The sequence below is a fragment of the Lactuca virosa genome, chromosome 5 (assembly GCF_052849685.1).
Source record: "Lactuca virosa cultivar CGN04683 chromosome 5, Lactuca_virosa_CGN04683_v6, whole genome shotgun sequence".
Taxonomy (NCBI): Eukaryota; Viridiplantae; Streptophyta; class Magnoliopsida; order Asterales; family Asteraceae; genus Lactuca; species Lactuca virosa.
Genome location: NC_136430.1, coordinates 80,758,424 through 80,830,512, shown reverse-complemented (window position 1 = coordinate 80,830,512; position 72,089 = coordinate 80,758,424). Strand labels below are relative to the sequence as shown.

At 37.9% G+C, this 72,089-nt stretch overlaps 3 protein-coding genes across 5 annotated transcripts; 1 reads left to right on the top strand and 2 right to left on the bottom strand.

The window, feature by feature from the left end:
* Nucleotides 1–19,271: 19,271 nt before the first annotated feature.
* Nucleotides 19,272–22,959, bottom strand: LOC145115252 (uncharacterized). 2 transcript variants are annotated; one of them, XM_079051505.1, is made up of 7 exons: nucleotides 22,272–22,959; nucleotides 21,801–21,929; nucleotides 21,355–21,728; nucleotides 20,442–21,186; nucleotides 19,842–19,935; nucleotides 19,681–19,735; nucleotides 19,272–19,572 (listed from the first exon to the last, which is right to left on the bottom strand). In XM_079051505.1, exons 1-7 carry the CDS (start codon nucleotides 22,720–22,722, stop codon nucleotides 19,510–19,512), a joined length of 1,911 nt encoding a protein of 636 aa, XP_078907631.1. In that variant the 5' UTR covers nucleotides 22,723–22,959; the 3' UTR covers nucleotides 19,272–19,509. The 2 variants fall into 2 exon arrangements, with proteins under 2 accessions (XP_078907631.1, XP_078907632.1); XM_079051506.1 differs by having other exon boundaries at nucleotides 21,355–21,725.
* A 1,301-nt stretch (nucleotides 22,960–24,260) lies between these two features.
* On the bottom strand, nucleotides 24,261–28,690 carry LOC145115490 (BED zinc finger and hAT dimerization domain-containing protein). Of its 2 annotated transcripts, none has more exons than XM_079051783.1 (6): nucleotides 28,394–28,690; nucleotides 28,222–28,291; nucleotides 27,220–27,292; nucleotides 26,355–26,570; nucleotides 25,392–26,263; nucleotides 24,261–25,302 (listed from the first exon to the last, which is right to left on the bottom strand). In XM_079051783.1, the coding sequence occupies exons 2-6, from the start codon at nucleotides 28,231–28,233 to the stop codon at nucleotides 24,397–24,399; spliced, it is 2,079 nt and encodes a 692-aa protein (XP_078907909.1). In that variant the 5' UTR covers nucleotides 28,234–28,291; nucleotides 28,394–28,690; the 3' UTR covers nucleotides 24,261–24,396. The 2 variants fall into 2 exon arrangements, with proteins under 2 accessions (XP_078907909.1, XP_078907908.1); XM_079051782.1 differs by having other exon boundaries at nucleotides 28,222–28,311; nucleotides 28,396–28,690.
* A 16,313-nt stretch (nucleotides 28,691–45,003) lies between these two features.
* Nucleotides 45,004–45,796, top strand: LOC145111423 (uncharacterized). The gene is made up of 2 exons (XM_079047701.1): nucleotides 45,004–45,061; nucleotides 45,144–45,796. The coding sequence occupies exons 1-2, from the start codon at nucleotides 45,004–45,006 to the stop codon at nucleotides 45,794–45,796; spliced, it is 711 nt and encodes a 236-aa protein (XP_078903827.1).
* The last annotated feature ends 26,293 nt before the right edge of the window (nucleotides 45,797–72,089 follow it).

The following is a 72,089-nucleotide window of genomic DNA, read 5'->3' as shown; positions in this document are numbered from 1 at the left end:
TAAACATTAAGTTACCCTTTGCCTACCTTGTTAAGTCCAGGTTAGTGTGCCGGTTAACCACACACGCTCCACTAACGACTTAATCAAAGTGCAAAGTGTAATTTCATGGGTTAGCACCTTATTCACATTTTCCTAAAGTAACTAAGATTGGGAATTTATAAAAACAGTTAGTTACTTTATTTTTCATCATACTTTTAATGAGGATTTAAAGTCCTTGTCCTACCCGTTCGGCTAACGTCCCTCCACCAGTCAAGGAAGCGGTGGATGAGAGTGGACACCCATTAAGTTGCCATTTTATAGGCAACAACCTTATACCCTCCTTATAGACCGGCTTCGTGAATGAGGCCTACTAACGGTAAAACGACTTGTTCTCATATATATATATATATATATATATATATATATATATATATATATATATATATATATATATATATTATTAACTTATAATATTATAAAGTATAAGGGTTGAATTTTAACTTTTAAAATTATAGGGGTTGGAACTAAAGTTTTTAAAGTGACTTTACATGTTCCAAAACTTGAGGGCAAGTTTTGTAACTTTCAAAACTTTTCATCTTTCATAACTTATGAGTTAATGGATTAATAAAATGAGAGACTTTTCATTTTATGTAACCTATGTGTTTAATAATGGACTTTAAAAGAGTGACTTTTGGTAATCCATAACTTGAGGACAAATTATGAATTCCATTAAAACACATAATGATCAAGAATTAAACTAACAAGCAAGTTACAAATAATTCCTATGATCTTTTAAACTCATAAGTTCATGAATGTTCATATCAACAATTTCAAGAATCATAAATAAACCATATAACACTTGAAATTTTGATAATAGCTATTGAAAATGGATTAGCATAACCATTACACCATCTAAAACAAGTTTTATAACACCAAAACAGTTTAGGGTAATGTTTCTAGTCCATTTCCAGCAACAAAACTCGAAAATCTACATTCATGGGCTCCTACTCGTCGAGTGCACGAATCTACTCGACGAGTAGGATGAATTTGGTCATGGACTCGTCGAGTCCCCCCATGGACTCGGCGAGTTCATGCTGCAGAGTATAGAAAAACTGAGTTTTTTCACAATTTTGCATCAAGTATCAAATAAACAAGCCTAGGCTCTGTTACCACTGAAGGATTATGAGCATTCTAACACTCATAAGGTGTACATGCAACCCTAGAAACCTTGGATCTATGTTTTACTATGATACATGCAAAATTGATTTTCCAAGGTTCTTAACCTATCTAGCATAGCATGGGGAACTTGTAAACATAAATGCTAGAAGAAGAACATACCTTTTGTAGATTGGATTCCTTGAGAACCTTGTGAGCCTAGCACCTCAAGTGTGATGCCTTAAATTTCTCACACAACACTACAACACTTGGAATAACCTTGAGAGAAGTTTCACTAAACCTCAAAATCGGATTGCCCTCTATCTTGTACAAGTAGTAGTCCCGATTTTGCTAGACTAGGGGTCTTTATATAGTTGTGACACAAGTAGGGTTACACCATGTAAACCCTAATTGTCATGGCTTTCCATATTCCATGATCCATGGGTTTGTAACCTCCATGGACTATCCATGGAGCACCTTATGGGTTTTAACCCAATCCATACAAACCATGGATCATTAGCCCACTATACAAGAATAGATGATTTACATAATCACCCCATATATTTAATTAGTCTCTTTTTGATCACTTAATTAATTCCAAATTAATTCTTTGATCAATACTAATTAAATAATATTATTAATATATTAGAACTTATAATATATTAATATACCTTAAGTGTCCTTTCTCTCATTTTGGTCTATCCAAGTATTGCAATGCCATGCAACCCAAACGGACCATGCTAACCGGGTCAAGTACATACCAGAAATAGTTATGGACTTAGACACCTTATCCAACAGTCTCCCACTTGGATAAGTCTAATAACTATAACTGCAAGTATGACTTCAGGAACCGATCAGCAATCGTAGCTCTTTCAAGGTCTCACGGAAACGAGATGATGATGATACGCCATTTAAGATAAGTGATCATATAATCCTCTGTTCTAGATATCATCCGGACAAATACATGGAACAATGTCTTACTTATTGTCCAGCAGTTTGTTTCTCGATTTCCGATTTGTTTGACATAGAACTTAATTGAACACATCAACTTAGTTCTGACCGGGCCCGGTACATGGGTCAACACAAAATCATCGAGGGGCCCAGATATCGCTTCTAATCCAAGAAGGAACAAATAAACTTCGACTCATATGCTTTTTCTACTACTTGTTGAATCATACACAAAGGCACGTTTTATAACATCGAGTTACCAATGCGTTTTCGTACAATCAATGTATATCAAATCATAGGCAACAAGTCATATCTCTAGGTTTGAAGACTTATATGATATTACCGTCTCGCGATCACTCAAGATAAATTCCATGAAGTGATACCAGCGAGCGTGGGTTGAATCCAGTACTCAGAACTTATGAGCACTCATGAGTGTTGTAGCAACACTTTGCTATGTCCAGTACCTTGGACATCTACAAGCCAACTCATGACAGTCTTGATTCATATATACTTCCTACATATGACCGACTGTGGAGAATTTGAATAATATGAAATAACAAAACATAATTATTCTGGAAGTCAAAACATGCAAAATGAAACGATAGTAAACGATTGACAAAAGATAGCAACACTTTACTCATAAATAAACAACAACTTTTATTCATCATCAAATGTCAATTACACTTTACACATTTCAAAGCTATCTAACTACTAAAACTAATATCATCCTTCAGCCCTATGCGCCTCGCATGCTGGAGATGCTTAACCCTACTCAGTCCCTTCGTGAGGGGATCTGCTGGGTTCTCATCCGATGATACCCTCTTTGCCACGAGGAGTCCTTCTTCTATTCGACGTCTGATGAAATGGTATTTTCTGTCGATGTGTCTGGATCTCCCGTGATCCCTTGGTTCCTTGGCTAAGGCAACTGCACTTTCACTATCACAGAAAATCTCCATAGGCTCCTTTATAGCTGGTACAACCCCAAGGTCTCAAATGAAGTTCTTTAGCCATATAGCCTCCTTTGCTGCCTCGCTTGCCCTTATATACTCTGATTCGCAAGTTGAATCAGCCACTATCTCCTATTTGGAACTTTTCCAAGAAATTGCTCCTCCGTTTAAGGTAAAGACCCAGCCTGACTGAGAGCGGAAATTATCCCTATCAGTCTGGAAGCTAGCATCACTATACCCTAATACTCTCAATTCATCACTCCCACCGAGGGTAAGGACCCAGTCCTTAGTCCTCCTCAGGTACTTGAGAATGTTCTTTACCGCAGTCCAGTGAGCCTTGCCAGGGTTCCTGATAGTTTCATTTTTATTACTTCTTTTCATAGTTTATTTTTAGTCAAAACCATCTCATTTTAGTTAATCTTCATGCATATTTTCTCTTTTTGTTATTTTTCTCCTTTACCGGGTGTTTTCCAGTCTTTCGAGCTTAATTGCAGGATTTATCGAAGACTTTTTATTATTGGAGGTGTGGAAGGAGTGTGGGACTGCTGGAGACTTGCAATTTGTTCATTGAATTGAAGTGGTGCAACTGGGCTTGGTGTCAACATAAACAAGAAAGCGCGTCAGACTTAAATTTCGGGCGGGACGACGAGAATTCGAGCTATAGAAGATTAAAGGAGCATCTTGGAAGAGCTTTGGAATGGCACAATTGGGCTATCAAGAACTTGCACAAATGGGCTGGAGCATAAATTAGAAGATTGGGTCGGATGGTATTTGAAATAGGCCAAAGCATGCATTCAGCGTGACCCACGCGGTCCGCGTGAAGAGTGGAGAATTGAACCCGGGTTTTGACTTGTTGACCCTATTTGTGGAAGGTTGGTGGGTAGCTTTTGGGACCCTTTTTGAATCCGAAAATGAGGCCCTTTTTGCTGGAGATTGGAAGCATTATACACATCTATCACTTGAAGAACAGCTCACTTTTCTCTCAAGAAGGTTTTGGAAGACTTGAAGATTTTTGAAGACTAGTGTAATTTCTTTCCATCTTGCACTTAGAACAATGTTTGGTATTTCTAAACTACCTTGTATTTCTTTTATTTTGGCCATGCTTGGCTAAATTCTCATTTGGTTGATTAGGGTTTAATCCCATGGATGATTGGTTGTTTTGAAGACTATTATTACCTTGTGTTTGAAGTTTATGGAAATGTTTTCTAGTTACACATCTTGTTATGTTTGTTTATCTTTGATTATGAGCTTGGATGAATAAACATATATTTTTGTTGACCAATTTCTTGGTTAAGTAATGGACTTTGAGATTGGTAAGCAACAAATGGTTTCTATGTTTGTTTTCATTTCATTTAAATCATGGGAATGTTTCCTCCATAATGATAATGTAAGCATTTGATTATCTTATGGATTTGGTAACTCTTAGAACTCAAAGCTAATTGATTTTCATAAGATTATATGCTTCATTGATTTTGTGACTTTAATTAAGGGAATGTGTTAGAGCTCCTCTAGCCATTTTAATATCTAAGAAGAGTTGTGGTAATTTGTGCTTATGAATTGCTATAGCCAAGTTAAACCAATTCACAAGTGTTGTTCCTTTTAGTCTAATGATAAGTCAACTATTTCATCCATGTGGTGTATCCCAAAATCAACCAATTTCACTTCATTGATTTTAATCAAATCTTTTATTTGTCTATTTGTCATATTTACATGCTAGCTAGTTTTAGTTTTGTCAAACGATCCCAAAGAATTAAACCCCCCTCCATTTTACTTTCACTTTTGTTTTACAAGTACTTTTGCAAAGAGATTTTCCATAGAGTTATAAATTGAACCAATCTCCGTGGATCGACCCCTTTACCACTATACACTATTTTAGTGTAAAAGATTTAGGGTTATTTATTTTTGTTGGCCTCGACAACCACCAGTTCCCCTGATATCTGCTGACCATGCTCAACGCAAAGGTCACATCAGGACGAGTACAAGTCATAACATACATAATCGAGCCTACAGCGAAAGCATAAGGTACTCGACTCATCTCAGCTATCTCAGCCTCTGTACTCGGGCTCTGAGTCTTACTCAGTCTGGCGTTACTCTGGATTAGTAACTCTCCTTTCTTGGAATTTTGCATGCTGAACCTATTCAACACCTTATCCAAGTAGGTACTCTGACATGTCCAAGACGACAATGCCATAATGATGCTTTATCCAAACTAGTGGAAGAATCGATACACAACACATTATTTCCTAGGTTATCTACAACCGACACAGTTTCATACACACCATCACAAGGTAATGCTTTAAAATAAAGAACATTATTAAAGAAAGCATTAATACCACCACTTTCATTATCAAACGAAAAGGTAAAACCTTGTTTGTACAAACCATGAAAGGAAATAATATTTCTTGCCATTTCAGGCGAATAACAACATTTATTCAAATCTAATGTTAACCCACTACTTAGAAACAAAGAATAAACTCCAATCTTGGTGACAGGTGAAAAGCCAAACTCTTTGGCTTTCCCATCGAAACAAAGATTCCATCTGCAAGGTGCTTGTTTCAATCCATAGATGGATTTCTCAAGCTTACACACTCTATTAGGGTACTCTGCGCTGACAAAACCCTCTGGCTGACTTATGTAAACATCCTCAGCCAGCTTTCCATTAAGGAAAGTGGTTTTGACATCCATTTGCCATATTTCATAGTCATGAAATGCAGCAATGGCTAGCATAACCCTAATAGACTTAATCTTTGCTACTGGTGAAAAGGTCTCATCATAATCAACTCCCGGAGTTTTGAGAAAAGCCCTTTGCAACTAATCGCGCCTTATAAATGTGTACATTACCATCCATGTCGGTCTTCTTCTTGAAGATCCATTTGCACCCGACTGTCTTACGACCTGGTACATTGTCAACCAAGTTCCAAACTTGATTGTCATACATGGATTGTATCTCGCTGTCCATAGCCTCTTTCCATTTAGCAGCCTCATGACCTGCCATGGCTTCCGTGTAGCTGTTAGGTTCATCCAGACTCACCAGTGTGCTATCACTGATAAGTGTATCACCTTCCGCAGTAATATGGAAACCATAGTAATGCTCAGGTTCATTCCTAACTCTTGTGGAACACCTCAAAGGTACAGACTCTTCTGTCGGATCAATAGGAGTTTCCTCCTCAGGTTGATTGCTAGGGTTTGAGGTTCCTTCACCACTTGACTCTTGAATTTCTTCAAGGTCAATTTGCCTCCCACTGTTTCCTTGGCTCATGAATTCTCTCTCTCGAAAGACTCCTCTCCTTGCTACAAAGACCACATTATCACTAGGTCTGTAGAAGAGGTAACCAAAGGATCTTTGTGGGTAGCCGATGAAAATACACCTCTCACTTCGAGGTTCGAGCTTATCGTGAGACTCACGCCTCACAGAAGCCTCGCAACCCCGAATCTTGATGTGGTCTAGATTGGGAACTTTTCTGGTCCACATCTCATGAGGTGTTTTGGCAACCTTCTTTGTAGGGACTAGATTAAGGATATGGGCGGCAGTCTCTAACGCATACCCCCAGAATGAGATTGGTAGCGAAGATCGACTCATCATGGAACGAACCATATCCAAAAAGGTTCGATTGCGCCTCTCAGCCACACCATTAAGCTGTGGTGTCCTGGGAGGTGTCAATTGTGAGATAATCCCACTTTCCTTAAGATAGTCAAGGAACTTTGTACTAAGATACTCACCACCTCGATCGGATCGAAGCATCTTAATATTCATGCCCAACTGATTCTCCACTTCCTGTTTGAACTCTTTGAATCTTTCAAAGGTCTCTTACTTATGCTTGATTAAGTAGACATATCCATATATACTAAAATCATCAGTAAAAGTCACATAGAAGCGGTTAGCATCTCTTGTGGCGGTTCTGAAGGGTCCACACACATCGGTATGTATGAGGTCCAACAAACCCTCACCCCTAGCACAAGTACCAGTAAAGGGTGACTTTGTCATTTTCCCAAGCAATCAAGATTCACAACTATCATCTGATTTTAGGTCAAATGACTCCAAGACTCCATCCTTTTGGAGTTGGCCTATGCGTTTCTTGCTTACATGTCCAAGACGACAATGCCATAATGATGCTTTATCCAAACTAGTGGAAGAATCGATACACAACACATTATTTCCTAGGTTATCTACAACCGACACAGTTTCATACACACCATCACAAGGTAATGCTTTAAAATAAAGAACATTATTAAAGAAAGCATTAATACCACCACTTTCATTATCAAACGAAAAGGTAAAACCTTGTTTGTACAAACCATGAAAGGAAATAATATTTCTTGCCATTTCAGGCGAATAACAACATTTATTCAAATCTAATGTTAACCCACTACTTAGCAACAAAGAATAAACTCCAATCTTGGTGACAGGTGTAACTTTCCTATTTCCCATGATCAAGTTTATCTTCCCATGCTCCACATTCTCACTTCTTCTTAGTCCCTGCAAATCATAACATATGTGAATACCACAACCTGTATCAAGGACCCAAGAATTAGAATAGGGTGAGTTATTAGACAATATAGTGTATATACCTGCATGGTTGGGTTTTACTTTCCCATCCTTAACATCTTGCTGGTACTTTGGGCAGTTTCACTTCCAGTGCGACTTTTGATTGCAATAGAAGCATTCAGCCTCTATAGGATTAGCAGAAGGAGTGACGAAACCTTTCTTGGTTCCACTTGAAGAGGAGCTATCAAGGGAATTTCCCTTGGTGCCCTTCGAAGGGCTCTTCCTCTTCTTTCCTTTGCCTTGCTTGATTGCCAAGACAGGGGCCGCGGTAGGAGTAGGAGTAGTAACAACCGACTTACCTTTAAGACCACTTTCCGCGGTCTTCAAAAGTCATTGAAGTTTGCTGAGTGTAACTTCCTCCTTGTTCATGTCGTATAGCATGCAGAATTGATCATAACACGAAGGTAAAGAGTGCAAAATGATATCAATTGCCAACTCCTCTGGGAAGTTCACATTCAGTTTCAGCAAACGGTCCACATACCTTTGCATTTTCTGCATGTGGCCCGTGATGGGTTCACCATCCTTCATTCGGGTTGTTATCATGGAGGAGATGATTTCATATCGCTCTTGAAGAGCACTCTGATGGTAGCGGTCCATCAAATCCTGGTGCATCTCAAAAGGATAGTAGTCCTCATAGGACTTTTGGAGCTCGACTGTCATAGTGGCCAACATGATACATGCCACTTTGGTATCATCTCTTTCATGTGCCTGATATTCAGCGATCTCCTCAGGAGTAGCAGACGACTCAAGTTCTTTAAGCTCCTTGTCGAGGACATATTCTTTGTCCTCATACCGAGTGACCATCCTGATGTTCCTGATCCAATCCATAAAGTTGGATCCATCAAAGATGACTCTCCCACAAAGGTTCATGAGAGAAAAGGAGCCGGTAGGGTTTGAGCCAAAAGAAACATTGTTGGAAGACATCTGAAAAGAAGAAAAGACAAGTTTAGATTAGATATAAAGATAGTCCTTAATAAGACACCCAAATGTAATATTAAGGCTAGGATCCAACACAATATTTTATAACTTAGAAGAGGGATGCCGTAATCCAAGCTATAAAATATTTGAAGGTAGGTGAATGACGATTCACCAATTTCCACAGTGAAAAACGAAATAGATTATTAGGTTTTAATCTAGGTTTTGAAACTCCTAGATTCTTTGAGATTCATTGAACTTTTCAATGGCATGTTTAAATCTCGAGTGTGCCCTTCAGGTTTTGGGTCTGGGATGCCGAGGATCACAAAACAAGGTGTGAAGTAACCATGCAAATTACTTGGTACCCTTAATATTTACCCCTCAATCGATGTGTCGGTTAACCACACGCGCTCCATCGATACTATGATAAACATTAAGTTACCCTTTGCCTACCTTGTTAAGTCCAGGTTAGTGTGCCGGTTAACCACACACGCTCCACTAACGACTTAATCAAAGTGCAAAGTGTAATTTCATGGGTTAGCACCTTATTCACATTTTCCTAAAGTAACTAAGATTGGGAATTTATAAAAACAGTTAGTTACTTTATTTTTCATCATACTTTTAATGAGGATTTAAAGTCCTTGTCCTACCCGTTCGGCTAACGTCCCTCCACCAGTCAAGGAAGCGGTGGATGAGAGTGGACACCCATTAAGCTGCCATTTTATAGGCAACAACCTTATACCCTCCTTATAGACCGGCTTCGTGAATGAGGCCTACTAACGGTAAAACGACTTGTTCTCATATATATATATATATATATATATATATATATATATATATATATATATATATTATTAACTTATAATATTATAAAGTATAAGGGTTGAATTTTAACTTTTAAAATTATAGGGGTTGGAACTAAAGTTTTTAAAGTGACTTTACATGTTCCAAAACTTGAGGGCAAGTTTTGTAACTTTCAAAACTTTTCATCTTTCATAACTTATGAGTTAATGGATTAATAAAATGAGAGACTTTTCATTTTATGTAACCTATGTGTTTAATAATGGACTTTAAAAGAGTGACTTTTGGTAATCCATAACTTGAGGACAAATTATGAATTCCATTAAAACACATAATGATCAAGAATTAAACTAACAAGCAAGTTACAAATAATTCCTATGATCTTTTAAACTCATAAGTTCATGAATGTTCATATCAACAATTTCAAGATTCATAAATAAACCATATAACACTTGAAATTTTGATAATAGCTATTGAAAATGGATTAGCATAACCATTACACCATCTAAAACAAGTTTTATAACACCAAAACAGTTTAGGGTAATGTTTCTAGTCCATTTCCAGCAACAAAACTCGAAAATCTACATTCATGGGCTCCTACTCGTCGAGTGCACGAATCTACTCGACGAGTAGGATGAATTTGGTCATGGACTCGTCGAGTCCCCCCATGGACTCGGCGAGTTCATGCTGCAGAGTATAGAAAAACTGAGTTTTTTCACAATTTTGCATCAAGTATCAAATAAACTTCGACTCATATGCTTCTTCTACTACTTGTTGAATCATACACAAAGGCACGTTTTATAACATCGAGTTACCAATGTGTTTTCGTACAATCAATGTATAACCAAATCATAGGCAACAAGTCATATCTCTAGGTTTGAAGACTTATATGATATTACCGTCTCGCGATCACTCAAGATAAATTCCATGAAGTGATACCAGCGAGCGTGGGTTGAATCCAGTACTCAGAACTTATGAGCACTCATGAGTGTTGTAGCAACACTTTGCTATGTCCAGTACCTTGGACATCTACAAGCCAACTCATGACAGTCTTGATTCATATCTACTTCCTACATATGACCGACTGTGGAGAATTTGAATAATATGAAATAACAAAACATAATTATTCTGGAAGTCAAAACATGCAAAATGAAACGATAGTAAACGATTGACAAAAGATAGCAACACTTTACTCATAAATAAACAACAACTTTTATTCATCATCAAATGTCAATTACACTTTACACATTTCAAAGCTATCTAACTACTAAAACTAATATCATCCTTCAGCCCTATGCGCCTCGCATGCTGGAGATGCTTAACCCTACTCAGTCCCTTCGTGAGGGGATCTGCTGGGTTCTCATCCGATGATACCCTCTTTGCCACGAGGAGTCCTTCTTCTATTCGACGTCTGATGAAATGGTATTTTCTGTCGATGTGTCTGGATCTCCCGTGATCCCTTGGTTCCTTGGCTAAGGCAACTGCACTTTCACTATCACAGAAAATCTCCATAGGCTCCTTTATAGCTGGTACAACCCCAAGGTCTCAAATGAAGTTCTTTAGCCATATAGCCTCCTTTGCTGCCTCGCTTGCCCTTATATACTCTGATTCGCAAGTTGAATCAGCCACTATCTCCTATTTGGAACTTTTCCAAGAAATTGCTCCTCCGTTTAAGGTAAAGACCCAGCCTGACTGAGAGCGGAAATTATCCCCATCAGTCTGGAAGCTAGCATCACTATACCCTAATACTCTCAATTCATCACTCCCACCGAGGGTAAGGACCCAGTCCTTAGTCCTCCTCAGGTACTTGAGAATGTTCTTTACCGCAGTCCAGTGAGCCTTGCCAGGGTTCCTGATAGTTTCATTTTTATTACTTCTTTTCATAGTTTATTTTTAGTCAAAACCATCTCATTTTAGTTAATCTTCATGCATATTTTCTCTTTTTGTTATTTTTCTCCTTTACCGGGTGTTTTCCAGTCTTTCGAGCTTAATTGCAGGATTTATCGAAGATATTTTATTATTGGAGGTGTGGAAGGAGTGCGGGACTGCTGGAGGGTTTTGAGCATTCTAACACTCATAAGGTATACATGCAACCCTAGAAACCTTGGATCTATGTTTTACTATGATACATGCAAAATTGATTTTCCAAGGTTCTTAACCTATCTAGCATAGCATGGGGAACTTGTAAACATAAATGCTAGAAGAAGAACATACCTTTTGTAGTTTGGATTCCTTGAGAACCTTGTGAGCCTAGCACCTCAAGTGTGATGCCTCAAATGTCTTACACAACACTACAACACTTGGAATAACCTTGAGAGAAGTTTCATTAAACCTCAAAATTGGATTGCCCTCTATCTTGTACAAGTAGTAGTCCCGATTTTGCTAGACTAGGGGTCTTTATATAGTTGTGACACAAGTAGGGTTACACCATGTAAACCCTAATTGTCATGGCTTTCCATATTCCATGATCCATGGGTTTGTAACCTCCATGGACTATCCATGGAGCACCTTATGGGTTTTAACCCAATCCATACAAACCATGGATCATTAGCCCACTATACAAGAATAGATGATTTACACAATCACCCCATATATTTAATTAGTCTCTTTTTGATCACTTAATTAATTCCAAATTAATTCTTTGATCAATACTAATTAAATAATATTATTAATATATTAGAACTTATAATATATTAATATACCTTAAGTGTCCTTTCTCTCATTTTGGTCTATCCAAGTATTGCAATGCCATGCAACCCAAATAGACCATGCTAACCGGGTCAAGTACATACCAGAAATAGTTATGGACTTACACACCTTATCCAACAATTTTGGGGTCTACTTACTGGCTCCGGCTGATCGTATACTTGCATCCTCCTTTACTTATTTTGAAAACCATTTAAAAATCATTTTGAAAATCCTTCCTTGATTTGAGACTGGATTCACACGAGTGTTCCTCCAATTCACTCAAACCAAGGCTCTGATACCAACTTGTAACATCCATAAAATTCTAGTCAATTTAAAACTTTTTAAATCATTTAAAAGCATTCAGTTATTACAATTTGTTTTCAAAATAGTTTAAACATCAGAGTTCCCAGAAATCATAATCATCAATCGAGGAAGTGTACGGTCACGCCTTCACCTTCCCGCGGTCATCCGCTGAACCTGAAACAAATAACTGAAAATGTAAGCTCGAAGGCTTAGTGAGTTACCCCCAAAATACCCATACACACAACAATACACATACAATAATAAACAGCATACTATGGGTCCAATCATCCGTCAGGATGGAATACCCTAGGCCCTCAACCATCGGGTTAGAATGCCAACATACCGATACACTTCACGTATCACATATACAAATACAACATGTATTGGGTCCACAGCTTTACAGACTGGATTACCCCTGGGCCCACAGTGTGAGTCTGGATTGCCTTACGGGCCCATAGCTCACATATGGATTGCCACCGAGCCTATAGTACGAGTCTCCCTCAGCTCGTATCTGGAATGCTCCCGAGCCCACAGTACGAGTCTCCCTCAGCCCGTATATGGAATGATCCCAGGTTTGTTGGTTACCGCACGGAGCAGTATCACCTCAACCCACCCCTCATAATATGTCAACATATAACACAACCAATGCGCATACAGATAATCACATAACAACACAGGTAGTCCTACATATCTACCTAACTGGCATAACAACTAGCATGCAGACAGTCAGACCAACTATAGGTCACTAAGCATAACCACATCCGATCTACCAGGATACCGATCTAACAAATCATACTAACATATAACCATCCCATCTACCCGGATACTAATCTAACAGATCATACTAGCATATAACCATCCCATCTACCAGGATACCGAGCTAACATATCAAAACAATAATAATTCCAATAACAAATCAAAGGGCCGGACTTGGTGCCTTAGACCCTTGAGTACAGTGAGGATAACTCACCTTGCAATGCCGAACTGAACCAGGAAAACGCGCTCCTGAAACACTGCCCCAAACTCCAACACCTATAACCACCAAAGATCCAAACTCATAACTTTCCAACTTCCCAAAATGCCCCAGAATTCAAATAGACAACCCTTGGCCAAAGTCAAAGTCAACGATCAAGGTAAAAAATCCATGTTGACCCGACTCATCGAGTGCAGTCACTGACTCGTCGAGTCCTTCCAGAACTCGAGTAGTCGTGAAAACTCCCCAGTGACTCGTCGAGTTTCCTGTAACTCGCCGAGTTCAAGCGTGTCCATACTTCGGGAAAACCCAAGTTGACTCGCCGAGTCACCCCACTGACTCGTCGAGTCCATGCAGAAGTCCTTGCACGACAATCTTCATCGGACTCGCCGAATCCCTTCAGTCCAATATCCATTCAGATGTTTTTTAAGCCATTATAAGGTTCCATATTGCAGATCCAACTTCCCAATACATTCTTATCACGTAAAGTTGCAAACTTTACGTGCATGCAAGGCTCTAAAGTCTTATAATGTCAAAACCAAGCTTGAAATGGAGTTTCACACTTAAGGAGAGGTTCATACTTGCTAAAGCTGAGAGTTTTATGGACTTAGAGACCAAAGATAGTTCAGATCTGAAGTTACAACTTCAGATCTTAGCTCATACCCAAGAATAGCTTTTATTAGCTAGAAAAGCCCTAATCTTTAACCAAATGAGATCTAGAATGAAATGAGGTCAAGATAACGACTTGATACCTTCCAAAAGATGCTAACTGAGGTAGATAACCGATCCCCACACATTCCTTGCTTCTAGCCACTTGCTCTCCAAGCTCTTCTTACAAAGATCCACCTTCCAAAGCTTAAAACACACAAGAATGAAGCACACACACGGATTAGGGTTTGCTGGACTCTCAAGAGGCTGTAAGGGGGCTGAAGGAGGCTTATGATCCTTTAAATAGGGTGCAAAACCCCGAAAATTAGGGTTTCATCCTTCAGCTCCTACTCGTCGAGTCCTATCTTGGACTCAGCGAGTAGGTCGCTTAAACACGTGGCCCAATCCGCTTCTACTCGACGAGTCAGGGCATCCAACTCGTCGAGTAGACCTAGCAATTTATGAAAATTAACGCCCTAAATTATTACCTGAGAGTCGGGCGTTACAAATATAAACAGTTTTAATAGTTCAGTGGCAAATAGATAATGAGAAAAAGTTTAGTGACTAAATGTGAACAAAATCAAAAGTTCATTACCCTTTCGAGTCATTATCCCTTAAAAATACTTACTAAAGTAGAAGTTTTCCTCAAAAAAAGTTATAAACACAAGGTTTTTATATCATTTAAGTAGTGGCGGATTGGGAAAAGTATTTTCAATTCAACGATCAACCGAATTATGAGGTATTTTTATACAACTGTTATTTATTTATTTTATTTTTTTGTAGGTTGTAACCTGTACCGTGTGTTTCGTGTAGACGAACAATGTTCATGTAAACACATATGAAGGTTGTGAAGAGTATTTTTCAATTCAACGATCAAATGAACTATGGGGTACTTTTATATAACTGTTTTTATTTTTTATTTTATTTTTTATAAGTTGTAACTTGTAGTTGTGTTTCGTGTAGACGAATAATGTTCATACAAAAGCATATGAAGGTTGTGAAGAGTATTTTCAATTCAATGATCAAACGAATTATGACGTATTTTTATATAAGCGTTTTTTTTAAATTGTTTTTTATAAGTTGTAACTACTAACATGTGTTTTGTGTAGACGAATAGTGTTGATACAAACGTATATGAAGGCGACGAAAATGAAAACGAGAAAGAAAGTAGTTACTTCATCAATGACTCAAGTTTTCAAACCAACATGGTATAAATTTTAAGTTCATTGATATATATATATATATGTAGTAAGGTTGTCATCTAGAATATTGCTAGCTATTGATTATTATATCATTTTCAGGTGTTCAATTTTCATAAAGACTTAATAGATTGGGTGATAATGTTGTATGTGTATCCTCATTGCTTCAAGATATAATGTAATACTACATGTTTTAACTATCACACGGGAAGTCATACATACCTACCACTTCGGTTTATTCCATCGATGTGGTATCAACATGTTGTAAGAGCAATTGGATATGTTAATAATAATCATTACGTCAAAGTTACATTGGATGGAGGATGCCTGATGCCTACTATTTCGCCATAGTGACATCATTTCAGGTATGCTTGTGCAACAGGATGGGCTACTCCGTATAAAAAACGACTAGATGTAATGAGAAGTTTTTGGCCACAAATCGTACTAGTGAACATGTTGTTTTAGACAAATAAAATTGTAACAAAGTTGTAATAAAGTTATTAATATATTGATTTTTAAAGTTGTAATATGCATTAGTGTATTTTTTTCATTTGTTAAAAGTTTAGTAAATTTTTTTTAGTTTAATATTTATTGTTAAATGTGAAATTTTATTCGATTTAACCGGTAAACCGAGCAAAATAAACCTTAACCGAATTAACCAAAACCAATTAACCGAACTTTATTTGGTTTAGTTATGGTTAGTTTTCAGATATAAAAAAACCGATAAAACCGATTAAAACAAAAATCCAAAAAACCGACCGAATAACACCGCTAATTAGAAATCACATCACTTTAAAATAAATAAACATAAATTTAGGTGACTTTTACCCCTCGATTATATAACAAAATAGGTTTAAAATAACAAAAATATTAATATTTTTATTATCCAATTAATACATTGATGATAGTATATATTAAAAGTTTAATAAATAAAATGTATTAATTGCAACTTTTATAAGACTATAAGGGATTGATTTAAAAATATTAAGTTATTTAAAAAAATACCCGGTTCATATTATATAAAAATATTATTATATTAAAAAAAATGAAAAATTAATTGATGTGAAACAAACATTCGTATATTTAAGAATTAATTTCTCTATCTTTTAATATACAATCTAACTAAATACAATCTTTTATGAGAAAATTATTAAACTACCTAAATCCTTATTGGCTTTTTAACCAAAAAATACTCATTTATCCCAAACTAACCCATGAAACCATTGAATTCTTTCTTAGATAGTTAGATTTGAATCTTTCGGAAGCAAGTTTGAGAATGTTTTCTTAAATTTCAAAGCACTCTTAAGCATCAAAAAAATTGAATTCCAACGTGTATCGACATCCATAGACACAACACTCTTGCTTTCGATTTTCTCCTCTTCAATGCATGCTTTAAATTTTTGGAGCCTCGTCGGAGATGACCTGACATATTTCACAATTGTACGGATTTTCTTTATTGATAAATTCACATCATCTAGGCCATCTTTAACAACCAAATTTAGGATATGAGCCGCACATCTCATATGCAAAAAAGATCCCTTCAAAACACCATTTTCCCAATGATTAAAAACCTTTTTTAAATGATTAATAGCTAAATCATTTGAACTAGCATTATCAACCGTTATGGCAAAATGTTTTTTAGGTTCCATTCTATCAAGCATTTTTCGACCGATCTACCAATTAGGACCCCAGCATGACCAACTATTGGACAAAAATTAAAAAAAAAATTATGTAACTGCCAATTGTCGTCTATAAAGTGTGCAGTCAAACACATATAACTTAAATTTTGTCCTGATGTCCAAGTATTTGTGGTAAGACATACTCTGGAAGACAAATTTGCAAAAATATTCGACAACTTTTTCCTTTCCTCGATGAAAGTACTATAGCAATCTTGTGTAGCGGTAGAACGTGATGGGACATTAAAATGGACATTCATCACCTTACAAAAATAACGAAAACCTTCATGCTCAACAAAAGAAAATGGCAGCTCGTCAACTATCAACATTCTAGCAAGTGCCCTCCTGATAACTTCTGGGTTGAACTCCCACAACCTAGGAATTGTAGTAGTTTCAATAGAACCATCGTCACTAATAGGTGTTTTGGACTCAAGGTCAATGAGTTTTTGTTTTTTATCTATGTTTTGCGGATTTTGTTTGCAACCAATAACGTGGTTTTCAAATGTGTAGTCCCATTTATGCTTGCACAACCGATCCTTCTATGACAATGTATACATTCAGCAACATCAACAACTTCAGTTTTTTCAAAATGTTTCCACCAAATAGATCTTTTTTTCCTTCATGTGATCCTGTAGATGGCGGAGCTGGACGGGTGGTTTTGCATCATCTTTTTTGTTTGAGGCCTTTTGATTTTTTCTCTTTTTCCTTTTTGTGTTTGTTGCCACCTCATTTCAGACACAAACTCGCATTTGGATGTAACTGTACCAACGTTGTCTGCGTCCATTGTGAAAATCTGAAAAGGATATTGTATATTGATATTAGTGCAAAAAATAAATAATACATTACCTAAAATAATAAAAAGAATAAACTACATTATTGTCGTGAGAAAAATCATGTATATTTAAGATTAATTTGTCCAATAAATAAGGAAAATAAATAAATAAATAACTGCATTACTGACATGAGATGGTCAATAAACTACATGTACACATGGCACATTTAAGATTAACTTTCCAATAAATGATCATGAAACAAATGTTATGGACTTCACGATTTTTGTATCTTATTTATGTTTATAGTTAATGAACTCTTTAAATGCTCCAAACTCTAAAGTGCATGTGCTTTTTAAGTGTGATCTAACATTTTAAAGAGTCTACCACATTCGTTCTACCAATCTTTCATTCATAACACATTTAAGTATCATTCAAATCTTTCATCCATAACACACTTAAGTACAATTTAAGAGTCTGTCATATTTATGTACACAAATAGCTACAAAAACATTAGAAAGAAAGAATCATATTTATTTACACATACAACTACAAAAACATACAACTACATGTAGTATAGTAGTAGACTGGTAACATAACAAAAGAAAAGCATTATATAACATGTGTAGACATGTACTATACTAGTACACATGTATTATACTAGTAGCTAACCGGATAAAAAAAGGGATGAGCCGAACTCACAAAAGGGGAAGATTCTTTTATTCGATCGTTGCTCTTGAAGAAGATGAGAACTTAGTAATTGTGAAGCTCTGTGTCTAGTGTCAACAACTCTCGAAAAAGTTGAAGATTTGTCTACTCGAAGGTCTTGAGGTCGAGGAGAATCGAGAGGAGAATTGATCGCTTTGGTTTCGGAAGAACTGAGATTTCAAGATTTGCGACCTAACCCTACCAAGTACAACAACGTCCCTTTTGTGTTTGGGCTTTCTAAAGTGGACCTTTCAAACTAGAAAAGTATTTAAAAATAGTTAATATATAGATTTCGGATACCGGATATCCGAACTTTTATGAAATCGCTATCTGTATCCGAATCCGAATAACCGAATATCCGAATTTTCGGATATTTTCGGATCGGGTTTTCTGATACGGATATTTTTTAACACCCCCATCGCGTGCCTGAGCCAATCGTTGGTCTCGACACTACAAGGGACACGATTAGCCAATCAGGTACAGTCCTTGTCTCTCGTACGAACCAACAAGGATCCTAAGTATAAAATGACCTCCATCCCGCCTTGAGAAGTAAGCGATCTCTCCTAGTTCTCACCAATCTCACCCAGATACTCCCCACTGACTTGACCGCCGGAGCGTTTTCCCGAGACCTCCCGGAGAACGGCTGACGGTCTTGCTTGTTGTGACCTTATAGATTCTTTCTGACGCAGAAGCGCATCCTCTGGTGGTCGGAGCCAAGGTCGTATCAGTTGAATATGGAAAAACTAAATACAGATATACCAAAGAGGAAGGAGAATATTTTCCATTGCCTATTTCTAATCCTCCAAGTACTACACCTTAGGTCCTAAATTCTCACTAATGAAAATAGCCCATAAGAAAAGTTTGTCAATGTCCTATAAACCTAGTCACATGTAACAAACACAATCTTTATGAAATCAACAACAAAACATCAAACATGTACGGCTTAGCAGCCACACTGAATGATGTATAACAAAATACAACAAAAAACTCAACAAAAATAGACATACTCAATCAGTAGATGAACAACTTATTTCCAAAATTTTCGGCTAAACGAATCATAATAAGAGTGTATGTACTCCATTACATAACTTATTTTCCTATCTTTATATGCTCCCGTCCCACAACCAGGGAGTCAAAAAAAAAACTTTCAAAAACTTTATAGTCTACAAAAACCATATTACATACCACACAATTACCATGTTTGCAAAAATCCACAAAGAATCATTCATAAACAAAAACACTCAATTCTTGTATTATATCAGTATATGCTCTCGCCCATACTCCCGCACAATCACAGGCACGCTTGTGGGTGGGATCTGAAATATGATTTATCCATACAAATTAAATTTGAAATTAAATGTATAAAGTAATTCCAATCAAACAAACTCAAGATGCCACAAAGGAATAGATGTGGATTGACTTACCATGCCATGTTCAGTGACTATCATCGACACATAATCAGCAGGAGTCACATCGTACCTGTTACAATTAATTAATTGCACATAATCCAAATCATTAGCTGTTAACAGCATAGAATGATAGATAACTTCACTTTATTTCAACTAGAAACTTTTTGTACACTCACGCCAAATTCAGAAGTTGCAGGCCTTCCTTGCTAGCCCAATCATCCAAACAATTATCTCTTCTTCCAGGAACCTTAGCTATCACATCAGGATCACCTGTTTTGTAAACATTTACAGATGCAAAACATAAAGAAATGTCCCACAAATCTTATACTGAGTTTGGCATGCATTGGAGTGGGACTGATGCTGATGTCAATTAGACAAAAATTACAATTTTTCTTCCATCCAAAAAGGTGGAACATGGACTCGCTCCTGATCTCTCGTCTGTGCAAAAGACGAAAATGCCCTTGTCATCCTCGTCATCAAATATAGCCCTGTAATAAAGCTTGTCCAGTTTTATCGTTACATTGGATAAAACTGGACAGGACCAGACAAACTTTCTAGGGCTATTTTTGACGATGAGGATGACAAGGGTATTTTCGTCTTTTGCACAGACGAGAGATCTAGAGCGAGTCCATGTCCCATCATGTTCCAACTTTTTGGATGGAAAAAAAAATTGTAATTTTTGTCACATTGACATCAGTCTCAGTCTCAGTCCCAATCCAGTCTCAGTCCCAATCCAATGCATACCAAACACAGTGTTGAGTAAAAAACAAGCATACCTAATTCATTTGAACAAATGGAATCAAGTTGCACCCTTTCATGAAACTTATACGATTCACAACAAACCAAAACCGGGACATGATACGCATGAGCAACCATGGCAATACAAGCAGTTCCAACCGTCGAATATATCGTTCCATTAGCCAACACAGAAGCCGCCCCAACAAAAACCCTCGTAACTTCATGCATTATATACGAAACCGCGTTTATATGCGTATACGTACAACTCAACCCCTTTTCAACCAACTTTCTAAGCAAAACTCTCCCTTCAAGATTCGGACGCGAATCAACTATCACAACCCTAAATTGCCTCCTAAGTTCATGAGCATGCAATAAAACCATTTCAATGAGAGACGATGAACCGTATGTGAGAAGAACATCACCATCGCGGATTTTGGTAACCGCGTGCCCGACTATTACTTTGTCTGCAAGAACTATCTTTTCGTTTATGTAACGATCGATGTCTGAACATAAAGAGGTTTTTGCTTCTGATTCGGTTTGGGTTAGGGGTATTTTGGTAATTCGGGCTTTTAGGAAACGGATTGCGTTTCCCATACTGATTGAAAGGGGTCGGCATTCGATTAGAAATGAGACTGAACTGTTGAGTTTTGAGGTTAGGTCTCTGGTTAGGATTTTTTCAGGTGGTGTTGTGTAGTCTAATATGACTTTTTGAAATGCTTGTAGCATTGCAATGCAACGGGTATTGCTCCACATTATGTCCCCAGTTAAAAATTGTAAACCAACCTAAGAAAAACACATTATATGATTATTAGTATTACTTGATCCCTTAAGCTTTGATTGTTATGGGTCCTTTTTTAAAAGGGAAAAATACAGAAAAGCAATTGTACTTTCACCATTTTATTGATTTAGACACTTGATGACTTCTTGTAATGAAGAAAATTAGCTGCATACCTTGTAAACAGCAGGATGCACATGATCAAGTTGGAAAAACTTGGATTCAAGATCAGAAAGCTGATTTCCTCGTTCATATTGTGGTAAATGCCTAAACAATTCGACTCTGTTTCTAGCTTCAGTCTGTTTGACCACTGACCTCTTTTTAGCTTTTTCAACACGATTCTTGTCATCAAATTGCATTCGTGGAGGTGGCACCTCTTTTTTTCTATCTTTCTCTACTGCTTTCTCACTCCCTTTCTTCTCATTAACTAATGTTGAAGAAACCAAAAGTGGACCACTCTCTTTTTTCTGATTCGGCTGTCTTACTGGTTTACTTGTTTGTGCTGGCGCTGACGTGGCAGAAGTAGCAACAGACTTACTTCCCTCACCTACTAAAAGCACATCAATCACAAATTACAATAATAATCATTATAATAATAATCATAATGATGATGTGATAAAACCTTTGGCAGTAGCTTTTGCAGCTCGCTGAGCCTCCTGTAAAGCACGTCTCTCAGCCTTTGTTGTTTTTGCCTTTAGTGGCTTTGGATTTTTTTGCAATGGCAATTCAGAAACATGGTCTCCACTGTTTTCTGCAAAAGGAAAATTAAAAAGGCAATTTTTAGATCTTGGGTAACAAAATGGATTTTGACCCTGTCACATATTATATGAACTGCAAACAACTTGTGTGGCAAACATTGATGGAAAGCAGACACTATGTAAAATATGTGCATTGCTTTAGTTGTGTGGGGAAGAATGAATCAATGAGATTTGTCAGTTCAGTGAACAGGTAATGATTTCTACCAGATAATTGTTAACCTTTTTAAGCCCTTATAAAAACACAGCTTTGTGAGACAATCACCACTATAAAAATTTTGACAAATTTAACAAGATCAGTAATATTGATTTCAAAAGTACTGGATTTGATGTACTACCATCGATAGATGCTTCGATTGATTGTGTGAAGTCACGGCCTGTGGGAAGAACAGCCGCGAATTTTCCAGAATTGCTCCGCTTCATCCAGTTAACAGAATCCTCGGAGAATTCTCCGTCAAGTCCAACGCGGCTCGACGGCGATTGAGTCGGAGAAGGGCTGAGAACGGAATCAGACAAAGTATAGCTCCCAACTTGCAAGCTATCTACCGGCGGATGGGCATGCAATTGAAGACCAGCCGGAACAGGCATGCCAACTGCGCGAGACAAGTTGTCAGACGCATGGCGAGCAGGTGGAATCATGACGGGAGAAAGGGTATTGGAGACAGGAGACTGGGTGGGAGGGGTGGCGGCCGGGCCAGATTGGGTGCGGTCTGGGGGTGGGCCAGGCGTGAAGAAGCCGACCTTCCGGACTTTGGGATCGATCACCCGGGACGGTCGGCGAGGGTCCATCGCGATTATCAGTTGGTACGACGGCGGGAGCTGTGGTGATTCGATGGTATAATTCCCATCAACAATTGACTGTAGAATTGTGAAATCGGGAAGAAGAACTAGTGGCAGAAAGGCTGAAACTTCATTGGTGAATCAAATCGGAGGTTTTGAATACGAGGGTTTTTTACGATTTGCAGGGAACTGTTACTTGTCGGGTTTTTTGTTTTTCTAATAAGATATAGCGTAAAGTAAATCACAAATGGTGTATTTTTTGTTATATCGTTTATCAGTTTGGGCCCGTTTACATTTTTCCTTCAGCTTTGAATTTTGTTTATGTATATCTTTTAGATATCGTCATTAATACAAAGAATATATTTATGTTTCATTTATATGTGTAGATAAAATATTATATATTAATGGTATTATAAAAACCCCTCAAATATATCGGTTGCAAAGACTTTTTGTTTAACTCGGTGAGTACTTTATAACAATGTAAAGAATTTAACTGTATTTTATAATGATATAAAAAAGTTATGGGTTTTGAGACTAAAAATATATCATGTTTGACATATGAACCGAAACAGATTATTATTATTATTATTATTATTATTATTATTATATAAGATAGTCTAAATAATATATTTGAATTTAGACCGACCATTACATAATAAAAAGAGTAAATTATACGAATGGTCCCTATAGTTTGGGGTAATTTGTGCGTTTGGTCCATATCTTTTTTTTTTTTTAACTCGGAAAGTCCATATTATTTGTTTTTGTTACACGTTTGGTTCCTATTGTTTGTTTTTGTTATGCGTCTGGTACCTGTATTACCTAAAAATACTATTATTTAAATATGGAAAAATTGGGGGTATGTAAGGTAAGGTGAGGGGTTGGGGTGTGTTTATTTAAATAAATTAAAAAATTGAGGGCAAAATAGTTTTTTAGATAAGACATAAATCAAACGCGTAACAAAAACAAACAGTAGGGTCTTCCAAGTTAAAAAATAAGTTAGAGACCAAATACGTAAATTACTCTAAACCATATGGAACATTCATGTAATTTACTCTCATAAAAATTTATGATTATACAACTTAAAATAATTATGAACTAAAAAATTATTAAAATTGTTTTCAACATCCAAAAGAGTGTTGGCTAGAATTTAAAAAGTAGACTAATAGCAATGATCAAAGATGGTTGCCTTTCTATTCACTTATCTTGAAAAAGTTCCAAAATATTTCCTAGTGTCAAATGTGGTTATCTTGTTGCAAATGAAGGTTGCATAGTAGGCTATGTTTGATATTATTTGAAATGCTAGCTAGTAATCAATAAAAAATAATATTTGATAAAAACTAATATAAAAAAATATTTAAAAGAATATGTTTTTTATAATTAATTAAAGATATACTTAAAAAAAAATTAAAAACTTTGAAAGACTAATCTAAACAACTTTTTATAAAGCTGATTTTTGACTTTAAAAAAAAAAAAAGCTAGCTAACTTAAAAGAAACTCAAAAATAAGTTAGCTGCTCAGCGTTAACATGTGGTGTTGTAAAAGGTAAATGGTAAGAAATGGGTTAGAATCATTATCCACTGTAATCTGTACATCAACAAACTACAAGACCTAAATATACACCAACACACAAACAAACTCAAATCCCTCTCCAAATTACAATCCTACCCCTTCCTTCCATTAATCTCATTTCTGTTTCTTCTCAAAACCACCACCCCCATTCTCTACCAACTCCATCAACCTCTCATAATCAATCTCCGTCGACTTATATTTCAACTTCATCCCACTTTCCGTCCACGACCTAACACAAAGAATCGCTTGCATACTCGAATACGGAAGCGACTCCTTTTGCCTCTCCACCTCATCCCCTTTACTACAAAACAAATCCTCTGGCACCACCGCCGCCGCCTGCACCGCCAAGAAATCACGTGCCATCACCGACAACCGCGGATACCGACCGCTGTTCACCTTCCACCATTCCAACACATCGATCGGAATCGGAGCCGGCGGTTCCGACAAATACTGTGTCAATTCATCCGTCGCCGTCCCCATACTCGCCCTCCGTCTTTTCCGTGCAATTTCCTCCGCAAAAGACACATTTACCCCTCCTCCATCCTCCGATTCTTGAGTACTCCCATACGTCATTGTGACAGACGCGAAATGGGTAGTTGAGTAATTTCTCACGAAATGGCTCCTTGCTTCTTCGAGATAGTTTTCTAAATTAAGACTTTCGGGAATGAGTTCGATTTTGATTCGGGGATCGAGAATCGCGGTCATGTATGTGAAAATATTCGAGACTTGATCGTTGTAGCTTCGGACTTTTCCCGCCATGTCAACCGCCGCGTTTTTCAGCCAATCGGGGGTGTGGCGGGACTCTCGGCAGGCGGTTATGGTCTCGGAGATGTGGTCCATGAAGAAGAGAACGAGTCCGAGAGTTGGTAGGCGATTCGTGCATATGTCGTTTGTGGTCTTGTAGAAAGGCTCGAGATATGAATGCATGATATTGATTGCGTTTTTCTCGGCTGAATTTAACAGTAATCGACCATGTGTTTCTTCATACTTTCGAATTAAAGTTTCCATAGATCTACCTGCCTAGATATTTTAATAAGAAAATAAAAAATAATTAAATGCTTTACTTTTTTACCATGAAATTTTTTTAATTGTGTGTTTATACTTTATACCTTACGAACAATATCAAGCATTTGGTAGGTGCCACTCCATCGCGAAGAAACATCAAGTGGAAACTTCCAATTCCCTTCTTGATAAGTTGTTGTAAACTGAATAAATTCCTCCATCATCTCAGACGATGAATTCATCTCCAATGCAAACTCCCGGATCTTTGAAATCACTAATTTGGTCGATCGCAAACTGTCATCTATAATTGAATTCAAAGTACGAGCAGCACAAGGAACGTAGCAAAAGGGGTTGGCTTTTTGGCTATCAAGGTCCTCTTTAAGAGTATGACATGCAAGAACAGCATTCGTACTATTATCATGAGTACACGAAAGAACCCTAGTTTCTAAGTTATAAAACTTCAACACTTTGATTAGCGTGTGATATATCTCTGCACTTCCACAAGGCGAAGGAACCCGAGATATATCAAGAAGAAATTTTCGGAAGGACCAAGACTCGTCAATCCATTGACAAGTAACACTCATGTAAAAAATTTGTTGATACGATGTCCAAAAATCTAGGGTTATTGATACTTTTGAGGAAACGTTTTCTAACATGCACCGTATGTCGTCGCGCATGCTTCTGAAAACTTCGTGGAGTACTGCTTGGAATTTTTCAGTGGGCCAGATTTGGACAGGTGGACTGAGGAATTTAAAGGAGTTGGATAGCCATTTTTCTTCGAATGTGGAAGGTGGCAAAGACGCTAAAATGAGCCATTTTATGAGGAGCCAGTTGAGATGTTCGGGTTCAATGTGAGATGTTTTGGGTTGGATTTGAGGCTTCTTGATGACAATTATTGCTTGTGAGCCTGGGGTGGAGATGCTATCATCTAACTTATCATACCCTGGATGACGGTTGCTGAGGTGTCTCCCCAAATTGCCTTCAACAATAAAGAAAAATGTTAAAGATACAAGAAATATATTAACGTGTGATTTTAAAGAGATTTGCAGATGAAGTAAGTAGTTAAGTACCTGTGGCTGTAGAAATTGAATAGATTTGTCCACAAAATTTGCACTTACGATTCTTGCCATCGGGTGTTGTTTCAAAGAATTTGAGGTAAACTGAAGTCATGGTCTTCTTTCTTGGTTTTGTTGAATTGTTTGCTTTGTCAGAGGTACCTGGTGTAACATCTATTGGATCCATGTTTGGAATGAGTGCCACATCCATCACAGATTTTGGTTCCATATCTATTTTAAGAAAACAAGAAAAAAATAAAATCACTGTAATCCTTTTTCAGTCAATGAATTGACTAAAAAATCAATAAACCAAGAGTTTAGATATAGATGTCATTCTTTCTACATAAAGTGTTGTACACATAATTTTGGACTGAATAAATCGTCTGAATGATACTAAATGACCGATTTACCATATATTTCTAAAAAGATATTTCACAATCTTCATCATTTTTAACATTTTTTTAACGTGAGAGGAGTTTAGAGGGAAAAAGAAGAAAGAGAAATAGGTAATGCATTAATACGCGTTTTTTGGCTTAACCCATTAAGTCATTTTGTCCAGATTAAGTCGAAATGAAACAACTATGTATAATTGTCCATATTAAGTGCCTACCCATAAGCTCATTAAGTCAAAAAGGAACAACCTACACAGCCCCTAAGTCATGTTTCCATTAAGTCCCAATTAAGTAAAAGAGAAACAACATCTAACATTAACAAGGTTCTCCCACTACAAGGACTTTCACAAGCAACATGGGCATTGGTTAAAGCATCTGAATTTTCATGTTTTTTTCACGACTTACCTCTCATTTGATTCCAATCAAGTTCAATAATAAAAATAATTGCAACTGAGTAGAATATATATGGCAAGAAATCAAGTAAGTACCTTTTAAATTTTTGTATGCAGTGCTTACGTTCCAATCCATCAAGACTCCAGATTTCTCACCAACTACACCTGCCTGGAGCAATAATATGAAATAAAGAAAGTTCACATGTTAGATTTAGTAAAACATGCAAGTATGCAACCAAAAAGAATCTTAAATAACAAGAAACTTTAATTCATAAGCAAATGAAATCAACTAAAACTAATTTTCAAATTTCAAACCTACTAATGCAAAAACAAAAGTGCTACTGGAAAAATCCTCTTTCTAGAGGGTGTTTGGATGTGCATCTAAAGTGATTATTTCAGTTCTGAGCCTTTGATATATGGTTATAAAATTTATACTATATATAATCAGAATAGGATAAATAGACAAAGATCGATTTAAAAATGACTATTCTGTGAGATAAATGTAAACTTACCTAATTATCTTTAACTTCCATTAACTGATTATGTAATTTTGATTCTGATTCTTTGAGTAGCAATGATCACTTTGAAAACACACATCAAAACAACCCTTAGATGCACAATATTTCCATAACACTTTCCACATATGAACCCATTAGCAAACATTTTCCATCAAGTTCTTTTCATAAAACATATGTCCATAACACATTTTGCATATGCTACATTGCCCGAATTCTTAGTTACATCAAAGCATAATGTGCTATAATCGGATGTCAACACACATGCATTTCATAGTCTTATATGTTATGGAAAGAAACAAATATGATATTGCATAGATGGAGAAATTTTGCATAATCAAACGAATTAGGGTTTAACAATATATTCATTTCTGCATATTAAAACTTCAAATATTGTGTCTCAAGGGTGTACATGAACACTATTGAGTCACAGAAATAATCAAACATTCAACAGTCACAAAAATTGAAAGATGTACTATAACAAATTTAAGAATCCAAGTAGCTTCACACAGAAAAACAAACTAGACTGATGAAATAATCCAATTTCACAGGAAATCAATCAACAAATTCAGTAGAAATTTACCCCAAACTGCATGAAAAGTCAAGAAAGCGCCAACAACTTTTTTGGGGGCTTCACTCTCGACCTCAACAAACTTCAATCAGCAAAATCAAACTGTAAAAAAATGCTCTAAAATTACACAAAATACACAAATCGAGCAAGGAAACCGTAAAAGGGTCGAGTGGATTGAACTCACACATGAGAGATTTGAATGTCCTACATCTAACTCTGTTTCAAAAGGCAAAGCTGCATACTGACTGTAAGTCTGTCAGTCTGTGTAGGTGTGCAAAGCAGAAAGGAGGGAGATCGAACAGGAGAGAAAATGGTGGGAGCTGGATCTTAGCCGGATCGGAGCCGAGCTTAGAGTACAGGCAAGAAGGGGGAAAAAGCGGAGAAAAAGAGAAGCGATAAAAGTGATGGAGTCGAGCGAGGCTTAGCAGAGCCGTAGGATCTCTCGCTCTTTCTCTCTCCCCATTCAATGTCAATTTACATCTCTACCCCATAGAATAGCATTTACTTTAACTTTATTTCTCCTTCACAAAATCTTGTTATACTCCTTTGTAAATGCTAGGGTATTTTTCAAAAAATATTTTATTTCTTATTTGAAAAATTGTCATTTTAAACAATACATTTATATTTGTAAAAAAAAATTGGAAAAGTCATTCTCATTAAAAAACAATAAGAGAAAACAATTTTTGAAAAGGGTTTTCTTTACATACCTCTAACTGTTCTCTAATTGTTTTGATAATAATCTGATTTGATATTTTGTTTTGACTAAAGTTGCCTTTTTGTTTTTTTTTCTATTTTTCTTTTTCTTTTTAATATTTTTATTAAATATATATGATTATTAATATTATGAAAAATACTTTTTTATTTCATTCGTATTATCTATGTGTTATTTTTTGTAGTGATTTTTTATACAAGTTATTTTTTCTTTTTAATATTTTTATTAAATACATATGATTATTATGGTTATTAATACTATTTTTTTTCTTTTGTTTGTGCGGACTATTTCGTTCGGATTATCTATGTTTTAGTATTTCTATATATTTTGTTTTTATATTATAATTTACATATGATTTTTACTTTTTGTTTTTTTATATTAAAATTAACATACGATTTAGTGAGTGGATTTAGATTATGACGTACATAAATGTTGGTTTGCTGTTAAATTTATTAATATTAAATTGACATATAAATTCATTAATATATCATGCACCTAAATAGTCTAATGGATTTAGATTATGTTTTATTACCTTTTCATCCGTTAATATAATAGAATTAACAATTAACAATGAAAACATTAAAAAATGATTCATAAATAAATAATAGGGTAAATTACATCAATAGTCCCTCGTGCATATGCCAGAAAGCGTGTTTAGTCTCTATTTTCAAAAATTAACTCGGACGGTCCCTCGTTTGCTTAAAACTTGCACGTTTCGTCCCTTAAATATAGTTTTGTTGCAAATGTAGTCCACGCCCCATTTGAAATGACTAAAATGCCCTTGGATATTTTTTTTAATTAATCTAATATTATTAATTATTATTTATAACTTAAAAAAACAACTCTCTCTAATCTATATCTCTCTTAGTTATGCTGCAAAATACTACAACCACCTTCTCTCTCTCTCTCTCTATCTCTCTCATTCTTCTTCAACACCTACTCTTAGTTTTCCCAACCCATCTGCCTCCTTCACTTACAAACCCTCACACTGTTGTTATAGATCGGAGATAACAGAGTAATAGAAAACACACACACACATGTGTCTGATGCGATATCGAGATAGATGGCAAGTGAGATGGAGATGTAGCAGGATACAGAGAGAGAAATAGGCTGAAGAGACACACTCGATAAAAATGGAAATTCCCTCCTTCTTCTTCCTTCTCAAATCCAAAAATTGAAACTGATGAAGGTTTCGATTTGGATTTTGAGTTTCAAGATCGGTTTGATTTTATTTCGATGGATTCATCTTCGACCTGATTTCGATTGCAGTGAGATGTCGTGAACTCGTGATAGATTGAAATTGGTAGCTTTGATGGTTGTTGGGGAAAGGGAAGGGGAATATGTTTGCGGTGACAGGTGGTGGTGCAATAGGAGTTGGTGCTCACATTGATATGCGGTGGTGCCGGAGGAGCTTCAGGTTTCCGGCGGCAGTGACGACTCCAACGAGGGCTTGAGGTGTAGACCGATGGCCTCATCGGTGGCTTCAGGTCCGCCATCGATAACAAAACCCTGGATTTCCTCAAACCATTCTTCTATTGTCCTGATCTCCACACCCTCCTCATCTGGTCATTGCATCACAAACATAGCTTGGTGGGTTGCGATGGTAGCCTAGTTACTTCATCGGAAAATCGAACCTATTGGGTAACTGAGTCACCGGATTCTGATGTTATTCTCAGGCACTCGGAAAAGAAAGTAAGATAAAGAGTATATGTGGTTGGTCTTGCCGGAAAAAAGAAGAGGAGGAGGAGCTGTTTAGGTGTTTGATGTTATTCTCAAGCACTCGAAAAGAATGTAAGACAAAGGGAATGAAACTGGGGAAAGGGAAGGGGAAGGGTGGGTCGGTGCATATTTATTTTCTATTTTTTAATCTAAAAATAATAAATAAAAATAAAAATAAAAAAAGAAATTATTAAGGGCAAAATCGTCCTTTTATGTCCGGAGGGATGAGGTGTGCAACTTTTAACCAAACGAGGGACGGTCCGAGTTAATTTTTAAAAATAGGGACTAAACACGCTTTCTGGCATATGCACGAGGGACGATTGGTGTAATTTACCCTAAATAATAGTAAATGAACTATCACTTATTTTTTAATAATATGGTACAATAAGAGTGTCTATATCACAATTATTTGGTAGTCTATTTGGTTGAACATAAGCATTTAGTCTAGCACTATACAAAGATTCCCATCCAGCAACATACAGTGATATGTGAGAACGCCACAATAGCAAAATAGTAGGCATTGGATACCTTTCCTGTAAATCAACTTTCACATAATGATTACCGTAAACGAGGGCAATAGCAATAGTTCTATGATTTGGGTAGTGTTTTGGACCACCCCAAAGTGAGAAGCATGTCGAAGAGCCTAGTCTACTTAAGAAATAAACAATTACATCATACTTGTTAGCAATTAGAAAACTAGCGTCCTGCATAACCATCCAATATATCCTAATCACCGGTGATTCATAGAAATTGTAACATCCATAAAATTCGAGCCAATTTAAAACTTTTTAAATCATATAAAATCATTCAGTTATTACAATTTGTTTTCAAAATAGTTAAAACATCAGAGTTCCCATAAATCATAATCATCAATCGAGGAAGTGTACGGTCACGCCTTTGCCTTCCCGCAGTCATCCGCTGAACCTGAAACAATAAACTGAAATTGTAAGCTCGAAGGCTTAGTGAGTTACCCCCAAAATACTCATACACACAACAATACACATACAATAACAAACATCATACTATGGGTCCAATCATCCATCGGGATGGAATACCCCAGGCCCTCAACCATCGGGTTGGAATGCCCACATACTACGAGTCCAGTCATCCTCGGGATGGAATACTCTCGGCCCACAACCATCGGGTTGGAATGCCCACTCACAATACATACATAACAGATATTATGGGTCCAATCATCCATCGGGATGGAATACCCCAGGCCCTCAACCATCGGGTTGGAATGCCAACATACTATGGGTCCGATCAACCATCGGGTTGGAATACCCCAGGCCCTCAACCATCGGGTTGGAATGCCCACATACTACGAGTCCAATCATCCACGGGATGGAATACTCTCGGCCCACAACCATCGGGTTGGAATGCCCACATAACCAATCAAACATGTGCACCTATATCAGATAATCATATAACAGTCTATAAAGACAACATACTAGGGTCCTATCATCCTCGGGATGGAATACCCTCAACTACCAATCAACCATGTGCACATATAACAGGTAATCTCCTACCAGCATACAGACAGTCAGACCACACTATAGGTCACTAAGCATAACCACATCTAATCTACTAGGATACCGATCTAACAGATCATACTAGCATATAACCATCATATCTATCAGGATACCGAGCTAACATATCACAACAGTAATAATCCCAAATAACAAATCAAAGGGTCGGCCTTGGTGCCTTAGACCCTTGAGTACAGTGAGGATAACTCACCTCGCAATGCCGGTCTGAACTGAAGAATCGAACTCCTGAATCGCTGCCTCGCCAAAATCCCGAACTATCACATAATAAATACCAAGTCACTACACAACATAACAATCTTGACTAGGGGTCCACACAATCCATCATGTCCATTCTCTTTATTGGGCCAAGGCCCAATGCCAATTCCATAACCTTGAAAGCCCTTAAGCAAAACCCATTATTGGCCCAATTTACCAAATCGGGCCCAACTCCCTAATTGGGCCTCACTCCAAGATCCATTATCAAAAATTGGCCCAAAACATTATATTCATAAAGTCCAGCAAAGGCCCAAATCCAACTAGTCCATAAACAGCCCAAAACTCGAAGCCCAATTGCCAAAGGCCCAACAGAGGACGTACGTGGGGCGTACTCGTCCTGATGCTGACCACCATCGGGGTGGTTGACCCAGTACGCTGTGCGTACTGGATTTAAGTTGGGCGTACGCGGGGTTTCACCAAAACCCTAATAAGTGCTTAATGGCTTAAGCACTTAAGCCTAAACTCCAGATCCATCGACCAAATGTGCCATAGGACAATAAAGTCTCGAACTTTATCACTTTGGACGTCCAGAAAGTTCTTAACACATGGTCTTAATCCATTAAGACCTTCCTACTTAATGCATGAGACAATTCTAGCTATTGGGACACCATTTTTATCACTTAGGACCTCCTTTAAGATCTGAAAGGACAGCTCATTTCGTCCAAATCATAACATGCACCATCTTAGGACTTTTGGGACAAGAATGCTTCCATAAAGCTAAAAGGACTAGATCTAACTCATACAAGTATAAAGTTCCAAGCTTTTTACCTTCTGGAGCTTCTAGGGCACAAACCAACTTCAGATCTACAAGCTTGATCTTCTTCTCCAACTCCTTGATGCAACACCTTCTTCTTAAAACACTCAAGAAACACTCAAAAAGCTCAAACACTCAAGGAAATGGCTAGGGTTTGGGGAAAACGACTCTAAGCAGTGGAGGTTGGGGTAAGGGAGGGTCTTGTGCTCATAATGTTGCTTATATAGTCCCTAAACCCTAAATATTAGGGTTTCCTTCTGCCATGAGTACGCACAGCGTACTAGGGCGCGCCTAGTACGCTCAGCGTACCCTTATGTACGCGCAACGTACTTCTCCTGATCCCAATAATTGCAATTTAGCCCTTAGACTTTCACGGCTTCACCCTTCTATCCCCAGGGACTATAAATGACAAAATCTTGGGATGTTACAGAAATCCAATGATTGATTAAGAGAAAACAGTTCATTATCGCTAAAAAAATTATACTCTGTAAGATGAATTAATAACTCTTGTCGTAAGTCCAATCGAATTTGAAGCCAATAATCTTCACCAAGACCAATAGAAATGGCTACTGCCCGGAATCCATAATTTCCATCTCCTTCCACATTTTCTATGTGTGAACATATGGTTGACATTCACGTGTAATTTCATTCATAAGTGCATGGTTGAAGTAGGGTCTATGACGTGTTTTTGCCTGATTGAACATTGAAGGTTCATGGGGAAAATATGTGTTGTGCCTCTCCGGTTCCCGATTGAACATTGAAGATGTTTGGGGTACATATGTGTTGTGTATTTTTGGTTCCTTGTTAAACATTGAAGTTTCCCTGGGAAAATATGTGTTGTGTCTCTTTGGTTCCTGGTTGAACATTGAAGTTTCTCGGGGCAAATACATATTGTGTCTCTCTGGTTCCTGGTTGTGTAACATCATGTTTCGGATCGTTATGAGATTTAAGGCTCGTGGGTCGTAAACCGGGTATGAGCAGATTTTGAGGCTTTTTTGGAGAAAGGTTTAGACCTTTTTTGAATATGGGCGTTATGGTTTTAGTGATCCAAGTGTTCAATGGTGTTTCCGGAGCTCAAGGGTATAACTGTAATTGTGAGTTTAGGCATCTATGAATTTTGGGTTTTTGTTCGAGAAGTTTAAGGGTTATGGTGTATTGCTAGAAGCGTAGGGCTTCTTGCCACCTTTCCGTGGATATAAGGTTCGTTGGAAACGGACCAAAGACGAAGAAGTTTGAGCCAAGTTAAGTTTAGGGTTTTAAGGGTTTAATGAGTACGTGGGGCGTACTCATTGAGAACACGGGGCGTAGAGGGTTAAATGGTCGCGGGTGGTTTGTGAGTACGTCGAGCGTACTAAAAGGTATGCGGGGCGTACTCCCTTCAGAGCAAAACCCTAATTTCGGGGTTCCTACCCTATATAAACAACATTCTACCACCTTTTTGGTCATTTTAGGTCAGCCACCACCTCTTTTGACATACATAAAACCCTAGAGTGCCTTGGGTGAAGCTTGGAGCTTGAAAGAAGATTCTTGGTGGTTTGTGCAAGAGAAGAAGAAGGTAAAAGACTCACCCTATGGAGGAGATCCTAGAGATCCAGTGTTAGCATCTCCATTTCAAGACTTCAGAGGTATAAAGTCTCTATCTTGGCTATAACGCCCGCAGATTCGAGCTAGTCAATTTAGAGACAATGAACATTAAAAAAATGACTTTTTGATAGAAGATTATTTAGAGTAAATAATCTTAACTAAACTCATAGTATATGTCACAAGGGTTTCGTACATATAAAGAACGCTGAAATCTGAGTTATAACGAAGAAGTTATGACATGTCGAAGCTTCGCGACAAAACCGGCACAACGTTGTGTGACGTAAAAAGTGAGTTTACGATAAAGTACTTTTTAGCCTTAGCGATCTAAATGAAAGTCGTAGTATACGTTAAACCGAGAGCATACATAAAAAGAACGTCCAAATCTGACTTCGTATGAGGAAGTTATGATTTTTCCAATATTTGACATTGGAATATGCAGCCCGAAATTCGAATATTAGATCGACCAATTTTTAGCCGATACAACCTAAATGAGAATTGAATATCTTGTTAATAGGAGCTTAAAGATAAAAAGACAGACGAAAACGGACGTCAGATGACTAAGTTATGAATTTTTAACGGACTTTTCTTGTCCCGGACTGTTAAAAATATAACTTTAAAAATAAAGTCAAAATTAGCCGACGGAGTCTAAATGAAAGTTGTAGAGTACGTCTCTACCTACACGTGGATATAAATAACGTTGAAAACGGAGCTCGTACGCGAAAGTTACGGATTTTAGAAGACGAAAGTGGTTGTTGCGAAGTTGCTCAAGGAACGCCCCGCGTAGGAAGAAGCAATGCATTGCGCTCTCGCAAGGCTAGGCCCCGGATCAGCCACGTCGCCCAAGCTGACTTCGGACACGTACCCCTATCGAACGCTTTGCGTATGCAGGAGCGCCCTGCACACCGAGGTCAGGTCAACTATAAAATGAGGTGCGAGGGTGCTTTCATTTCTCACACCAAAACCCCATTCTTTCTCTCTCTCTAAGCCCTGCCAAGCCCTAGTAACTTCTAAGTGCTAGAGGAAAGCCCCGGAGCGCCCGAAGGCTCCGAGAAAAAGAACTTTTCGGATCGGAAAGTCCTACCCCCGCAGAGCCCGGTTTCTAGCAAACCCCGATGTAAGTGAGATACGCTTACCCTACTTTAAGTATAGCTTAGGTTTAGATTTATTATCGTTATTATGAGCTTATAAAAAATAAATATATTATAAAATATAATATATAAAGTGCTATTATAATATATGTTAACTACTCGCGGTACGGAGAATCTGATTTGAAGGGTCGCATAGGGTTGTTGGATTTCAGAAGTGCTATAATGCCAAAATGGTTCTGCCCTCCGGTGTTTCATGTCTGGCCCCTGTCTATACATAGTGGTTGAAAAGTATTGTTTAACACTTATAAAACAATATCGCTCGTAATAGTCGCGATAAATATTAGACTAAAATCTAGTGGTAATAATACTAGGTTTCGTCGAAGGAAATTATATTGTTAGAAGTGAAGCGCTGCCCGAGTTTGGAATCATCACTTTAACAAGTGAGTGCATAGTCTCTTTCATGAACATGATTTTAATACAAGTATTGATTAAAGTATTAAATATATGTTTGTGTGTGAAATATTTGATATTGCCTGAAATGCGTGTTAAGAGCATATCTGAAAATATATGATGATTTAGGATACAGAGTAAACCTAAATTAATTAAGAGGAATATTGGGTAGTATCTCCTTATGAGTACGAGTGAGATATACACGGAGGGTAGAACTTAGTTATTTGTCATTATTCCGGGAGCATGGATTAGACGTAGTCATTTGTCCTTAGTCCGAGAGTATGGAGAGGACATAGTTATTTGTCATTAATTCGGAAGCATGGATTGAGACATAGTCAGTTGTCCCTATTCCGAGAGCATGGAATGGGCACAATTATTGATCCGAGAGTATGGATTAGACATACTTGGGACATAAAGTTTCCAAATCAGACATGCTTGCAAGATGTGAAAAAACCAACTTGGTCTTAAATTGGGAGAAGTGTCATTTCAAGGTCAAATAAGGGATTGTCTTGGGACATAAAGTTTCCAAATCAGGGATAGAGGTGGACCTTACAAAGGTCGACGCCATAGCTAAATTGTCACCTCCAACAAACATGAAAGGGTATCTATTTGCTAAGCAGGATGCTAAGCCAAGATTGATCTGGTGGGTACTACTTTTGCAAGAATTTGACATCGAGATTAGGGACAAAAAGGGTATGGAAAATGTGGTGGTCGATCACCTCTCGAGATTAGAAAACCCGGAAATGGAAAAATTGGAAGAACAAAAAATTGGAGACAATTTTCCCGAAGAATATCTAATGGTGATCGCAGGGGAGGAGCCATGTTATGTGGATATAGCCAACTATTTGGCTAGTGACTATCTTCCAAAAGCATTGAATTATCAACAAAAGAAGAAATTATTTTCAGAAGTCAAATACTGCTTTTGGAATGAACAATATCTCTTTAGGAGTTGCGCGGATGGTATAATAAGAAGATGCATATTCGGGAAAGAAAGTTTGGAAATTTTGAGGCTTTATCATAACGGACCCACCGGAGGACATCACGGAGCCCATTACATGGCAAATAAAATATTTGATTCGAGATTCTATTGGTCCATGATTTTCAAGGACGCCGCAAAATTTGTTAAAGACTGTGACTCGTGCCAACAATCGGGCAACATTTCTTCCCGAAGCGAGATGCCCCAAAATAGAATCCAAGTTTGGGAAGTATTTGATATGTAGGGTATCGATTTTATGGGACAATTTCCGGATTCTCGAGGGAATAGATACATACTATGGAAGTTGATTATGTCTCAAAATGGGCGAAAGCACAAGCCTTACCAACAAACAATTCCCGTGTGGTAGTAAAGTTCTTAAAAAGATTGTTTTCTCGTTTCGGTGTACCAAAGACACTAATAAGTGATCGGGGAACTCACTTTGCAAACGAACAACTCGCCAAAGTATTATAAAAATACAATGCACACCATAGATTTGCAACACCCTACCATCCGCAAACAAGTGGGCAAACTGAAGTCACAAATCGGGCATTAAAAAGGATTCTTGAACGATCAGTCGGGAGAAACAAGAAAGAGTGGTCGGAGAAACTAGATGATGCGTTGTGGGCATTTCGAACCGACTTTAAAACATCTATTGGTACTACACCTTATAGGTTAGACTTTGGTAAGAATTGTCATTTACTGGTTGAAATCGAACACAATGCATATTGGGCTTTGAAGACTTGCAATTTCGAGTTGGCCGAATTACGAACCAATCGCCTAATGCAAATGAATGTCCTAGAGCAATTGAGAAATGAAGCTTATACAACCTCATTGATCTACAAAGACAAAACAAAGAAATGGCATGATGCTAGGTTGAGAGGACGTGAAGACTTCCAAGAAGGGCAAAAGGTTCTCATTTTTAATTAAAGAATGAAGCTTTTTCCTAGGAAATTACAAACACGATGGAACAGTCTGTTTATTGTGAAGCAAGTATTTCCACATGGAGCAATAGAGTTAATCATAAAATATGGCACTACTTTCAAAGTTAATGGACATTGGGTTAACATTATGAATAGGGAATGCCAAATGAGGAAAAAGAAGGAAAAATTATGAAATTGGTGGTAGCCGCCACAACGTAGAGCGGGAAGGAGTCCGACTCACGACTCCTCAAAAAGAAGCGCTTGTAAGAGGCAACATGTGATTTAGAGTTTACATTTTTCTTTCCTTTTTTTCTTTGCTTATTTTGTGTTGTTTTGTTGAATTTTCACTCTTCTAAGTTTCTATTTAGATTTTGATGTGAGGACAAGCTTGACATAAGTGTGGGGTGGAAGTTTTCATGAAAAAATTTCCAAAAATAATTTATTTAGTTTACCACGACATCGTGGATTATACCATGACGTGGCGATTTCACAGAAAAAAATCGGATTATTTTCACTGATAAACCACAACGTGGTGACCAAGACCATGATGTGGTGACTTTTTATATGCATTCAATTTTAGAGTTTTTAATCCAAAAGGTTAACTTCTCTTTTTCACTTTCATTCCCACTCACTCCGTGGTTGAAGCCTCCACGAATTCCTGGTCCATTTTTCTTCCACTTTCAAGTTTTTTCAAGAACAAAGGTATGATTTTTACATATTTTAAATTGCTAATAATCACGTATTAACGTGTCTATTGCACCAATTCACTGCTTTGAACTGTTATTTAGGGTGTTTAGTAAGTTAGGGTTCCGAATTTGATTTAATTTGGAGTTGATTATGGTCGTTTTTGCTATGAATCTTACACTAAAACATATATTTTGATAGCCTAAGCAAACCCCTGAACTTGATTGTAGTTGAAATGGTCTGAAATCAGTTCAATTTTGAATTTTTTTTTCCGACATGCTCATCAACCACGACATGGTAACTGTTCAATACACTTTTATTGCCTAATTTTTCCTTTTAATCTCTAATTGGTTGTTTGGTATTGTATTGTTTGATGAATGTGCAGATCATGATGGGCAGAAGTCAAAGGAATCAAGCCTAAATGAGTCGTCCCGATTTTCCTTGGTATTCTTTTCCAAATGTAGTCACACCAGAAGTCATGGTACAATGGAATGACAAGTTGGCCTAGTCAAGAGAAAGAAGGGTGCATATCCCATCTGAAATCAAATGGGATTGGATGAAGGAAGTTGGGTTGTTGGATGCTATTGAAACCTACCTCACAAAGGGGTTTTGATAGGGTGCAAGGGCAATTCGTTTGCATGGGCTGGAGAAGACTTTTTCAGATACATGAGCCAGTTTACAAGGAACTATGCATGGACTTCCTGACCACTATTCAGTTTCGAAAGAAGAAGGGAATTCATGATAGGCAAAATATCACATTTTGTTTAGGAGTGGAGTGAAGGGACTTGAGCTTGGCTGATTTTGCATTAAGGACGGAGCTTTACTTACCATCAGAAGTGCACACAGAGTCTTACACTGAATTCATTACTCATTGCCTCAACTCCAGTGAAGAGTTCAAAGAAGCAAATTTATGGCCCACCATCGCCAACGGGGTCTACCAATCGGGAACTGCTCAAGAAAGTGACATCCGATCACCAATCTATCGCCTCCTACACCGGTTAATCACTAACACTATCAATCAAATGCAATAGGGGATAAAGTTCCTAGTCTTGATGTTTTTTTTATCTTAGGAGTCTTATTACTTCGGGGTATTTGTAGACATTCCTTGGCATGTTTCCGACTTTCTGACCAACCGAGTGGGGAAGGATCGAAGGGGGACGCCTTTATATGGGGGTATGTTGATCACTAGATTGGCCAAGTATTTTGGGGTTTTATAGAAGAGGGAAGCCATTATGCTAACAGTGGAAAAGGGGTAAAGCTTTTAGTCCCATTCTTTTTAAAAGGGCCAATATAGTGGTTGACAATGAGTTTGGTAACTACTCAATGCCAAAAATTTAAAATGGTGCTCCCAAGGAAGTTGGATGGTCGCGAGTTTGAAAATGATGGGTGAACGGAAGTCCGGGGAAGAAGATACATTGTCGTTTCAAACAAAGCTATCACCTCCTTCTTCGTATCCAATATCCCCGCTGGAACAAACAGGTTCGAATTGAACGAAGCTTTCAAGGCCTTTGGAAGAATCACAGATGTGTACATTCCAGGAAGAAAAGACAAAGGTGGGTCTTATTTTGGGTTTGTCAAATTTGGCGGTGTTAAGGATGTGAATACACTCGAGAGATCTATGCAATCGATTAGATGCAATCACTGTATTTTGAAGGTAAACATCTCAAAATATGAGAAGAAGGCCCAGGGAAGTAGGAACGCTTTCGAATGCAGAAGGAAGGATTATGCTCATGTTCAGCCCCCCCCCCCTCCTCCCACATCATTCCATGAAGCTGTTAATGGAATGCCCAAAACCGGCAGATCATACGCTGAGGTTGCGGGAGCTCAGCATCACGCACCATTTATCCCTCCACTGAAATCTCACACGGTGGTTCTCAAGCAGGTACCTGCTATGCAAGCATGGAACAATTCTGCCTTGGTTGGGGAAGTTCTTAGCCTTCAGATCCTTACTGAAATCCCAAGTCGAATCGGTTAATTATTTTTCAATAAATGCTTTCTATGCTGGAGGTCTAAGGGTAGTTCTTCGGTTTGACCTTCCTAGCCATGCTCAAAACTTAATGTAAGATGAACATAACTGGAACAGATGGTTCAATTGGTTACGAATGGGGATCTACGAGGAAACAAATAGCGAGAGAATTGCATGGGTGAAAATCACAGGGGTCCCAATTTCTCTCCGAGCGGAAGAGAATTACTCTCTAATCGCAAACGTTGTGGGAAAACCATTACAAGTGGATGGGAGGAACTGGTCTAATCTAGACCTTTCTTACGGTACAGCCTGTATTCTAACTAACTCGAACCTTAGAATCAATAATGTTACAACTTGTTCTTTCAAAAACAAATCTTACGAGGTTGGGATTGTGGAATACGACTACAATTGGCATCCGTTTTTTCATAACACTGCTACTCCACAACCTTTCGATGACGTTGAAAACGATGACGTATCCGTTGAATTGGAGTCAGATGAGTCCTCATATGAAGATGGTGTATCCGAAAATTGGGAAGTTCAAGGAACGGTGGAACTAGAAGAGGGTGAGATTGATCAGAATAACAACTCATAACCTATGACACTCCATGATGTTGTATTAGCCGGAGATGGCATGGCGGCGGTGGCAATGGCCGACTCGGGTGTAGTTACGGTGGCGGCGGTCAACTCGTGTGAAGATACGGAGAATATGGAAGGCAATTTATTTTCGGAATTCAGAACGTCCTCCCATAATGATGGTCATAAATCTGGATTGGATATTCCCAATAAAATTCAAGTTTTGGTCGGTTCCCCAATACTATTCCCTAAGTCAATTGGTGTTGGGCCAAACCATATCGAACATAATCCAGATCCGGCCCATATTCATCATTCAAATCCTTACACCCCAATTAGAACTGATCCGACCCAGCCAGCCCCGTTTGTTGACGTCGAACCTGGTGACTCCATGGGAAAACACAGAAAAATTGATAGGAATTTCTCCTCCCTAATCACTCCCAGAAGGATTTTCGTGGCCTCTCATTCTCACTCTTCTCCTCCCCCATCTAATTCTATTCATCAACCAAAAATCCTTGAGCTTGGCTCTCCTTCCCTCGACCTAAATAAATCTTTTCTTGGATCCGACTCCTTTAGTGGGAATTCCCCGAATGGTATTTGTCTCTCTTCAAATGAAGTTGATAGTGCAATCAGGATTGGAAACGAGGTCGGATTCCAAATCGAGAATGGAAACGACTTTGTGGAAGCAATATTTGAAGGTGCAGGAGAACCCAAGGTGGATCAATGAATTTCATGACTCTCAACATCAGGGGAATTGGAGACTCAAAGAAAGTTGAGTGGATTAGGAAACTCAAACTCACACAAAGCATCGATTTCATTTGTATTCAGGAAACAAGGGTATCAGATTTCAATCATATTAATATAGTTGGTTGCTGGGGATCGACAAATTATCAATGTGATTTTGTCAATCCTACTGGATGCTCTGGTGGTATTTTAAGCATATGGGACCCCCGTGTGTTCTGCAAGTCAAATACCTTCTCCTCCAGGCATTTCATTGCTACGTCGGGTGAATGGGTTGGTATCCCAGGTGCAATAACGATTGTAAATGTGTACGGGCCTCAATCTATTGTTGACAAACGTAAATTATGGGATGATTTGATTGATCTAAAAAGAGGGTTGAATGGTATCTGGTTGTTCACTGGTGATTTTAATGCAGTCAGGTTCGCTTGTGAAAGATTCAATTCCTCATTCTGTCATTATACGACATCCGATTTCAACCAGTTCATAGTGGTGGCTGGCTTAAATGAGTTCATCCAAGGAGAGGAAATTTACGTATCTGCGTGACGATGGGCTTAAGCAGAGTAAACTCGATCGATTCCTAGTATGTCATAACTTCATTCAAGTGCAACCGCTGACATCTGTGACTGTTCTGCCAAGGGACTATTCAGACCATTCTCCGGTGATTCTCAAACCTCACAAAGTCGACTTTGGCCCTCCCCCGTTTCGGTTTTTCAACTCATGGTTACTACACAACGATTTTAATTTGGTATTTGATAAAGCTTGGGGTAATTTCCATGGGTTTGGGGCTCCCGATCGATTCTTGCTGGCAAAAATCAAATTCCTTAAAAATGAATTCAGGAACTGGAGGAAGGAAGTAACTAGTAAAGAAACTGGTATTTTAAAAACGTTAAGGGAGCAAGTTGACTCGTTAGACATCTCGGCTGAATCCAGAATACTTTCATCTTTGGAGCGTAATTCGAGAAGAGATGCAATAATTAAATTACAGGAACTCGAACAGGTGTCCAAGCTAGATTTACAGCAGAAAGCAAAAATAAAGTGGATTTGTGACGGAGACGAAAACTCAAGATTCTTCCATGGGATGTTAAAAAACAAGCATAGAAAGGAGAGGATTCACGGTATTACAATAAGCGGTGAATGGTGCACTGATCCAGAACTCATTAAGAAGGAAACATTTGATTTTTTCAGGAATAAATTTCATGAACCTTGCCCCGTCAGACCAAAGCTGATTAGCTCTCTGTTTAAAAAGTTGAAACCAGATCAGAGCTCTTTCATTGAGGCTGAGATTACATTAGAAGAAATCAAAACAGCTGTATGGTGTTGCGGATCAGATAAAGCTCTGGGGCCAGACGGTCTTACATTCAAACTCCTTAAATCTAAATGGGAGTCCATGAAAGTCGATATTTCCATATATGTGAGACATTTTGAGTCTTTTGGTAACTTCTCCCCTGGTTGCAACTCTTCTTTCATCACTATTGTTCCAAAAGTAAAAGACCCAACCACTCTATCTGATTATAGACACATCAGTCTGATTGGATGTATTTACAAAATCGTAGCTAAAATCCTAGCAAACAGATTGAAAGGCGTTGTCGGATCTGTTGTAGGTGAAGTTCAATCGGCGTACATAAAAAACAGGAACATTCTAGATGGGCCTTTGATCATAAATGAAATTTTCACGTGGGCCAAAAAACAAACCAAGACGGAAATGTTTTTGTTCAAAGTTGATTTTGAAAAAGCATTTGATACCATAAATTGGGGTTTTCTTGATTCGGTTATGGATCAAATGGGATTCAGGCATAAATGGAGGATGTGGATTTATGGTTGTCTCTCTTCCGCAAGAGCATCGGTCTTGGTTAATGGTGCTCCTACAGATGAATTTTCAATCACGCGTGGAGTGAGACAAGGAGACCCGCTCTCTCCTTTTTTATTTATCCTCGCCATGGAAGGATTACATGTAGCCATACAAGATGCAAGTGAAAAATCCTTAATTCTAGGGATCAAACTACCTCGTGGTGGCCCAACAGTTTCACATCTTTTTTATGCGGATGATGCCATTTTTGCGGGTAAATGGGATAGGGGTAGTATAAAGAACTTATCGCGTATTCTTAAATGCTTTGAAATCTCCTCCGGTCTCAAAGTATATTTTCAAAAATCCCGTTTATTTGGCATATGTACCACAGATTCGGAGCTTCAAGATATGGCCCAAATTCTCGGATGTTCGAAAAGCTCCTTTCCTTTCTCATATTTGGGGGTTCCAGTCGGTGCCAATATGTTACTAAAGAAAAATTGGAAACCCATTGTGGAAAAACTTCAATCGAAGTTATCAAATTGGAAAGCAAAGTCTTTATCATTTGGGGGAGATTAACCTTGATAATATCAGTTTTGGGTAGCTTACCCACATACTATTTATCTTTATTCAAAGCACCACAAGGAATTTTGGATTCATTGGAAAAAATAAGACGAAGATTCTTATGGGGAGGGACCGATGTTAAAAAAAAGATTCATTGGGTTGATTGGACAAAGGTAGTGACAGATAAAAAGGATGGAGGTTTAGGGGTGGGTACTCTTAAAGCGCAAAACATGGCCTTACTTACTAAATGGTGGTGGAAGTTAAGAAACGAAAACGAAAGCCTATGGTCTAAAGTAATTACCAGTATTCATAACCTTAGGAATCAACCAGCCACTTACTTGGTCAGTAAGAGTGCAGGTGGGGTGTGGAGTAATATTTCAAAAGCAATCAAGAGTCTACAAAATCACAACATTGATCCGGACGAGCTATTTTCCCTGGTTCCAAACCATTCAACCAAAATCCTTTTCTGGAAAGACAAATGGTGTGGGAGAGATACATTGCAAAACAGATTTCCTCATCTCTACCAGCTAGAAACAGTATAGAAATGTCAATTCATGGAGCGTATATACAGCACAGGCTTCCTATGGAAATGGAGATAAAACAATTTTAATGATGTAGAGAAGGCTGAACTACATGATTTTTACTCCATGTTTGGATCTATGGCGTTTCATCCTTCTTCTAACATTGGTTTTCGTTTTAATTTTAACAAAGATGGCACATACCTAGTGAATATTCTAAGGAGAATGGTAGATTCAAATCTTAATCAGATTGTGGGACAAAAAATATGTTGGTCAAAATTAATCCCCCTAAAAGTGAAATGTTTTGTGTGGAGGGCTGTATTGGATAGAATTCCTGTTGCGCAGTCACTTAGTCTCAGGGGTATATTAGTCCAAAATCCAAATTGCCAATTATGTGGGGTATGTAACGAATCTTCGAATCATCTTTTAGCTGATTGTGGATTCTCCAAGGAGGTGTGGTATTGGATTCTAAAATGGTGCGGAATTAGCAATAACCAATTTAACTCAGTACGTGGTCTTATTGATTTTGCTGCCTCATGGGGAAATTGTCCCAAGAAGAGAGAAATTCTCAACATGATTTTTTACGCCACGTTCTGGAACATATGGATAGCAAGAAATGGAAAAACTTTCATAAAAATTGGTGCTTCCCCTGCAATCATTGCGGATTCTATAATTCTTCAAACTTACGAATGGATCAAATACAGGGGGAATTGGGTGGGTAGATGGGTGGAATGGAGTTGCTTCCCATTCTAAAAAAAAAAATCTCTCTTTAGTTTCATGTAACTATGCTTCTTTGTTTTTTCTGTGTTTTTTCTGTTTGTTTGTATCCCTTCCCATCCATTGCTTCTTGCTTTTGGTTTGGGCTTTTGATATATTAAAATATTTGTTGTTTCCAAAAAAAACTACTTAATGCCAAATGATAATAAAATAGAACAACCAGGGCGAAGGGTAATACATAGACCCAAATATGTGGAAAAGGAACCTCCAATTATTCATAATGAAGATGAGCTGCCTATGGATCCCTACAATGTGGCCATGCGTAGATATCATGATAACCTGAGAAGGGGTGTCAACTACACCAACATGCACCTTGATCTAATGATGCAACATATGCATATTCAACGCCCAAGTGCATATTCGGTTTCATACCCATGCATTCCAACTTGGGATGAACTTTGGGCGGAACAACAAGGTGGAGCTGGAGGAAGTGGAGGAGGAGATGATGAGGAGTGATTTATCCTTTTCTTTTGGTTTTTTGAATGGCTATTAAGACAATTTTCTTTTTATTTGTTTTTTCTTGGTTTTTTTAATTTTTCGTTTTCTAGGATTATGGTAATATTACGATTTAAGTATTTTGGTTGGTTTGTTTTCTTTTTATTACTATTTTATGTTTTTAGATCTCGCAGAAGTTAGTGTTTGATGAGAGGAGCATATGTATGGAGACTTTGATGAGCTTAAGTGAGGGGTAGGAATGCGACGCGATAAGCGAATTTGAGCATCGAGAGCGTTTATTTGGTCACAAGAGCTGAAGAATTACATTTTCCAAAGTGTTAGAGGAATATATGCCATCATGAGTACCAATTATTTAGTGAAGAAATATGATTTCCGAACGATTTTTTTTCACATTTAAGACATACCACGACGTGGTCACCAATTACCATGACGTGGTGAAGATACAACAAACGTACTTCATTCATCAAATGCCAACCACGACGTGGTCACCCCTTACCACGACGTAGTGGACGACTCAAGTTCAAATATTGAGTACTGTTCCTAAACCTATTGAAGTACATTATTTTCAAGTATTAAAGATCAGTTCCATAACAGTCAAAGAGTTATATATTTCCACATATTGGCGAGCTATTCACCACACAAGCAACAAGATCAACCTCACAACTTCTATCACAGGGGAGTCTGTTCCATTTTCTTCCTCTTTACTTTATGTTTTGCATAACATGCAATTGGTACATTGCATAAAATAAGTGTGGGGTAGGGAGTTGATTACATTAGAGTACAAGCATTTGATTTTTACAAAAATTGCATTATCATAAAATTTGCTAGTTTTGACAATATGCATTCACATAAACTTGAAATAATAGTTTAATTTAGGAAAATCTAGCCAATTAGAAATTTGTTTGCTAGTATTGTGTGGGATGATCCGATGAGAGCCCAAATGTTTACCTGAGCAAATACATGTTATAGTGTATTTGTGGCTTCCTTTTCCTTTTGAAAAGTCATGAGATATGAAAGATAATCTGGTAGTTGATGTAATAAGTTTTGCAGCGTGTACCTGAAATCTATCAAGGAGAGCTTATGTAGTCATTGCACTTAGATTAATACATCTAACCAATAAAGGTTAAAGTTAAGCTCCTTGCTTAAGCATGTAGGATTTGAGCGGAAAAAAAGTGAGATAATAAAAAAAAAAGTTGCAAAAGTGGAAAGAATTTTGGAGCTATCAAAGTATGAAAATCAAAAGATCAAAAATTCTTAAGAATAAAAAATTGAAGATACCAAAAATCAAACAAGAAGGTGTTGAATTCAAAAAATTGAAAAGCAAATATCCAAGAAGAGATGAATTCGAAGAGCTCCAATGTGGTATCAAAGTTGTAATTCTCTCTAGATAATATGTATGTTTGGTTAGCTTAGCCAAAAATACCTTGAGGTTAAGAAAGATTTATGATGATGGATTCGGAGGGTTGCAAAAATGAGTGTCGTATAAACTAAGGGGTGAATGTTCATAAGGATTGTGAGTATTTAGGAATGAGAATTGTTTAGGAATTATAGACACAGTACAAGCATTGCGGTCCTCGGATAATGGTTAGGTTTAAAATGGATTGTTTTATGCGATATTGGTAAGTTAAAAATCAATTTGCTTGGGGGCAAGCAAATGTTAAGTGTGGGGTATTTTGATATGTTCATATATGTTCATATATGTTCATATATATATATATATATATATATATATATATATATATATATATATATATATATATTACATCATATCTTAATATTTTTAGCCATTTTATGCTCATTATAGGACAAAAGATACTTAATCTATTATATGTTGTGTTGTAGAAGTAAAAGATATGCTTGGGGACGAAAAGGAAGGAAGTTGGAAGCTAGGAACTTGGATCAATGCTAAAATGAAGAAAAGTCTCCTTATCACGATGTGGTGTTTTGAAATCTCCCGATGAACCTCAAAGACTTGTTGATTATGCGATAAACTCAAAGACCGTGTCGTGGTGGAACTTGCCGCGACGTGGTGAACCGACTTCGAGAAAAATATATATAGAAGGCATATTTCTCCGAAAACTTAATTTTTGTTGAAGCTTTAGTCGACTTTTGAAGGCCAAGAACGTTATTTGGAAGCTTGGAGGTGCAGAAGATCGATTAGAAGCTTGATTTTGAGATATTTGAGGCAAAACTTCTTATATTTACTTATTCTTCTTGTGTTTGATCATTGATTACAAGTTGAATTTCGTTTTTACATGTTTGTTTGCCGAAGTTATGGGCTAAATACCCTAACTTTCATTTAGACTAGATTACTTGCTTATTTATGAGTTGATTTATGGATTGGATTATGCTAAGTTGATTATTTGTTATGTCAGGTTATTAAAGAACATCTCTATGTTTATAATAACTACTTTTCTGTTTATTGTTGAGTTTAATTAAGTTTGCATGACCTATCATTCTTGATTAACTTGAATCTTATGATCTTGTGAATTGCAAAATTGTAGGACTAGTGTTTTGACAAAAACCTAGGGTTAAATAGAAAAGTGGGTAAGTAAATGTAGGAACTAATATATGAGGATCAATCATATATTGAATTGATTAAATTAACCAAATAGATCAATCCATTATAAGTCTAATATAACTTGAACTAAACATTGGTAAATTTGTTAGTTCAACTGCTTGATCACCGTATGAATGAACTTATTTGCTAAATGATTAGGTTAGTGGACATTAATTTGGTCATCTTAGGAATCAGTAATCAACGAAGTATTAATCCATTGCATTTCCATAAAATCAACCATAATAGCAAGTATGTCGAATCTAAACGAAAGTCTCTCATTTATATTGATTAAAATCATCTTTTGTGTTTTTTGCTTTTAGTTTTATTAGTTGATAATTAGTTACTTTCTGAGTTTTGGTTTGATTAATTAAGTTTCTAGTATTGCAAAACTAGAGAAAACCCTATTTTTAATTAAATAGTAATTTAGGTAACTTAATAGACAAAACTAACTAGTAATTCTGTTCATTGTGTTCGATACCCAACTATTTGTATTATTTTATTTCCGACTATGTACACTGCCTTAGGAGTAATAATTAGTTACATTAGTTGGTTAAAACTAGTGCAAAATTATTCACATCAGCGATTATCGGCTCGACGTACCGAGTGATATATGCTAATTGTTTGGTATCTCGTATGCGCATATTACCAGCTCGACGACATACCGAGGGGTATATGTTTGTTGCTTGCTCAGAGCACTTACGAGGGCTCGCCATACAAAGCATGGGGGGATCAACATAAGACGATGTGTCCCGTGTTAGTATTTGCATGTTTAGGATGTATTTTTAGACTTGCGTCTATGGTAATGGGTGGTTGTATACTTTATGTAGTTACATGAGGGTACGTCAATTAATATTTGATCATGTATTTAGTTTTTTCAACTTTATGATCTTTTTATGAATCATGATACATTTGTGTGTACATATAAACTTATTTTGTTTAAATATTATGAATTTATTCGATTAAATGTTGGAAATTATAGTTAGAAAAGCAATTGTTACTTTTGCGGATGAATTGAAAAATCAGTATATGCCACCATGGCACGTCACCACTTGGGGGTGGGGAGTTTGAGTTTGCACTTTGCAGTCAGCTGGGTCGGCCGCGGCTCGTGAAGTTTTGTGTTTGGATTTTAGGACGCACCGGATGGCTCGGGTCAGGCGTGACTGCTAGGCGCAGCCAACTTTTGTATTTCAAATAAAACGTTCATTATATAAAAATGAAAAAATCAAAGGATCTTTTGGCCATCTTTCACAAATTCACCCCTCTACTCTATGAAGTATAGATTTTAACACCCAAAGGTTTTCAAATTTGATATTTCACCCCTCCTAGAAAAAACAACCATAAGAATTTTGATTTTAAAATGATTCATATATTATAACAAATGATTTTGGCGAGAGTATTCAAGTTTAACTTTCACATTATTGGTTTAACCACGAACTAATATGATTTCTGCATTGAAGTTTAATTTAAATGTGACTATATTATTTTAACAAATAAATGTATATTACTCTCTTTATAGTCTATATACATGAATGAAGGGAGTCACTAGATCAATGATGTCATTAAACTTAAACGAAAACAATCGACCATGATTTTTAATAAAAAAAAGTTGGAGGTCCCTAAGTTACTGAAATCGTCCATTGAATATGTTTAAAGAAAACAATAGAGAATGATTTTTAATTAAAAAAAGAATAAATTACTGAAATCGTCCCTATGGTTTGTTAAAATTTCGTGTTTGATCCCTATCTTTCTTTTTGCACTCGGATGGTCCCTAAGTTTTGATTTTGTTACGGAGGAAGTCTCTGCCTTGTAGGAAATGACTATAATGCCCTTGACATTTCATTTTCGGTTTTTTAATTAAAGACAATGAATTATTTGATTAATTGACTAGTAGGACCCACTTACACCCCTAATCCGGTCACTGGCCACCACCGGTTACCGGCCACCACCATCACCACCACCGGTCGCCGCACCACCACCAAAAAACAACTTTCTTTTGTCTGTCCTCTTTCTAGAACAACCTTTCTCCGTCTCTCACCAACCCGACAACAATCATCGTTACCCACCACTGTCGTCAACCACCACTACCACTGCGATCAACTATCCCCGCCACCACCATTGTCCCTATCGACACAACCTCCTCCGTCATTGACCACCACCACCACAGCCAACAACATTACACCACTAACAATCCAAAAAATTCCAGAAAAAATGAAGAACAATCATAATAATTCTAGAAAAAATACTTAAGAAAATAACAAAAATCTATAAATATTTGAAATATACATTAAAAACAATCCTAAAAATTCTCAAAAACAATCCCAAACATAATTTTTGTTTTTGTAAATACATAACCCCCCCCCCCATAATTTATCGGTTTTTGGTTCTCGTTTCTGTAAATCCGACAAGGAAGAAGGCATGTCTATGAGTTTGTAAATCGTTTTCAAAGACAAATCCTAAAATCAAACTTGAAATCAACATTAATCAGATTTCAAATGCTTAAAGCTTAAATCTTTTGCGTATGGGAGGATTGCCGGACATTGATAGTGTCGATTTAGGGCTTGGATGGAGGCAACGAGAAGAAGGCAAAGACGATTCCGCTTGTAGTGATTTAGGGTTTGGATATTGAATCGTCGAAATATGGAGATGACGATTTAGCAGCTCCGACCACAGAGAGCGAAGAGGAAGATGACGTTGGGGAGGAGGCAGGGACGCTAGAGATTTTCACATCACAGGTGATCGAACACCACTAACTCCACCACCTCACCTCACGATTGCTCCGATTCGGTCTTTTGTAACATTAGACAAAGAGAGTGGTGGTGGTTTCCGACAAGGAAGCGTGTTATCCATGGTGGTTTCCGGTAAGGAAAAGGGAGGCAGAGTATTCGGTGAGGAGTTGAGGCCGATGGAGTACATATGCAGTGGGGATGATAATGGGTTAGGTAGGCCCACCTATTAAAGTATTTTTCAATAGGTTAATAAATAAATAAAACAAATAAAATAATTAATAAGGGGATTTTGGTCATTTTAAATCGGTTAGGGACGAAAAACGTAATAAAATATACTATAGGATGGTCCGACTGCAAAAAAACCTTAGGGACGAAACACGCAATTTTGACAAACCATAGGGATGATTTCAGTAATTTGTTCTTAAAAAAGGGGGTAAATTACACCAATTGTCCCTTGTATATGTATCAAAACGTTCGTTTAGTCTCTATTTTCAAAAATTAGCTCGGACTGTCCCACATGTCGGTTAAAGTTGCACGCTTCGTCCCTAACAAATGATTTTGTTGCGGTTTTAGTCCATCCCAAATCTGAAATGACTATAATGTCATTTGTGTATTTATTTTTCCAATAAATTTTATGTTGTTATTATTATTATTATTATTATTTAAAAAAAAATAATAAGGTCCACTATCCACCTTCCCACCCACCTCATTGTTCTCCTTCCTCATTCTTCTCTAACCTCTTTCAAGAATCCTTAAACCACCACCGACAACTACTCCATCAGACGACTATTCCCATCATCATCTCTACCTCCGATGAACTCTCTCTCTATCTCTCTCTCTACATCCATCGACACCTGAAGCCACTTCCAACGTCGACATCACCACGACATCACCACTTGAAACCATCGATCGCTACCTATGAGCCATCATCGCAACTTGTTCGCCAAAAAACCATTATTGTCTTCGTACCATTGTCTTAGAGAGAGCTAGAGGACTGCTATCTTCGCATCAGTTTCTCATATCTACACTATCATCTAACAGATTGTCACTGCCTAGGGTTTCGAGACGAATAAGGAGAGGGAGGGGAACGATGATGTTTGGTGGAAGAAGAATGACATTTGAATAGATCGTAGCAAACTCTCCTCACTGACACGATTTTTGGGATTTTTTTTTCAAACGAGTTTTGGAGAGAAAACAACCGGAGTTGCAGGTTTCATGACATTGGCAGGACAAGGGGTTGAAGAGTTGGTGTCCGACCACAATCTTCCTTGTATTGTCTCGTCTCCCTTCTTTGTTTAACCGGTTTGTAGATCTAGGGTAAGGAATCAAGTTTTTAGTGTAATGTCTCATTTTCACGACCATTTTTTTTATTTAAAGTAAAACTTCCCAATTATAAAACCATTTTAAGAAAACCATATGTTCCCAATTACAATTATTAAAAATCAGAGTGTTATAATGAACGCGGAATCCTCAATGTTGCTGATAAGTGTGTACAGTCCCGCCTTTGCCTTCCTATAGCCATCGATGATACCTGGAACAATAAACAATTGGGTAGGCATAAAGCTTAGTGAGTTTCCCCCGAAATACCCCATACGATAAACATACAAGCATGCATCGGGTCCACTCAGCCATCGGGCTGGAATACCCACGGTTTGTTGGCCTACCGCCTCAACCCAACCGCTCTTCCCGAACCTCCGTTCCTATGGCTTACAGCCAGCCCGTACCGGGTATCTTGGTTTACAACACAAAGCAGGACTGCCTCAACCCACTACTACCACATGTCGACATATAAACAATCAGGATCAAGTAAGCACATAATACAGGCAAACAACAATCATACAACTCACTATCGCCTACTAGTCCTCACACTGCACACTCTCCCGCTACCAAATATCTTCCATGAAAAGCGTAACCATAAGTAACCATAGATGAGATAGCCACCCGAACAGATGATCCTACTCTAGAGCAATAACCAAACAAGGAATAGGCAAGAAAGCCTAGATCAAGAGTTCTCAGGCTATTCTACATGACTACATACAGTTTCTAGGGTACTCCACTAGATGATAACCAGCATGTACAGGTAGACATACAGATTTACAGATCACTACTACATAGCAACATCTTAAATACCAGGATACAGATCTAACAGATCACCACAACATAGCAACATACCAACTACCATGATACAAATCTAACATGTCACTACAACATAGCAACATACCAACTACCAGGATATAGATCTAACAGGTCACTACAATATAGCAACATACTAAATACCAACAATCCAAGGAATGCATAACCGTATATACTTAGAGGTGAGATAGGCACCCGGACAGGTGATCCTACTCTGGAACCACAACCAAACGAGGAACATGTAAAAAAGCCTAGATCAAGAGTCCTCAGTCTATCCTACATGACTATATACAGTTCCTATAACATCCTTCTACTAAAGAGAACCAAAACTAGTGGCCGACATTGGTGCCTTCGACCCACGAGTACAGTGAGGCAAAACTCACCTGAATCGAAGAACCTTTGTAACATCCATAAAATCCAAGCCAATTTAAAACTTTTTCAACCATTTATAAACCATTAATTATTACAAAGTGTTTTCAAAATAGTTTCATGTCAGAGTATCCCAGAAATCAAAATCATCAAATATGAGGAGGTGCAAGATCACGCCTTCGCATTCCCGCGATCATACCTGAAACAAAATCAACAACTGTAAGCCCGAAGCTTAGTGAGTTTTCCCCAAAATTCCCATACACACAACCATATACATATAATCACCAACAACATACTATGGGTCCAATCAACCATCAGGTTGGAATACCCTCGGCCCTCAACCATCGGGTTGGAATGCCAACATACTATGGGTCCAATCAACCATCAGGTTGGAATACCCCCGACCCTCAACCATTGGGTTGAAATGCCAACATACTATGGGTCCAATCAACCATCGGGTTGGAATACCCCCGACCCTCAATCATCGGGTTGGAATGCCAACATACTATGAGTCCAATCAACCATCGGGTTGGAATACCCCCGGCCCCCAACCATCGAGTTGGAATGCCAACATACTATGGGTCCAATCAACCATCGGGTTGGAATACCCCGGGCCCTCAACCATCGGGTTGGAATGCCAACATACTATGGGTCCAATCAACCATCGGGTTGGAATACCCCCACTACCAATCAAACATGTGCACCTATATCAGATAATCATATAACAGTCTACAGAGACAACATACTAGGGTCCAATCATCCTCAGGATGGAATACCCTTAACCACCAATCAAACATGTGCACAAATAACAGGTAATCTGTGACATCCCCATTTTCACGTCCAGAAAAGACCGATTTTGTTTATGCTTTATAAAAATCAGAGTATCTATTTTAATAAAAATGTTGCGGAATTTGTTCCCAGAAAAACATGATAAATACATTATCAAAGCATTTCCGAAGAAATGTATTTTTATTCATTTTTAAAACATTTGGGATACCATCGTCAATACAGAAACATAAGCATAAACAGAACTTACATTCATTTACACTAGTGATGTACACCTCTTTAATCTCTCAGTGTAATGTAACTTCGTATCGGCACCTGTGATTCAAATAAGCTTGAGTGGGTAAGGTTGGGAAACCTCGTGAGTGCATAGGGTTTTCAACCCACAATAATATAATTATTATGTTTAAACATTAAACAATCAACCCAATTACCCGTCCCCATTATCTTCTTTACTCTTAAGGATCTACCCTAAGAATCAGTTATTCCTCGTTCATTCATTCCTAAGGATTATCCTAAGGAATAGGCACGAAATCCATCGTTGCTAATGACACATCTGTCAAGCACAGCTGCTAATATTATCACTTAGGCGCATCTGCCAGAATTGTGACATTCTTTATGGGGCGCATCTGCCAGTATAGTCCTTTAGGCGCATCTACCGGGGTTATGAGGTTCTTTATTAGGCGCTTCTGTCGGTAGAGTCCTTTAGGCGCATCTGCCAGGGTTATCTCGTTTATTGACAGTATCGTTTTCGAGAGTCCACTCGCAATACAGGTCAATGGGTTTTTAGAGTACACCGGTGAACACATCGTTCACAACACCTACAGGTTGCAAGTCTGCTAGTGTTCAACTGGACTGTCTAGAATAGTCTGTGGTTGTCATCCATACTCTGCTAGATGACGGGGCCAACAATTGGAAAAAAGGCTTCTCACATCGTCCACCTCTCACCCTTACCTCATGGTCTATATTACCTCTCAACTTATCGTCCAACTCATATTTCATCTACCCATGTTTTACCCAACATATTATGTAGATATAAATACATATACAGTTTAAATCATATAAAACTTGTATAAAATCGTTCATCCAGCATAGATAGCAAGTATACAGATAATATGCACACATAGCACGTAGTTTATATAAAATACTTCATATCTATGTGTAAGATGAAAGTAACTACGCACTCACTTGTTAAAGTGATGATTCCAAACTCGGGCAGCGCTTCGCTTCTAACGATTTTATTTTCCTCCGACGAAACCTAGTATTGTTACCACTAGATTTTAGTCTAATATTTACCATGACTAATTATTAGTCTTAGCATTATTATTATTATAGAAGCGTTTAAACAATATTTTCCAACCACTATGTACAGACAGGGGCCAGACATAAAACACCGGAGGGCAGGACCATTTTGGCATATAACACTTCTGAAATCCAACAACCATATGCGGCCCTTTAAACCAGATTCCCCGTACCGCGAGTGGTTAAAAAGATATTATAACGACACTTATATAACTCATAATAATAGCCCAAATACTCATTATAAGTTCTTAATAACATTACTATATTGGAACATAAGCTATACTAAAGATAGGTTAGGCGTAGCTCACTTACAGCGGGTTTTCTCGAAAACCGGGCTTCGCTGGAGCAGCGTTCCCGAGCCAAAAGGCTCTTTTCTCGGGGCTTCGGGAGCGTCGGGGCTTCCTTCGGGTGCTAGGGGGTTTACCTAGGCTTAGGGGGGGGGGGGTGGGGGCTAGAGAGAGAGAGAAGAGGTTGGAATGGTGTGAAGAATGAGGGAACCCGACACCTCTATTTATAGGCTGCCAGGCAGCTGGACTCGCCGAGTTGGGTCACTGACTCGCCGATTCAGTGCCATGTGTCATCATCTGATGGCTTTTCTTGGGGAGAAAGCAACGGCTATGATCGCGCCACGTCACCCAAACTCGCACAACAACCTCCTGACTTAGAAAAATCACAACTCTCGCATATGAGCTCCGTTTTCGACGTTATTTATATCCACGCATAGGTAAAAACAAGATCTACAACTTTCATTTTGACTCCGTCGGCTAATTCTCGACCGATCTTAAATTTAACAGTAGGAGGAGATTAGACTGTTAAATGACCGCGAAGAATTCGTAACTCCTTCATACGGTCTCTGTTTTCGTCTGTCTTTTTATCGTTGAGTTCCTATTAATGAGATCTTCAACTCTTATTTAGTTCGCGTAGGCCAAAAACCGCTCGAACTAAAATTCGAGTTTCGGGTCGTGCATTGCTATGCCAAATCTTAGAAAATTCATAACTTCCTCATACGAAGTCAGATTTGGGCGTTCTTTTTTTGTATGTTCTCGGTTTAACGTATACTACAACTTTTGTTTAGATCACTAAGGCTAAAAAGTTCTATCGTAAATTCACTATTTACGTCTCCCGGTGCCGTGCCGGTTCCGTCGCGAAACTTCGACGGGTCATAACTTCTTCGTTATAACTCAGATTTCGGCGTTCTTTATATGTATGTAACCCTTGTAACATATAATACCACTTGGTTAAGATTACTCCTTATAAATAACCTTCCATCGAAAAGTCATTTTTGACGCTAATTGTCTTTAAATTGACTAGCCTGAATCTGCAGGCGTTACATAATCACATAACAGTCTACAGACAGTCAAACTGATCTATAGATCACTAAGAATAGCAACATTGTATCTACCAGAATACCGACCTAACAGATCATAATTACATAGAAACATCCTATCTACTAGGATACCAATCTAATAGATCATAATCACATAGAAACATCCTATCTACCTGGATACCGATCTAACAGATCATAACAGTAACAAAACAGGATAACAATCAAAAGGGTTGGCCTTGGTGCCTTAGACCCTTCAGTATAGTGAGGAAAACTCACCTCGCAAGTAGCACTGGATGATAATGTCAATCTCCCAAAACACAGCTCCAAACTCCAACACCTGCAACCACCATAGGACCAATTCTATCAAGACCCAAATTACCATAATACCCTCAGAGTCAATTTGGTCAACCATTGGTCAAAGTCAAAGTCAACAGTCAAGGTTAACGGTCCATGTTGACCCAACTCGTCGAGTGCAGCTTACTGACTCGTCGAGTTCCTTCAGAACTCAAAGAATCGCGAAAAACCCCAGTCGACTCGCCGAGTTTCCAGACAACTCGTCGAGTCCATGCAGTGTCGAAAATGTCGGGAAAACCTTAACCAATTCGTCGAGTTATCTCACTAACTCGCCAAGTTCATGCAGAATCCAGAAAGCAGGAAACCCTCATCTAACTCGTCGAGTTCCTTCAGTCCTTTTTCTCATTCAGACACTTTTAAGCGAAACCAAAGCTCCAAACTATAGATCCAGCCTCCTGGGATGTAGATACCACATAAAGTTGCTAACTTTACGTGCATGCAAGTCTACACAAAGATAAAACACTCAATGCTAGCCTTAGGAAGAGGTTTTGGACATAGAGGAGGGCTAAAGCTTCATAAAGCTTGAGGCTTTATGTCCATAAGGGACTAGAGGAGTCTAGATCTGAAGTTACAACTTCAAACCATGAACCAAACCAGAAATACTTCAAACTAGGCTAGAAATGGACCTAAGCTCTTGAATGAAGAGATCTAACAAGAGGATGATCAAGGTAATGACTTTTTACCTTCAAATGAGAGCCAAAACGATGTAGATGCTGGATCTACAAGCTCCTTCCCATTCCAAGCTTCTCAACCTTCAAGCTTCTTCAACAAATGCACCAAAAACACACTTTTAGCCTCACACACTCAAAATAGGGGTTAGATCGCTTAGGGTTTGCTTCTGGGCGTGAAGAGGTGGTAAGGAGGCTGGAAGAAGGACTTAAGGTCCTTTAAATAGGGTGCAAACCCTAAAAATTTAGGGTTTTCATATCTAGCTCCAACTCATCGAGTTGGGTCCTTCAACTCGTCGAGTTGGTCTCATAATCCACGTGACTAATAAGGTTCCTACACGACAAGTTGGGGCCTTCGAACTCGTCGAGTAGGCTTTCTAAAATGCCCAAAATCCCTAGAATTTCAACCGTGGAAATCGGGATGTTACAACTCTCCCCCACTTGAACTAGGCTTTGTCCTCGAAGCCTACTGCGGCGAACATCTTCGGATAATGCTCTTGCATTTCAGTCTCCAGCTCCCAAGCCTACCCTGACCCCTTCCGATGCTGCTACTGTACCTTACCAAAGTATCTCCCTTCTACGCAGAACCCTTACATTTCCTTCCAAGACAGTCACCGGCCTCTCGACGTAATTCAAGCACTCATCGACCTATATACCACCCAATGATACCATGACATCCCCGTCCTACACGTAAGTTCGTGACTGCGAAACATGGAAAGTGCTATGAATCCGACTGAGCTCCTCTAGAAGATCCAGTCTACGCGCCACCCTGCCAACCTTGGCAACAACCCGAAATGGCCCGATATATCCGGGACCCAACTTCCCTTTTTCTTAAAGCGGATCACACCCTGAAAACCTGAAGTTCTCGCCAGAAACATAATCATAGATCATACGCGGCTGTTGCTAGTTCCTAGCTTCTGAGCTGACAGGATAATGCTTCCCTTAGCTCCCGAACCAACATACATAAACAACTAGCTAACAAGCATGAACCCTCATACCTGGCCCAATCAACCTCAGGCTGGAATACCAGGCATGCCTACCACGGGTCCAGTCATCCTTAGGATGGAATACCCTCGCATTATGCATATGTTTGGCCCAATCAACCCTTGTAAGTCCCAAATCTGCTTGAGTATCAATCAGATCTGTTTGATGGTGCGGAATACCAATCAAATGGATGATGCCATATCAAAATAGAAGAGAAGGAGAAGAAGAATAATATGAATATTGTATGATTTGATTAGAATGAAGTTCCCTTCTACAAGATTCACACACTTACACACACTTATGCTCCTTTATCTCTCTCTCTCTCTCTCCTCTAGACCGTACAGTCTCTCTCACACTCCTCACCCTTTACATCTATTTATTTGGTGGACATGGGTTGTGAACAGGTTCACGACCGTGAACTAGTTCACGGCCGTAAACACCACCTGGGCCGTGAACAGTTTTCAATCCTAGACGGAAAATTACAATTGCCTAGAAAAGCAAAGTATAAACCATAATTTTAGACCCAACAATCTCCCACTTGGTTTATAGCTTTCTTTTCTTTGATCCAACAAGCTCCCCCTAAAAATGTAGCTAGATTTTCTTGTCAATCTTCATTTGGAGCTTGGCTTCAACTTTTTGTCTTCAATTTCTTCACGACTTCAAGATGAACTTGATGAATCTTCAATAGAGGACTTCATCTTGAGCAGTTGGGCATTTCTTCAAGATTTGACTTTGAACGCACGTCGGGTGTGGAGACATCATGTAGAGATTCTTGAAAAATGGCTCTTTCAGCTGGAGAATCTTCAGAGAGAATATCAGAGAGATCTAATCTTCTGGATCACTTCAGCCGATTCATGAATAGCAGCAAATTGATTGAGGAGGCTTCAATGCAATCTGTCACATGACCTTCAAGTGCAGCTTCACCTTGCTTCTAGGGTTGAAGGATTGAATGTTTAAAGAATAATCTTCATTTCTTGCTCCTTCGAATGAGAATTATTCGATGATCACGGACGAAGCCTTGGCTCAGAAATTGTCGATACAGTCTCCATGAGTCTCATCTAGATCTGAATTCACTTTTCAAGACAATACAAAACTAAAAGAAAACTTAGCACACAATATTTTTGTATTTTTCATATTTTCTGAAAACTAAAACAGAAACAAAAATATTTTTGGATTTTTGATTTTTTCTGAACAAGAAATAAAACAGAAATAACACTATTTTTGGATTTTTAATTTTCTGATTTTTGTTTGATTTTTGAATTTTCTGATTTTTGTTTGATTTTTGAATTTTTTTTTAATTCTCCCCCTAAATTTTTGCATAGAGGAAAACTATGAACAAATTTAACAAAAACAAAAATATTTGGGATCAAAGTTGTGAGACAATCTTAACTTTGTTTACCAGTACCTTCACCTTCATGAATAAATCTGTAACATACATGTTTAGTTATCATGTTATGTAATTTTAAAAGTGAAAAATATAATGAAATATTATATGAATTTGAGCGTTGAGTTCTAACAGATAGTTTTTACTACAAATAAAGTAAAACTATGTTTAGAATCACTCGGAAAATATTGGAAGTCTTATGAGATTCCAATCTAATATTGAAATTTAACGAAAATATAAAATTTGAAATAAGTAAAATTTTATTATTGAAAGTTGTAGAGAATCCCGTTAGAAACATTTAGGCGAAAACCTCATCGAAATCCGAGTTATAACAAAGAAGTTATGACCAATCGAATTTTCGCGACAGAACCGGCACGACGCCGTATAGCGTAAAAAGTGAGTTTTCGATAAACTACTTTTGAGCCTTAGTAATCTAAATGAAAGTCGTAGTATTCGTTAAACCGAGAACTTTCATGAAAGGAACGTCTAAATCTGACTTTGTATGAGGAAGTTATGGTTTTTCTAAGTTTCGGTATAACAGTAGACAACTAAAAACTCGAAATAAAGATCGAGTGATTTTTAGCCGACACAACCTAAACGAGAATCGAAGGTCTCGTTAATAGTACTACAACGGTAAAAGTACAGACGAAAACGAACGTCGGATGAAGAAGTTATGAAATTTTAACGAACTTTTCCTGTCTCGCCCCGTTAAAAATATAATATTAATATAATATTAAAAATAAAGTCAAAATTAGCCGACGGAGTCTAAATGAAAGATGTAGAGCATAATCTCACCTACGTGTGGATATAAAGAACGTCAAAAAACGGAGCTCGTATGCGAAAGATATGGATTTTTGAAGTTCGAAGCACAAACTTCGAGAATTTGACTGCATTCACGACGTGAACACAGTGTTCACGACGTGAACTCAGTGAACGATGCGTTTCGAGCCTAGAAGACACACGGCAAGCCTAGGGGATGACCAGGATCAAAGTCACGACGTGAACATACATGGTTCACGACGTGAGTCGATTTTTCAGCCTATAAATAGAAATCGAGCCCTCCGAGTTTATGTTACAAATTCTCACTCTCATTCACTCTCTAGCCTCTCTCAAGCCCCTCTAACACCCTCCGAAGTCCCGGTATCATCCCCGACACCCGAAGCAAGTCCCGACGCTCCGAAGTTCCCGAGAAAATTATATTTTCAAGTCGAAACTCTGCCCGTGTAAGGCCGGTTTTCAACTAAAATCCCCGGTTTCATCGCAGAAAGTCATATTTAGAGCCGAAGTGCTGCCCAAAATATCATTTATTCCTTCAGTTATTTCACGGTGTGTTCAATATATAGGAACAATTGTATGGTATGTGTTATATGTGCTATGTGCTTTTCCTTGTTATCATCTCGTGTTATTATTTCCGCTATTTTGATAGCAAAGTTGTACCTTTGGTCATGTGATCAGTGAAAGGACTTAGATTCACAGTGGTATTGGTATGTAGCCTCTGGCCATGTAGAGCTTGTCTCGCAAGAAAATGACTTCTATTCTTTGGCATTGGCAGAAGGTTACACAGGGCTGAAAGCCTGAAATCTACCAAAATGTTTAATTAGAAAGTGTATGTCTTATGTGTCATTTGGGCCGAAGTGTTATTGATGTATATCAAGTATTGAAATTGTTATGTCTTATTGATTGATATGGAAAGCTTGTCGTATGATTCACATATACCTTTGTTGTTCCTTGTTCCCTTTGCTTCTGCCATATTGAAGTATATATATGACATAACGTTATATTGTATCTATTATTGAACTCACTAAGTGTCACAACTAGCAAATTAGCTAGGAAATTCTATACTTTTGTAAACATTAACAATGACAACAACTTTAACCATAACTTGAAAACATGTATGATGTTTATCCAATGAAAACAAACTTCCATCAAAATCCAATTGGGAAACCAAAACTCCATACAAAACACTTCAAATAGTCAACTAAAGATTTGGAAACCCTAAAAATCTCGGTTTAAGTCCATTATGGACTAGGATTTCCTTATTGGGCCTAATGGACCAATAAACTTCCAAATTGACTATTTTGGGCTTAGAACTCTTAAATGGGCCCTAATTGGACCCACTATCATGAAATTTAACATTTTGGGCCATAACGGATCCAAAATGAATTGGTTTACCTTTATGGGCATTATTGGTCCATAAGTGATTTAAATTCCTTATTGGGCCGTAAACCCTTTTTAATTGGACTTCATTGGGCCGTGAACATCAATGAGGGCCCAATGGGCCAAGAAACATCTACATGGGCTTCACCTTATAAAAATCAAGCCCAAATTAATTATCCTTACACCTCACTTTCTTCTTCTCGGCCCAAGATATAAAAAAAAAGAATGGAAGAAGGAGGGATTAAGAACATCACAACTCATGATTATCTAGCATGTATTTAGATATTCTCATGCATCTAGAACATTATTATCCTTCATGCAAAATTTTCTAATCTCTTTCTCCCTCTCCCTACTTATGGCCGAGAGCCATCCCCCACCATCACACTCCTTCATTTTCAACACTTTACACTCTGTAAATCTTCCAAGGAAAGTCTCTCAACTTCCTCTCTAAATATCGTATGTGCATGTGTGTTTGTCCAAGGATTTTTCCACAAGATCACCTCTTGGTAAGTTGTTAATGTGCATAAATATCTACTATTCATCTTAAATCTAATAACTCTTTCTTACATAGTTTATTTCATGATCTAACCCCCTAGAACCCTTTAAGTTCGAAAATCTCCTCAAGGGCTTGCTAAAGTAAAGATCTTCACTTCATTCTACTTCAAAACCGAAACTTTAAGCAAAGGTGAGTTCATACCCCTTGTTTTTGGTTTTTACATGATTTATGGGGGAGAATACAAGTAAAATGTGTAGATCCATGTGTTTTTGTATGATATGTGTGATTTCTTGAATTTATTTGATGAATATGTGTTAGAAACTTGATCTATTCGATATTCTTAACCTTGTTAAGGAGATATGTGACCTAAGATATCTTATACATATTATTATCAAGGCAAAAGTATTATACAAATCCAAACTAAGTAAAACAAAACACAAATTCTATTTATTAACCATTTTTGACAAATAAGCAAAAGATGGAGGACATGATGTCATTTATGGTTTATATAAGGGTCAAAAGGGTCAAATCACTTAAAATATGAGTTATTATGAAAATCACGGTTTTTAAAGGACTAAAAGTGTAAACTTTAGCCTAATGGGCTAAAGTTTGGGCTTTTCGGCTTTTAGGCCCAATTTGCGAAAAATATGAAACTTAAGGGACTGAATTTGCAAGTTTATCAAAATATGAGTTAAAAACACAAATAAACAAATTTCAGGGGCTGAAAATGTCTTTCTTACCAAATAGGACTAAAAATGCAAAGTTTTTGGATTTTAGGCTAAAATTGTAAAAATTACGAAAATTTGGACTACAAGTGTAAATATTTTTAATTAAAGGGCTGAAACTGTCCAAAACTTTTTTTTGGGCTGAAATCATGATTTAAATGAGCATTTGGGCCGAAAATGTCAAGAAACATAATCTAAGGACCTAAAATGTCATTTTTCATAAAAGGGGTAAAAATTTGTCATTTTTACTAGAAAAGGGGCTGAATTGGTCAACCAATTATTTCTGGGTCAATTATGTCAATATTAAAATAATTGGGTCAAAAATACATAATTTTAATAACTTATGGATTTAAATAGAAAAATGTATATATTTTTTTTTATATAAATCTAAATATCATTATAAAACAATTTGGCGAATGTGGTGAATTTTCGATTAAACAATTCGTGTGAAACGAACCTTACGACATTAATACTATACAAAACAAGTAAACATTATATCGGTTGGGCTTTAATATTTCTAATCATGCTTATTGGGCCTTCGTGACTCATTAACATGACTATTGGGCCCAACAAAAGTAATACATGTTTATTGGGCTTCCGGTGGCCCAATTACATGCCTAATGGACCCTCAATGGCTTTAGATGGTATTGGGCCTTAGTGGCCCATTGGCATTGCTAGTATGATCCAAATCAATTATATGCTAAACGGGCCAACGTGTCTGTCGCATACTCGACAGTCTGTAATAACATACATGAGTAGTGGGCCATAGTTGTCCTCATTCGTGTTTGTTAGGTTTTATTCATATTCATGTAAACATCAAACGGGTTGTAATCAATGTTATTCAAATTCATGGGGTAATATTAGGGATTTAGTGAGAATTATCGGTTGGCACCAATAAGTGTCAGCCATAGCCTGTAGTTATAACCAGAGTCTCCTGGAGGGAGGGCGAGAGTTTGTGTATAGATCTATACGGGGGTGACTTCCCCACACCTGAGCTGTTCGCTACAGTTAGACTCGGCCAGTCTAGGGTGACAAAATCTTAATTCAATATTGGTATTCGCAAGAATGCCAAGGCAGGCGAAATAGTTATTATTATGCATGGTTATAATGACTCACATAGAGATCCATTACCATATCATCATTCATGGGAAATCATATTTATACACGGTGACGATGCAAAGCGGTTTATACAATAATACAAAACTGCCATACTATTTAAATTGGAAAACATCGGGTTTTCCGGGGAACGACATTATTCACTTCTACATACAACAACTACAATAAAATGAACAATTATGAAAGTCATTCACTCTTACATGTTTTGAAATCACAAACATATACACTTATGGGATCATCTCATCTTTTTCGTAAACAGTTTTTGTTACAGAAAATATCGGATTTTCTGGGTTTTACAAACAATACAAACCATTCTATGTCAAACATGCTTATGAACTCACCAACATTATATATGTTGACCGTTTTCAAAATAACTTGTATTCTCAGGTAACTTTTAGAATGAAGAATTATCAAGCGTGTTTCCGAAACTTCTTTTGTGCAATGCTAGTCGATAAACAATTTATGTTCTGTGATGTCGTAATGTAAAACAATGTACTTGATGTAAACAATACTAGTTGTCATATGTAATGCATGGGGATGTTTATGTTTTGATTCATTTATATTCATTGTGATGATATTTCAATTGATAGTCACACTAGCCCTCAGACGTTTCCGCCGTCCGGTTCGAGGGTGTGACACTAAGCGTCACCGCTTACCCCTCTCAATTTTTAACAATTGCATAAGATAAGTAAACAGTATAGTCGTATATTGTTGGAAGGTTTAGAATAGTTATAATATTACTTTTGTATTTAGGGATCATGTATGTATAAAAGTATAGTAACCTGGGTAGTTGTGTAATATATAACACTTTGTAATAGTCGGTTTGTATCCAGTAGTTTGTAATCACTTTATCAATGTAAAATATTGTTTTTATGAATATGCATGTAGCATGTTTGACAATGTCTTTAGTACCAAAGTTAGGGTCTTTCAAAATCTTGTCAATTGCCGGTATTGTGGTCCACTTAAACACGAAGAATATTGACAAACTTTTCCAAATTTACCATTGAGCTGACGACAACCACGAATATTGTTGTCCCACTTAAATTAAGTAGCGAGATCTACAGACAACCTCTAAATGGTTCAATTTCAGTTGCACTAGAACGTGTTCCCCACTTCCCGATATACCCTGGTTATCAAGAACTTCCAAAGAACTCCTTACTTTAGGTGAGTAAACAATTATTAAGGAGGAAGACAAATTTAGAGATAGGTGCATATGTTGTGTCCCAGGTCGGATCTCTTTCAATCACGCAGAGGGGACAACATATGACTAACAGAGATAGAGGGTTATAGAGATAATAGGGTGCATATGCTGTGTCCCAGGTCGGATCTTCCGATCACGCAGAGGGGACAACATATGGCTAACAGATAGAAAGAATTTCATAGATAAGGAGATGCGTAGAAATAGAGTTGCATATGTTGCATTCCAGGTCGGATCTCTTCCAATCACGCAGAGGAAGCAACATATGACTGACAGATAGAAAGCCAGAAAATAATTTCCTACATACCTACTTTATCAGAACCCCCCAGTTGCCCTATCAGAACCAGAATTAAGGACATAAGTCCGTACATCAAGGAAAAGTTAAGCCACAGTTCTATATGCGTATTAATTTAGTGTATCCTGTAGGTTCTCATGTTTATCTCACTGCTCAATCTACCCGAGCGTCGTATGGTCAGTCCAAACAATCCTATCTAAATCCACACTGTCAAATCCTTCGTGCCTACCAACACATTGAACACAAAATCTAGACAATTCAGATTCAGTACCTTACACTGGTTTTACCGACCGTTATCACTTTATCTTGATATCACTTGCCAATAACACCTACAAACTAAAAACCATAAGAAAATAAAAAATTGTCTTCAAACCGAATCAATTTAAGATAAACTCAGGAGTATCGAGAAGAAAATTCAAACCGTAAGTCACCGATTGAATTTGCATCCAGAAGGTCTAAGAACAACACGTATAATCTCAGAACAGATCCGAAAATTCTTCACATCGTTAAGCATAAAATCCCATGTGTGATCCTCTCCTTTCTTCCTTTCCCGCAAAGGACACATACTCTCAAACAAAGTTCTGAGTGTTGTACAGTTGAGAGATGCCTCCTGTCATGTGCTTGGAACAGCTACTATCAACAAACCGAAGTCTGATGATATTCCTCCATAGCTGCTCCAGCACAGAGTGCGGGATTAGTTGGTCTTTGGAACCCAGTCCATTTTGAAACTGGGTCGACCTTTTTCATCTGTGCAAGGAAATCTCTCCCATGACATATCATGTTTATCATAATCAGAAGATGAAGAAATATTAGTGTCATCAGAAGATTTGGGAGATTGAACCTTTGGTACCCATTTGTAGTTGGGTTTAACCCATTTCTTGTTCGATCCGATGGGTGCCCCGACACTTGCTTTTGAACTTGAAGCCGATCGCCGAGATGACTTTGACCTAACTGGTCTTGGTTTCACTGGAGCATCTCTTGGATTGGACTTCTTGGCTGGCATTCCCTTCTTGACATTGGGATTTGGATTCTTGGCCTTGTGCGCGTTCCAGTCACCATTGCTTGAATGTGGCCTCGAAGGGCTTCTTTTGGGGTATCTCCCTCTTGGCGCGTTTTGCCATCATTGTGAGTAGTAGGGAATGTATGCGCGATTAGGACAATTTCGGGCAATGTGTCCAGGTGTTCCACAATGAAAACATGTCCTTTTCTTCTCTGAGGAGTTGTTTCTTCCTGCCCCTGGTGACGTGCCCTTGCCTTGTGTCTTATTGTTCCCACAAGCACACTTGCAACAGGCACTCTGTTTAGCTTGAATTGGTGGCCTGTTGTAACATCCATAAAATTCATGCCAAATTTAAACTTTTAAAACATTTCAAATACTCAAAGTTATTACAAAAAGGTTTCCAAAATAGTTTATATCAGAGTATCCCGGTAATCCAAATCAAAATATGAGGAAGTGTACGGTCACGCCCTCGCCTTCCCGCGGTCATCCGCTGAACCTGAAACAATAAACTGAAATTGTAAGCTTGAAGGCTTAGTGAGTTACCTCCAAATACCAACCTCATAAAACCATAATCATATCATATCAAAAAATACAGAACAACCATGCATCTCGAGTCTACAGTGTGACTGGTCCGCTCGCACCGGGCCTTTAGTCCACCTGGTCCACACTCTGAGTCTACAGTATGACTGGACCGCCCACACCGGGCCTTCAGTCTATCTAGCCCACTCTCCGAGCCTCAGTACGTCTGGACCAGATAGACTGAAGGCCTGGTGTGGGCAGTCCAGTCATACTGTAGACTCAGAGAGTGGACCAGGTGGACTGAAGGCCCGGTGCGGGCGGACCAGTCAAACTGTAGACTCGAGATGCATGGTTGTTCTGTATTTGTTGATATGATATGATTATGGTTATATGAGGTTGGTATTTTGGGGGTAACTCACTAAGCCTTCCTCATATTTTGATTTGGATTACTGAGATACTCTGATATAAACTATTTTGGAAACCTTTTTGTAATAACTTTGAGTATTTGAAATGTTTTAAAAGTTTAAATTTGGCATGAATTTTATGGATGTTACAAGTTGGTATCAGAGCCTTGGTTTGAGTGAATTGGAGGAACACTCATGTGAATCCAGTCTCAAATCAAGGAAAGATTTTCAAACTGATTTTTAATGGTTTTCAAAATAAGAAAGGAGGATGCGAAGTGTACGATCAGCCGGAGCCAGTAAGTAGACCCCAAAATACCATGCAGTTATTTGATTATGTGATATATTAGAACAACATGCTAGTACTAGGCTAGGGATCTTCAGGAATTGCATGATAGAATTGCCTGATTACATGATGCCTGATAGCCTAGAGTTTTCCTTATATGAAGTTGACACCATTACTGTAGTTGCTTAGTGTATGCATCACGACTGTACATAATTAAGATCTTATAGCCTGAGAATGTTTGGTTTGGCCTTATTTCCTATTCTTGTATGATGAAGGGCTTAGGGCAGGATCAGGTATTTGAAAGTCTATAGGGTCCAACGTTATGTATGGCTAGCATACACTAGTACTACATGGTTGGTGGAAGTTTCATGGATGGGTGGGTAGTGGGAGGCCGGAAGGCCAGTTACGAGATATTTATCATTCCTCTAGGAGTGAGGATTGAGCGCTCGCTATGATTGTGTATATTGTTAGGGCGTTCTGATGATACTTGAGACAAATATGGGTAGGTGTGGAAGGTAGTATGGGCCCGTACTACTGAAAGCACAGGACCCATACGCGTAGCAAGGAAGTCACAACCCCTAGGGTTTAGTTAAAAGTTGGTCCCCTGTTATTATGCGGATTATTTATCTTCTTGGTATGTTTTCAGAATGGTGGTTATAAGACGCTTGGTGACTAGATCCGGGTCAGGATCAGGATCAGGAGATGGAGGCTAGGAGGGGCCAGCAGCACCTGAGATTGTGGTACAGATGGGGACATAGGAGCTAGATGCCAGGATTCGAGAGATCCTGCATGATGAGGTTTCCGCTATGTTTCAGGCACAGCTACCAGAGATGTTTGGGTCTATCAAGACCGCCATGGTCGAGTACTTTGACGAGCGCTATGCAGCCCTTGCAGAGGCGGCTGCCGCGACAGTTACTGCAGCTGTAACAGCAGCAGGGGTAGGAGCCAGTCGGGCTTTTCAGTATCGGGACTTCGATAACATGAAGCCCCGGACCTTTGATGGGATTCAGGACCCTATAATAGCCATGAGGTGGCTATCGGACATCGAGGGATGCTTTTTCACATGTTCCTGCCCGACTGATCAGAAGGTCAGGTGTGCCCTGAACATGTTGAGGTCCGGGGCGAAGGACTGGTGGAGGTTGATGACATGGTCTTATTTATATGAGCAGAGGGCTGCAGTTTCTTGGGATCGGTTTAGGGAGATGTTCTTCTCCTGTTACATTCCGCGATTCGAGCGTGAGCGGCTAGCTCAGGAGTTCTTGGAGTTGAGACAGGGTATAGAGTCGGTGACGGAGATCACCCGTATGTTCACTGATGTGTGTAAAACCAACTAGTTTTAATCCTACTAACTTAAACACAAAGACAAACACACGAAAGGCAGTGTACGTATCGATTAGCAGTTTAGTTCAGGTAAGTAGGGTATCGAACACAGGGAACGGTAAACAATTAAAATAAATGCTAATATTATATGAATAAAACAAAAAAGAACAAGGGGTTTTCTCTAGTTTTACAAGACTAGAAACTTAAATACTTAACTAACACTCAAACTAAGCAACTAACAGCTAAGCAAATAAAAATCAACTAAATTCCATAATAGAGGAGACTTCTGTTTAGGTTCGAATCATTTATTCCTATGGTTGATTTTATGACAAGTGCAATGGATTAACTTTTCATTGGCTACCGATTAGTGTGATTAGGTTCACGTTCGCTATTACTAATCCTTAGAAGACAAATTAATTCAAACAGTGGCCAGTTGGTTAAATTAACAAGTTTTCTAGTTTATTGATTCGGGTTAAGTAAGACTTGTAGTGGTTAATTAAATTGGTCGTTCAATTAACCTCTTGCTGATGGTTCGTCACACAAGCTCACACATTAACTTACCTATTCTCTATTAACCCTAGTTTCACGTTCGCTATTCCTAGGCATATAACAATGTTTTCACATAAATCATATGAGATTAGCAATTAAGAGATGGTCATACAACTTAATATACTGGTTAATTAACAGAAAAATAGTTGTAGTTAACACATAAGGTTCTTTAACAAGCTTAGCAAAACATAATCACCAATTTAAAGTAATCCAACCATAAAATCATACCATAATCATAAAGTCATCTATCCTAAACAGAAGATAATAGTTTTAGCTCATGATTACAGTAAAACTAAGATCAAAAACGAAATCAATTAGTAAAAACATAGTTCAAACAAGAGATTAGGTAAAGAGTAAACTTGATTTTGCCTTGATTCTCCTTAAAATTGAATGTAGGGTTGATTCATTAGCTTCCCACGCTCCAGCAGCACCTTTAGTCGACAATTGGCCTCCAAGGGTTCATCTATCTGCTAGGGTATCGGGCAGGAATGCCCTTTATATAGATTTTCACAAAACAGAGGTGACTCGTCGAGTTCAGTGACCGACTCGGCGAGTCCGTCACTTAAAACCCGTGCACGGCAAGTCAGCATCCAGAATCGCGAAAGTTCGACCTGACTCGTCGAGTTGAGGCCCAACTCGTCGAGTCCGTTTGGAATCAGCATTTTCTCAAAACACGTAAGTCGTCCGAAATTGTATCTAGTTTTCTGAACATTTTGAATCTCATCAATCGGAGTTACGGTTCATGAGATATGGCCAAAACACTGACGAGGGGTCAAGCTGTCCAGCAATATCCTTCTTTCTTCAAAATCCAAGATCCAAGCCTCCAATCGCTAGTTCCGCTTCCTTTTCCTTCCGAGCATGTCATTATTGCTGAAAATGAAATATTAAACTAATTAAGCACCTTTTGTTCATTAAATGAGACAAAAACAACATAAAGTATTAAGATAATGCATAAATTATATGACTAAATATGCCATATCAAAATACCCACACTTGAATTTTGCTTGGCCCCAAGCGAAACTGAATTTTAGCACACTAATATCACATAAGACAATCCCAATTGAACCCAGCCATTATGCCAAGACCGCAACGCATGCATTTGTGTCTAAAATTTTTCCTAAGGACCCTCCTAATCCTAAATACTTACAATCCTCATAAACA

Excerpts from the sequence above, each read along its gene's own strand:
- LOC145115252 (XM_079051505.1), bottom strand. The coding sequence starts at position 22,722 with ATGGACCCTCGCCGACCGTCCCGGGTGATCGATCCCAAAGTCCGGAAG. Across the intron at positions 21,729-21,800 it reads TGCAAAAGCTACTGCCAAAG|TAGGTGAGGGAAGTAAGTCT; the intron begins GTTTTATCACAT and ends ATGTGCTTTTAG. Across the intron at positions 21,187-21,354 it reads TGCATCCTGCTGTTTACAAG|GTTGGTTTACAATTTTTAAC; the intron begins GTATGCAGCTAA and ends TGTTTTTCTTAG.
- LOC145115490 (XM_079051783.1), bottom strand. Across the intron at positions 26,571-27,219 it reads TGCATACAAAAATTTAAAAG|ATATGGAACCAAAATCTGTG; the intron begins GTACTTACTTGA and ends TTCTTAAAATAG. Across the intron at positions 26,264-26,354 it reads TTCAATTTCTACAGCCACAG|GCAATTTGGGGAGACACCTC; the intron begins GTACTTAACTAC and ends TTATTGTTGAAG.
- LOC145111423 (XM_079047701.1), top strand. The coding sequence starts at position 45,004 with ATGGTGTGGGAGAGATACATTGCAAAACAGATTTCCTCATCTCTACCA. Across the intron at positions 45,062-45,143 it reads ATCTCTACCAGCTAGAAACA|AGAAGGCTGAACTACATGAT; the intron begins GTATAGAAATGT and ends TTAATGATGTAG.